Consider the following 72,089-nt stretch of genomic DNA (forward strand, 5'->3'; position numbering starts at 1 on the left):
TGAAATTTTGTCTAGTAAAAATTTGGCTACTCGATATTTTGTACTATTTTAACTAACCATTTAACTAGTATTTTGGAGTTGCTCTTGTGACTAATTCATCACATGCAAGTATGCCTACACTTTTTCTCATCATTCTTCATAGAACTGTCTTCTGAGTTCTGAGAGTGACTGTTCGAGGAAACGTTACAATGTCGAGTAATGTATGAAGTGTCCGATTTTTATACTGCTGTTAAAACTTAAAACTATAGTTGAAGAGGTTTTCACGGTCAAGTAGCAGGTATAAATTGAAGACACGAGACCAGGAATAGGGGAAATTCAGAGATTGCAATTGTGGATAGTGTCATTACTAAAATTGTTCACCTGTTGGACTCCATTTTGTTGATTGAGCGGCTAGCAAGAAATGTAGAGCACTACTATCAGTTAGGAACTATTACGATATAACCTCATAACTATCAACTCAATTGGAGTGCCAATCAAGAAGGAAGTTCAGATTTGTGCTTAAAACACTTGATGCCTTTTACAATACATTCAGATTTATCATTTTCATAATTTTGCAGGGCATATTTTGCTGTCAATCTACTGAACCTAGTAATTGAACTGTTGGATAACTCTAAACGGAATGCGGTTCAGATGATTGGATGTCAAACCTTGACAAAATTCGTATATAGTCAGGTAAAAGTATTGCCTATGCTTTGTGTCTTTGTTACCCGGACTCTACTGGAAGTGTCCAAGTTTCAAACTTGGCAACATTTTGCAAATTCTACATGTTCTTAGGCATGTAATACACAACTGATCTATGTATATATAACCTGGCAAATGGTTCTGCTACTTTTAACATTTATGATTTATGATCTCTAAACTTTTATTTTCAGTATTTGGTTTACAGTACTTTATGCTGGAGTCCATGAAACATTTTTGGTTTGCTACATGTTAATTGTAAAAATGAAACATTAAACATGATTTTGAATTTCTTGTTTAGACGTCCAGTTAAGTATTGGATGCTATGAAAAAACAAGTATAGATGCTTGGAGTTGGAAGTACCAAACAAAAAATATATATGCACAAAGCTCTCACCGCACGTGCTCATACTTGGAGCAAGTACGCACTTCTTTTGTTATACAAGACGGCTTTCAAGATTATGTGTGGAGAAATGATATAAATCATGCTTTGTAGTTCATTCAGTGTAATAAGAGAAAATAAATTTAAAAACTTGTTACTTGAACTTACTCTTAAATGACTGAGACATGGAGTAATTATGTAAAAAATCTGATAGCTCATCTTTATTTGAACCTAAATCTGACTGTCATCTGTGAACAGGTGGATGGCACATACACACATAATATTGAGAATTTGGTTCCTAAAGTATGTTTACTAGCTCATCAGACTAGTGAAGAACATCAAAGTCGCTGTTTGCAGGCATCAAGCTTGCAGTGCATTTCATCAATGGTACCTATAAGTTAGAAAGATTTCATGGTTCACTGGTGATGTGCTGATGTTTACTGTCTAGTGCTACTATATGGACTGATGTGTTATAATAGCGCAGTTCATAAATTTAATGACTATTTCATTTTTGCTGCCATCTTCATGTCGACATGCTTATCTGGTATCTTTACACTGCAGGTGTGGTATATGGCAGATTTTTCACACATCTTTGCTGATTTTGATGAGGTTTGTCTATTTTTAATTTGTTACCTATTAATGTTCAATCCATTTAAAAATTTGGGGTTTACCTTTAAAGGATCACTCTGACTGTTTTATGTTAATGTCATCACGAGAGTGGTTTATTATTTCCTTACAAATTTTTGGAGTGCCAATTTATTGCTTTGTTTCAATTATTCTGCAAAACCTGTGGCATACCTTTTTTGTTTTATTAAGGTCTGTGTAAATCATTTGGTGATGCTTCTTGGCATCTTCTTCTACTAAACAATCTAATGGTTGTAGAATTTGTTAACTGACCACAGCATAATGCTAGCAGGATACTAAAATATAACATTAACCTGCTGCATAAAGTGTCCATTCTGCAATGCCACACTGTTTGGGTTGCATTATGGCTTTAAAATAAAGCTAGTCACAGTAACTATTTACTTGGATTGCATTATGACTTGAGTATATTGTTTGGGGGTTCATTAAGCCGGAAAAAGAAATAGACAATTTTATATTTAAGTTGCAGAGTTTGTATATACTGTATAATCTGTTTTTCATTTCCATGTGCTTTCATTTAGAAATTAAACTTATGCCTCCTTAAATTACAAGTTGTTTCTGAATCTTGTAGCATCATTACTGATATCTACTATTCTGATTGCAGATTGTAAAAGCTATTTTGGATAACTATGAGCCTAATAAAAATAGTGAAGAAGATATTACTAGGAGGGAGGCACATCATAATTGGGTAGATGAAGTAGTTCGATGTGAAGGACAAGGCAGTGCCTGTGTTGGTAGTGAAACAAATGCTAGCTGTGTGATCATCAGGCCTCGACCAGAAAAGAGGGACCCTTGTCTTTTAACTAGGTCTGAGTCATGCTGACCTTATTAATATCTTCTCCATCCCAAAATATATGCATATATGTGATTCTTGAACCTCATTACGGTTCTTAACATGCTTTTATCTTATCTTCTGCAGAGAAGAGGTTGAGACTCCAAAAGTATGGGTTCAAATTTGTCTACAACGGATGGTTGAACTCGCAAAAGAGAGTACGACAATGCGTCTGATATTGGATCCAATGTTTATCTATTTTGACATGGGTCAGCATTGGGTTGCCAGACATGGATTGGCCATGATGGTTCTGTCTGATATGTCATATTATATGGAGTATCTAGGTAAGTTGAATATTTATGTTTTGCTTACATTTAATTGATCTGCAAAGACCAGAGTGTAGGCTTTTTTTCCTGTTTTAAAAATAAATAATTATGACTGTCAAAACAACAAGCTTTTCTTTTGAATATTTGACTGCCTCATTCTCATCTTCATCAGTTCTACATAGAACCTGCTTGTTTATAGTGTTTAAACAACTTCTTTTTGTGTTTAAGATCGAACTAATGTTCTTTGGGCTTTTTAAGCATCTTGATCTGGAAATAATGTTTTGATGCCTTTTTTTATTGCAGGGCATCAACAATATATTTTAACTGCTGTCGTTCGTCATTTGGACCATAAAAATGTTTCACATGATCCCAAAATTAAGTCCGATATCGTCCAAACCGCTACTGCTTTGGCTCGGCAAATTAGGTCCAGTGTCGTACTTTCAGACATTGGTTTTGTGAATGACCTCTGCAGGCATATGAGGAAAAGCCTTCAAGCATCAGTTGATCTAGTAGGGGAACAAGAATTAAACTTGAATATCATCCTCCAAAATTCTATTGAAGAATGCTTACTTGAAACAGCCAGAGGGGTATACACCATGACTTTTTTACAAGAATTTCTCTTACTTAGGTTAGGTATTCTAATTACTATTTTTTGAATATCTGTATCAGATTGCTGATGTGCGACCACTATTTGACATGATGGCAATAAGTCTGGAGAATCTTCCAGTTACCAGGGTTTATGCGAGGGCAACAATTCGATCGCTAATGGTGGTTGCGGATATGATATCAGTAGCAACTTTAAAATCACAGCAGGTAAGGTAATTTTGTCGCTGCACATGAAATTGATTTGACAAAAAAAAAGCATCTGAAAGTAAGACTTGCCGGTCATGCCTCTTGCAAATGTCACATACTGCAAGATGCATTACATGTCTTGTACATATGAAGCAATTGCAACAAGATGCATTTCATCTCTTGCACAATAAAATGCAATTACATATTTTCTTAATGACAATGAACACCGTATGTGGGTTTTTAATGGTTTTTATCCCAAGCCTCTTATTAATGGTTTAGTCTAAACCCAAAATCTCCTTGTTGGCTTGCCACGATTCGCAACGTAGTACCTGATGCATTCTCATGCAACTTGAGCGTGCGGTCATGGGTAAACATGATACGAATTTTGTGATGTTCTTTGCTAAATATGAAGACACGGTATCAAAGAATTTCTAGTGAAAATCGTTTAGGCTTTCTTGTCTCGCTTCCGTTAGTAACAGTTTAAAATATCTGTACTAGTCTAAAAGAGTCCTTTTGACTATGTTTACCTTACATACGAGCCTAAGCCCTAGCAACAATTTTCTTCTTCAATAAGTTACCATCTTCTGTTTCTGTTATCAAGTTTTAATATCCTTATTAACAACTCACACTCTAATAGTATATATAACATTTAATATTACCAATACAAACATGAGGTCCTGTAACTTGCCAGAATAACATTCGTTCACCCTTTGGCTCCATTTGTTTGCCAGAAAATTATATTTCCCAGGAATTCTAATTTTCCAGCATATGTTAACTCTAAGTCCAGAAGTCAAACAAGTGCAGGAAAATTAAAAAGTTCTGAAAAACATTTTCCTGCGCCGTCTCAAAGGAGGAAATGTCCTTCTGGAAAATGACTTCCCCCTTTTCGAAAGAGGAATTTTTTCAAAACAGAACATTTTTCAACAAAATTTTATTGTTTTTTTTATAATAGTCAAATAACAAAATATAGTTTCTGAATAACCATTTTCCCGAGAATTTATTTTCCGGAAATATATTTTCCAAAGTCAAATTAATTCCTGCAAACAAACAGAGCCTAATATTGTTCTCTCTCAACTCATATGTGTGTCCTTCAAGAAATGCATTTATTCAGAAGTTCAGTGAGATTATATGTTGCTATTGATAATCTAATTAGATGACTATCATTATTCATGGTGCAGCGCATTAATCCACGATATTGCTTCTCCGGTACAACTTAATATCCTTTTTTCACTTTATGTTTCATCATAGGTGTTTCCGGAAGCTCTTCTTGTTCAACTTTTGAAAGCAATGTTGCATGCAGATGTTGAAGTTCGTGTGGGAGCACACCAGATATTTTCTGTTTTGCTCATGCCAAACTATCATGGTTGTGATACTTCAACGCCCACAAGGAAATGGCGTTCTGGTACCGAACCTGCTTCTGCTTCTGCTTCAATTTCAAATCTACTTGAAAAGCTAAGAAGAGAAAAGGATGGAAATAAAGTAGAAAAACAAGGAATTGATGCTCAAGATTGTTTAAAGGAAAGAGACAATGCTGAAGAAGAGTGGAAACAGGGATGGGCTCGCAAGAATTCCCCTAATTTGCATACTCTGAGTACTATCATCGACAGGACAGCTGGGTCAAATAGCTTGGCAGAGGCAGTAAGCTCCTTTTGTCTTTTAGGATTATTCTAGTGTGTGACTTGATGCCATAACACTAAATTCTTTTTCAAATTTTCAATACAGGAACCACCTGTTGTCACGTTGACTGAGGATCAAATAACTCAGTTGTTATCTGCTTTTTTCCTACAAGCCAATCTCCCAGATAACTTACCTTCAAATGTTGAAGCTATAGCCCATTCATTCTGCTTGACCCTTTTATCATCTCGCCTCAGGGTAAGTTTTTAGTACTACATTTGTCAAAAAACATTTTTATTTTGCACGAGTGTATATTACCAAGTAATGTTTAAAACATGATTATTGCACTTGAAAAATAGCATCAGATCTATCAAATTATTGAGTAATAGTTACTCCCTCTGTCCCATTGAATTCTATACATTACTTTTTGACACGCTTTTCAATACTCGTTTAAAGCATAGCTCCATAATATTTTTTTCAATTTTTTTTTTCTGAATAAAAGTTTTATGTTTAAACTTTTATTCCAAAAAAAAATAATTTTAAAAAACATTATGAAACCATACTTTATAGATGCCTCGAAATACGTGTAAATAGTGAACGTATAGCTATACCTACCGGGACGGAGGTAGTATTATTTACTCGGGGATTGCTCCTAACAAAGTAACACCTTAAGGACTTGGGTGAGTTGGTCACTAACCAAAACTGACTTGTTATTTTATGGCTCAGTGGAGGTTGCCACTCTTCTAATGATAATCATTCTAATATTTTCTACTACTCTTTTTTCTCTGGTGACATAATTTGTCTTCTTAATTGTCTTGCCTTGATAATTTGCAGAGCTCCAATGGCAACCTTGTAGTTCGCTTCTTTCAGCTTCCTCTGTCACTTAGGAAGTTATCACTAGACTCTGACCATGGTATATGTAATTTCATCTCTGTATAACAATTTCTTGAATCTTTTATAACTAAATATGTACCTTTGACACTTCTTAAATTTCTCTCAGGAATCTTTTCATCGGTTTACCAGAGATCACTCCTGATTTTGTCAACTGCAATGTTGCAACTTGCTGCAAAGCTATATCAGATTCCTCATATGAATGATCTACTGAAGTCATCTATGAGATATGATGTATGTTTTTATTTGCAGTTCAAAAGAAACTTGTCTTTAGTATACTTTTGAAGAATTGGTTGGGACATGAGATGATGTTTTTCTATGCTTACAGTTACAGTTCGAGGTTTCATCTTTTATCATCTCATTTAGGATGTTTTCAATTTGATTTACGAGTGATATGCTCACAAGTTTACTGTAGGATTTGAACTACCACAGATTCTAATTTCCACAGAACATACTGACTGCCTAGTAATTGTAAAATCTAAAGGTCTAATTCTCTAATTGCGAACAAAGTTTTATCTGTACCACAAGCTAAATTTAGTGTTTAATTTTAGCAGATAATACGTGGGTTTAGTCGCATTCGTTCACGATGTATGTGTGCTAATGTCATAATTTTTTGGGGATGTAAATTTGTGTCTTAATTTTACAAGAATGTAGTCATAAAAATTTATGTAGATCCCAGTGTGCAATTCTTGCTTGTATGCGGTGTATAAACTTTCTGATTTTATAAGAATACTGGTTAATGTAATGCATGTTTATTGCAAGTTGCAAACTCAGTATCTACCTTGCTTGTATACAGGTTGACCCGTACGTCGGAATCAGTAATGACTTTCAAGTCTTTGTAAAGCCTCTGGCTAATGTGGGTGAATATGGTTCTCCTATTGATAATCAAGGAGCTTCCTCTTTGCTGTTTGAGTTACGGAAGAATATCTTTGAATCAGAAAATATTATGATGGACATTTTGTCCCAAAGTCTATCAAAAGTTACCAAGGTCTGGATTGTGATGATTATGATGAGCTGCCCTTCAAGCGTTTATTTTCCTATCCTATCCTTGTCAGTGTTAAATGTGATATTTATTATACTCACGTTAATCTTTATTTTTCTTAGATGGAGGCAAATGATCTAGTTCAGCAGCTTTCAGAAGTTTTTGTACCTGATGACACATTCATGTTTGGTCCACAATCCATGATTGACATGGATCATGTTCAGGCATTTGCACATTCAAAGGGATCGCTTTCTTTTGATGGGGTATTTATATGGTTCCCTCTGTTCTTCAATAAAACTGTCAAATGATAGGTTGAAATGCTGTGACATACCTTATACCCCGGTCATATTTCGCACACACTGTATATAAATGTCGCTATTTATGATGACATGAATTATGTATTGGTCCCTTATTTTGCAGGATTTTCCTAGTGATTCATCAGGTGATGACGATGTAACAAGTGAATCCTCTGTTGCTGACTTCACCAATTTCATACCCAAATTGCCTGCTTCCCCTTCCATGTCTCACATTATCAGCATTGGGCAGCTTTTGGAATCTGTAATATTTTTTTTTCTGTCTCCCTCTTTTTGTATTGATGCATGTTTGATTTAATTTATTCATTAGAAATAACTTACATGAGGTAAATATAAAGCTCTTGCTGATAGTTCCAAGGACAATGATATATCTGCTTTAAAAGTTATTCAGAATTTTGTACCTAGCCACTACCACTAGCTTTGGCTGCGAGTAATGGATTATTGTATTCAACATAAACTACACTTGGAAGGCGGGATCTGAAGTGTATTATCTTTCAATACAGCATAATGACCAGGCGCCATTACATTATAGTACACTTGAGTAGTTTCTATTCTCTGGTTACAAGAAACTCGTAACTTGACAATGTTTTGTTTACAAGTGCTCATTTTACTAAATTTATCTGTATGCAGTCAGCAGTCAAATGCTCGTGTTTTCTCTAGAAAATAATTTAGAGTCCTGACTGGTACTTCCATGATACTACATTACACTGTGGTCTGTTGACATACTGTCCTCTGAAAAATGATAACTTAAAGTTTTATTCTGTAGTCTTCTCAGCCAAATTTAGGGATGTTCTGTTAGCTCAATCTCGGAGTTATGTTTGCAAGCAATTTTTGTTAATATTAAACTTTAACGTGGATTTAGGCACTTGAAGTAGCTGGTCAAGTGGCTGGAACAACGGTTTCAACTTCACCCCTTCCGTTCAGTGCCATGGCTAGCCAATGTCAAACGCTGGGTACGGACACCAGAAAAAAGCTAACGAATTGGCTATCTAGTGAGAATCACCAGCACATGAAAGCAATTTCTCCGCTTACAACGATTCCTGCTGATGAGCAGCCTTCATTTAACAAGGTAATATTGTATGAAGTAATTTTCTTGTTGCAAATTTGCATCGGCAGTAAGTTTTCTTTCGTGGTCAGTATATTAAAGTTCGAAATGCATTTATTCATACAAAGTAGAGTTAAGCTCCTAAGAGCATCTCCAATGGGGGTGCTAAACTAAGGTTGCCAATATTGCTAACTCATCAATAATATTAATATATTATTGTCTCTTTCTTCAATTGTACTTTTGGCAGCATTCTTGCCAAAATTTACTTGAACAATTAGCACTCAAAGTTGCCAAACTATTGATATAAAAGTATAAATTAAAATAGATATGAAGGTACATGTCTTTATTAGGATATCTGACATTATTTCCATTTTGGGAGGGTGCCAAAAGTTGGCTACTTCGGTTGGCACTCCTAAGCCTCCAATGGGTAGCCAACAAGAGTGTCATGCCACATGACACTTTGACACTCTTTTTGGCACCCCCATTGGATATGCTCTAATATGTACCTCATTTTTCGGTAGACTTGGTTATAGGCCTTAAATGTTACCATTTTCCAAGGCTGAAGGATTTACATGCTTGCATTCATACCTCATAGTAGCTTTAAGTTAGGGCTTATTTTAAACTAGAACCTGTATTTCCTCACTTGGCTGCACGTGTAAAGCATGAATACGGGTCCAAGCATAGTGGCTCTAACATATAAGCATCAGAACCTGATTTAGTTTCTGCAGTAGATTACACTAGTTGGTAGTGGGAGACAACATATGTTGCAACTGGCAAAACTTTATTATCGTTCACTCTTCATATAGTTTTCATGTGTTGTTGACGATCAAACCGCGCAAAAAATTACGCGATACCTTCTGATAAGTATTCAATCTTTCTGAACCTCATTCATTCCTTTGACACATTACACGAACACAAACACATGTAGATAGCCGGAAGGGGAGTATTTGGTAGTCTGGCCATTGTCATCCAGTATTTTTTTGAAATGTTTTTGGTAGTCTGGCCATTGTCAAACTAATAAAATAACAAACTCAATATTTACGAACGAATCGTTTCTTGCCAACAATAGTAAAATAAATTAATGTATGAAAATGCTACATTTAATAAGAGAGGTCAGGGGTCCATTTTTTGAGAGCTGTATATTTTTATAAATATATAGAAAGGTAATAAAATTAAAATACATAAATATTAATACAAATAGTAAACTAAAGAAATATTAAAAAAGCCATGCATTGCACGGATAATAATTTGTATATATTAAGACATAAACTTCTGAATCTCAGGATGCAAAACTACACACTTCCTGAAATATTTATCAGTATATACTCCGTTTCTGTAAGAAAGCTGTCATTAAATTGTCAATATGTGCAGATAATGGGTGAAGATGGACCTGTTGGTGGAGCTTTAGTGTCAATGGAGTCACGGTTGGCTCTGAGGTTGCCTCCTGCTAGCCCTTTCGACAACTTCCTCAGAGCAGCTAGACAACATTAGAAGTAGATGCTCAATCCAACTCTTTAATATTTTTTCTCCAATCAACTAGTTGTATAGTACCTGCAGTAATTAGGACGATCTACTGGCTGTCTAGCTCCTGTCCTGTATTCCTTTATTCTAACTTCAAACATGTTTCTTGTATTGTACTATGGATGTGTTTCCTCCTGAATCAATGTAGTACTTCAGCTTAGCACAAATCTAGCAATTTGTATCAAATCAATGTATTAGAGTTTATTCATCCAAGATCTTACAAGTAGACCACTACTAACTTTTTTGCTAAAATTATTTACGAAAATATGTTGTGGATGGTGAATCTGTTGGTTTGGGAGAGAGGCTGAAAGTGGAATTGATGTTGATGCTGATCTAGGTTTGAGATGCTTGAAAAGATATTGTACACATACTTTTAAAGAGAATATCCGGAACATTTCTATTATGGTTAAGTTTTATGTGAAGTTTCAGAGTGAAAAAGTGTCACATTGGGACTCTTTCTGGTGAAAAAATGGCTTAATGATGAGAGGGGAAAGTATAGATTTATGAATGGTTATTTGATCTACTGTACTGTTGAAGTGAATGCGGGCTTACAACACTTATTTTGCTCCACACTTGTATTTCAGGGTTCGGGCTTTTATATCTTTGATCATTAGCTCCTCCTTGACACCATTCTCTGATCAAGTCCATCCTGCTACGAAACTAAGCACTAGGGTGGATATTTATCCTTCCTGTTAATATACAATAAATTATGTTATTCAGATTTCATTACCCGTAATACCATAAATGATGTTATTCAGATTTCTTTACTGCATTTTTCACACTGTTATCATTATCAATTTTAAAGTGAAATTAGTGTTATTGAGCTCAAACTCTTTTCCTAGTACTTCGCAACCGTAAACAAAACAGACACTTTGAGTTTCATACCATGTTCATTTATATCTTTCAACGGAAAACGAACTTTTCATTTTGACAAAAACTGTTAAATGAACTTATTCAGATTATATTGGAGATAGCTAGCTACTCCTTTGTTAATCTTTATTAATTATCACCATATTTTTAATTGTATATTTGTGAATTTTTGTAAAAAAAAAATTAAAAGAAAAACTTGATCGAATACAATCCTTAATTTTAAAATGTAATGATTTTTTTTTTATCGTAAGTAACCCGTAACCGCTATCCTTTGGTGCGCACTAGGTAAAGACATTTTTCATATTTCTGAAACAATGGGAAAATACTAGTATTGAAATTTCTCCTCTCTCAATCTTCCTTTGAATATCGTTTCTTGCGCCTCTAATTTTGGATGATCATAAAACATATTAGAGGAAAAAAAGAGCAGGTTTTGCCTATTAGCCAATAGGTAATTCATGTTGCAGTTCCTCAAGTTAAAAGCCCAGGATATAACTGAAACTTATTTCATCATTCTGAGGAAACATAATAATCCTGAATGGAAGAGAAACTAGTTTAAATTATTGCTATTCTGCTTATGTGTTTGAGCCATTTTGCAACAAACCCTCTATTAAGCAGGATGCTGGGTCAAGTTACAACAACACGATTATGATCAAGTATGAACTAGGCCTCCAAGTTTTCATGAATTTCCCCTTGAGCAACTGCTCAATTACCCTTATCCATCTTCCTCATACCACTATCCAAAATTTTCTATACAAATGCAAATCAAGAGTTCATACATCTACTTCACCTTCACTCACTAACATAAATTCAACAATAAAGATGGACTCACCTCCATATCTTTTACCTAAAGCTCTTCGTGCATTTCAGGGTTTTCATAAGTTGCAGAATCATAATAATTGGCGTCCTCGGGATTTTCAGAGCTCGTATAGGTAGGGGTTTCATAACCGTATGAATCCTCAGAAGGTTTGGAACTTTCAGTGTCAGGTGTTTGATATATATTTGAATCAGATGGAGTCCCTGGAAATATCTGAGATACAATTTTAAAGATAATATCGATCAAGATATTCCCCCCTTCAGGTGGCTGTACAGTTTCAAGCACAGAAGTCACGTAATCTTTGGCTTCTGAATCTGAAATACCATCAGAAGATATAGTCTCCACAGCCTCAGTAAACTGGAGGAGGATGCTGATGCCATTTACCACATCATACGCCATTAGCCCAATTCTTCCTCCAACCCAGCTTCCAAGATGGCTACCTAGCAAATAACCAACTCTTCCAAACTTTTGCTCACCAAGGAATCCAACAGCATAAGTTCCAAAAAGAGTCCCTGTTCCCCTAAGTAAACCTTCGCTCATTGTACCTCCATAGTATACTGCTTCAAAAAAATCCCAACCCGATGAAATGACAGGGCCTATAATGTGCTTGGCTTGTCTGGTTGCAAGTTTTGCAGCTTTCTTTCCTTCTTGTTGGGCCTGTAGAGCTGCATCTTTAGCGTTCAAGCCCTGTGACAGTGCGTCGACTAGTGTAGCTTCAATTGCTTTATGCCTAGCTCGTTCAACATGTGACGATCTGATGGTGTAGACATAAAGCTTCACACCCTCCTTAACTGCACACGCCATTGTACCAGTGCTCCCATCGAAACAATTTAAAAAAGTAAATTTACCACTCTGCGATGAGGCCTCTTCACCAATTAACTGCCTACATTTTTCAGCTTTACCGTAAAAATTGTGAGAACAGTTACTATCAGAAAACTAGAAAGAGGTAGATAAAAATGCACTTAAAACTCTAAAATTAAGAATTTGAGCCAGTGATGCACAGTCCACATACACACACTGACACACAAACACATCAAAAGTACTGGGAGTCTGTTGGTTCATATTTGAGATATAAATGAATTACTCTTTCACAACTACACCAAGTTGAATAAGATTACCTTTGACAAGAAATTGTTTAAACAACAAATCGCATTATAGAAGAGTTCACAGAATTCAAATTAAGTAGTTAAACTTGTGCAAATTGTTGATCTTTTCCATCCGTTTTCTATTTCTTCCTGGGATAAGTAATGCATCAAAGTTTGACCAGTAAACCTTGAATATAAAGTAATGCTACTTTCGGAAAAAGAGGTTTACAAGCACGTTTGTTTAAATTTCAAAATTTAAATTAGTATTTTGGACTAAATTAGCATACTTTTTCATCAATTATGTGACAGACCAACTAAACCAATGTGTGGTCACCCCTAACTTACGCCTACCACTTTTCACAACAAGTCTACCACTAAAAGCACTTCATCTCACCATTTTCAGCAATGCTCTGCAATACAAGAACGGGTATTGTATTCATTAACATGATTTCCTATCTAACAACATATCGAATAACCTTTGAATACCCGCAAGGTGCAGGATCATAATTATCTATTACTTGCAAAAGAAATCGGTGAAATAGAGCCAGTCCTAGCTAAAGGGTGCAGCAGTAGCAAGTCCTCACTACTACTGCAGTCTGCATTTCATTCTGCCATGAGTATAATGGAAGTTCACAAGTTAAAGAAAAATTAATTTTAAAACAATACATCGGCAGTTGCCTAGTGTGCAATGCAGTAGTATTCAGTACTCATAAGTGGTTGATACTGGTGTATTGAAACTTTTTTGAACATCTCAAACTCAAAGTAATCTCACACTGGACCGGTACAGGTGAATTCAACCAAAACAGACCCAAACGATGTAAACAAGAACTATATTTCCAGCTAGACAGAGATCCATGTTTCAACATACATACTTATAAATATTATAAGATATCCATATCAACCATTATTAATTGACTGCCAAAACTTTGAAAACCAAGTAAAATTGAGCAATTTCACTTCTTTTTATATTGCAAGAATATTAAGTTCATCTAACGAGGATTCGTTGATAGTGTAGTGTACATCCCCCTCCCCCAAAAACCAAAGTCATGGATTTGAATATTCATTCCTATACTTAAAAATCTAGTTAACTGAAAACACACCAAAGAAAGAAGTTCATTTATCACAAATCTTCTTTATCACCAACACAACATGCTGTACTAATGAAACTTTTTTCCAGAGACAAAAATGGTCAATGCATCTAACAAACAACCACTTAGACATAAGTTAAACTAGTTGTTTTGAACTAAATATGTAAAGCTATGTGCACCGGGGATTCTACATAGTTGGCAGAAAAAGAAAAAAAAGGAGAGACGTATAAAAAAGCATATGCTATACCTGAGAAACTGAGAATGATGAGGCCTGAAACAAAGAGCACAAGTTGTAGTTTGTTGTTCTCAAAATCCATAACTGCAGTAGACTGTGATCTATTTTTATGGGTTCTAATCAAGATTTGTCTAAACAGAGTACAACAGTTGGAATCTAACCACGTGTTTGGCTTTAATAATCAAAGTTCTCATTTTTAACCTGTTTCTATTTCTATTTCTTGTAAACATGGGCAGGTTTAAATTGACTAATTTGGTAGACCTGATTCAAGATAAGTCACAGCAGTCAGCCGGTCCCCCGCTCTTTTCTTTTCTACAAGTCTAAAACATAATAACCTGAATTTATCAAAAATACACTAAATTATTCGTAAAAAAGATTTGTAAAAATATTATTTTATTCTAAAAATATTATAAACATACCAGTTGAATGTTACATTTTGCTTTGAATTTTGCAACTATTTTAGGCTATATTTTAGTTTGAATTGTATAACTGTTTTAGATTTTATTTCGATTTTCATTTTATGTTGCATTTTAATTTGCAAAAATGGTTATAAAATTTGTTCAACTTATTTCCGCAAATATTTTTAAAATTCAAGTTGCATTGCAAAATTGTTTCAAAGTTGCAAAACGTATTATTGTAAATATTTTTTAAAGGTGATACTCTCTCGGCCTCATTCAATTATATATAATTTTTTTCAATACTTGACATGCATTTTAAGATGAATATAAAACATACTTTCATAATTTATTTTTAAGTTTTTTTGTATTAAACTTTAAACATTAAATTTTCATTTAGAAAAAGTTAAAAATAATTTGTGAAACACACTTAGGGGACTTCGAATGTATATAATCTGTGGGCCACAGGATGTAGTAATTTTGCAAAAAAAAAGAGAAATTAAAACTGAGGTATTCCGTATTCATGAAAAAAACCCTTAAATTAATTTTTATATAAATTTTATTTATGGAGATTATACTTCGTACTGATTCTTGAAAGAGTATTCGAGAAAATGCTACATTTTGTAAAATTTGTTTGTGATTTTACCCAATTCTGGAAATATTTACAACAATATTTTCCTTTTGGAAAATATTTGCAAAGATTCAATATTGGATAATATATTTCATTTTAACTTGCATTTAATTTAAATTGTGCAGGCATTTTAGATTATAATCTTGTTGCAAATGAGTTATATTGGCGAATATTTTTAAAGATAATATGTGTGTAAAATTAAATTAACTTGAATATTTATGAAAAATCACCAAAAATTAACGATGAAGTAGTTAATGACTCGTCTAATTATAATACCCCAACATTTCAATTTTCAATATAATTTTTTATAGAGTTTGTTCAGGGTATATCCCTGCCACACATTATCACTTAACCTTATTTGTTTATTCAATTTCATAGTTACACGGCAAGTTAAACTTTATGTTAGAAATTTAGTTACTGTTATATATTATGCGGTAATTGAAAAAGTTTGTGTTTGATTTATTAGAATGTAACTAGTTATAATTACATAACTAACTTTGATAAGTATTTAATAAATTTGAAGTGTCTAATTATATAACTTGCAGTGATCATAAATTACTTGATAACTAACTTCCTATATTTTTACGTAACTACAATATTTATGGAACTTCAAATTTTATTGTCCAATTTAAAAATATTAAAACGAACATTTTAACTTATTTTTAATTTAAGGAACTCCAAAAGTCGAAAAAAAAACCCTACTATTTTAACTTATTTTTAATTTAAGGAACTCCAAAAGTCGAAAAAAAACCCTACTCTCTTTTTACTCTGGCCTCCTCCTCTTTTCTCAAATATAGGCGCCGTCTCGGGGTTTTCACTGTTTTCTCCAATGAAAAGTCTCATTATCTTTATTTTCTTTCATTGTTTTTACCTTTATTATTAAATCTTGGTTTCTACTGTTTTTTTCAAAAATAAATTTTAGATAAAAAATTATATCGGAAAATCCGTATTTTTTATTTTCTTCAATTAAACGTGTGGTTCTTCGTTTTTAATGGGTCCGGTTTCTCTTATTTTTGTGGTTTGTTTTGTGGATTTAAGACTTGATTTAATTTCGTAATTTCAATTTGGTTGTAATCCGTCTCCTTATGAGAGTTTTAGTATTTCTCTTTTTTATTTGTGAGAGTATGATTTTTGATTTAATGATAAAAATTTCTATGGATTGCAATTATGGTCGATAGTTTAAACATGATTGGTTTTAACCAGATGTGATGAAGCGGGTACATGTAAATATATAATTTTCAACAAATTGCGTGATCATTTCTCCAAATAAATGGATTGATCAGTTATTATTCTGTTTTATGTTTATTCGACGTAATTATATTTGTAAATATTGTATGACTTTTATTTGTTGAATTAATTTTTTACTTAAAAAAAGTTAAGGAATTCCAAGTTCAATAATAGAGTTGAATCAAGATAAACGAGACCTTATTCTCATAATATTTTACTGAGTTGCGTTGTTGTCATTGATAGAGTTTTTATGACAAAGTCCATTAATATTAATAAATAGGAAGCAATTAAAATTTGATAACTCAACTTTTATCATGTGTCTTTGAACTAGTGATGCACAAAACTTAGTTAAAACTCGGCCCGGTTCTGCCCGGTCAAAACTCGGTTCAATCTCGGCCCGGTCTTAGGATCTCGACGGACCCTATATTTTTAGGCAAAGTCTGGCCCGTCCCGGTTAAAACCCCGTATTTGGCCCGACCCGACCTAATTAAAAATCCGAAAAAGTCCGGTTAAAATCTGATTATTCTAATATATTTTCTTATATATTTATGAATTTACATTTATTATAAATATAAATAATACTTTAAACACACATATATATTTACATATTTGTGATTAATAATATTATTTATATACTTCTTTGCATAAAATAATGAAAGAAGATATAATAAATACATTATATATATTTGGATAACAATGATAAAACATATTATTTTATAAACATGTTTATTTTTTGCCGAACTTAAAAATATTTTCAACGAAATAATGTTTTCATAAAATATTTCATGTAAACTAATACATTTTTACGATAATCTAGTTGCTAACATATATAGTGTTCGGAATCTCTAATAAAACTCGATCCGATTTAAATTGGAAAAAAGCTCAGCCCGATCCGATCTGCCCTGAAAAAAAGACCGGTTAGGCCTACCTCAAAAGCCCAAACGGGTTTTGACATTTTCAGAAAGTCCGGCCCGGTCAAAATCAAAGTCTGAAAAGACCAGCCCGGTCAAAAACCGGATTTTTTAAGATCCAATCAAAATCTGGCCTGCTTAACTTTTTGTGCCTCTCTGTTTTGAACAAACGTATAGAATCCGTTTTACGATTGGCTGCTAAGGTCCACTCGGACGTCTAGCATTTGCATGTTAAGTATTTTCCTTAATGTAAAGCAATGATTTAAATTTAATTTTCTTAAATTAGCTTAATTTTGCTTTTGTTGCGCATACATAACGAGAGATTCTAGAGTATTTAAAATTATTATAAAAAATGTTGAGATGTTAAAGTTCCTAAAAATATTTCGGAAAACGTTATTAAATGTCGAGTTATCATAATATTATTAGTTGTTTTCTCATTAATGAAATAAATTCTTGTACATTAATATAAGTTTCAAGAATGAAATAACGACATGTGTCATTTAAAAATATTTTTAAAATTCTTTTCGATATATAACATTGCTCAGAGACATAATTTGTTAAATTTGAGTAGCCACAAGTTATCTTTTTTTTTTTTGCCAAAACACAAGTTATCTTTTACCAAATTAAAGAAAGAATCTATTGAAAATCTCAAAATCATAATTAACTAACATCACCATGCATGCAAAAACAAATTAAAGTATCCCGAAGAAAGTAAATAGGAAAATAAAGAGTAGTGATTGGTAGTTGACTAATAGGAATAGTAAACGGTGGACTTGTTTAGGTCAGTTGGCAAGAATTTAGGTTGAAAAAGAGTTCTTATCGCAACGGACTAGTATATAACAAACTAAACTTAATGCATTGCTTTGTTTTCCTAGTTTAACCTACAAGTTTTCTTTTGCAGTTGCAACTTCGCATCCTGCGATTACCTAGGGGTGTGCAGTGTGCATATAAAAGTAGTTACATTTATCAGGAGTTAGGTTAGGAGAAAAACAGCTGCTTTTTGCATCCCCAATTAGCGGACGGAGCAGATAAATTTAACCTATACACGTAGGTAATTATTATATAATTAAGAAAAGAGGTAGGAAGGAGAATGAAGTTGTTACTATATAAAGTGCTGATGGTTATTATAATTGTGGGAAATCCTGATTCTTCTAATGAGATTTATATTTCCATTGAGAAAGATAATTATGGGAGTGACCAGGTTCTTGCTATCAATGGACATCAACACATTAATAAGCGCCATGCTCATTCTGCAGCCGCTTCGTCCAAGAGAATCAGACTCTCTAAAGACCTAGATCTTAAGGTTCTTTTGGATTTTAGTAGACTGTATATGTTATGATGAAAAAGTATCAATTAGGGTTAGGGGTTTTGTTTATATTATTTATTGAAACAGTTGTTGTTTTTTGTAGGAGAAGGATATTATGTTCTACAAGGATATAAGTCCACTTGGTTTGAAATTGCAAAAGACTCCGTCGCTTATAAACTCGATTGAGATGAAGTTATCGGAAGCAAGGAAAAAAGAACCAAAACTCGATCACGAGAAGTTGAAGGCATCAAACTTTCCTGCTAAGCTACTTCAAATTGGCACTTGGATAGTATGAACTTAAATTCCCATCACTTCCTTAGTCATTTCTATTAATTTTTCTTCACACAAGTGCATATTTAGATATAAAGTTGTCACAGCGGCCGTGTAGGAATGAAGGTGATCTAATAGCCAAATGCTACTATGCAAAAAAGAAGATAGTTTGGGAAATACTCGAGGGAGCTCTAAAGAGAAAGATTGAAATCCAGTGGTCGGATATTATTGGTATTAATGCTACCGTGGGTGAAGATAGACCTGGAGTCTTGGAACTTGAGGTTGAATTAAAACCGTTTTTTGCTAAATCTTAATGTTTTAATTGTTGAATGGATCTATTGTACTGGGGACTGATACTTGCATTGTAATTTGGCAGTTAAAGCATCCACCTACATACTTTCTTGAAACTAATCCGCAGCCGCGAAAGCATACTCTTTGGCAAACAGCTTCAGATTTCACCGGAGGTCAAGCTCCAAGCTTCAGGTTAACATAATTGCTTTCCTCCACGTACATTTCACTGTTCTGCCACTTTCATGAGGTTTCTCACTGGTGCTTATTTGTCAATATGCTACTTTTACTATATATCTGTAGATAGTCTCCTGCTGAAGTTATTTATGCCAAGTACTAAATAAGTTAAATCTATTCGGTGATCACAGAGGGAAATACTCGAATTCTTCTCGAAAATCAAATTATTCATAAATCCAACTCCAAACTCAGGTTTTAATGTCTTGTCAAAAAAAAACTTAGGTTTTAATGAGGCTCGCGAGTTTTTAAGCCATTATTATTTATTAATAATATCTTACAATTTTAACAAAACTATTATGTAGTTTAGACATTTAACCAAGTCTGGCTTAATTATGCTCGACCTTTAATTAAAAAATATTAGAATTAGTTTGAATTTTTTAGCGAAACTCAAATTTTGAACTTCTATCGACCCAAATTATCAATTCAAGATTTATGACTTTGCTAAAATCGGGTTTAATACTACCCAGTTCAAAATTGGTTTGAGTTCTGATCATAAATAACCCGGGACGGTCGAGAGGGAGGCCAACCATCGGGGGTCTCAAATTTTAGAGGGTCTAGTTTTTAAAAATATTGTTATATATTCATAATTTAATATACCTGAAATAAGTTTTTTTTTTCATTTTTTCTGTGAATAATTGTTAGTGCTGCAAATCTGTTTTTTTTTTGCATTGTCTGGGGCTTCCACTACTATTCCTCAACGCCGGAGGAAATTTTCTTATTTTTTCTGTACATAATTTGTAATCAGATGATCATGACAAGAGAAGGCTCAGTAAAAATACTCTGCAGGGTCGCTTTGTGTAATCCATGCCAATTATTTCTTTTGTATACAAAAATCACTTTCATATAGTCATAAATATTTGCAACAATGATTTTACTTATTATTGATGATGATTATTGTTTTTGCAGGAGGCACTTCATCACATTTCCTCCTGGAATACTAGATAAGCACTATGAGAAGCTTCTTCAATGTGATGAAAGATTGTTGGAACTAAGCCAACAAACTTTTCCAACTCTACCTCACCCGTATTTCGACTCAAATAACTTGTATGGACTATCAGAACACCCTCGCAATCTCAACAAAAATCATGTCAGTGAAATTGTTCCTCCTGAAATGCAGCATTATCAAGTTCAAAAGTTCCCTACACCTCTCGGCCAGCGTCAACAGGTCCAAAACATGAAAGCAGCAACAGTTGCTCCTTTTCCTTGCAGTTCCGTGAATTCGACCACACCAGGTGTTGCTCCTCAACTCCAATATCATCACCAAAATTTTCGCTCACCTGTTGGACATCATCTTCAGAACTTGAGTATAAGACTTGATCCACATCCCAGTAATGTGGATTTAACCTCCCTGTCAGGTAAGAATTTACATACATTCTTAGCTGTGCCTAGCTATAGTAAAATGCTTTCTATCCTTTTTATACAAATACGTCCTCTGTAACGAGCCTAATTTCCTCTTTGTAGATGAAACAACAACGAATTATGTAATTGAAAATCAAGGCACCGCCTTCTTTAGTCAAGGTACTGACGTGATTCACGAGCCATCTTCAGTGATTAATTTATCACAAGTAAATTCGGGCTTTCTTTACCAACATCTTAATGGGGAGGAAGTGGGCATGGGTAACCCTCTGACCGATAGTAGTGGAATGTCTTTTGCTGAAACTGAAAATAACCAACTTGGTGACACAAATTTAATTACTGAACAAGGAGTGAACCTCAACGACATTTTTGCAAACAATATGATGAGTCATGAACAACAATGCTTTATTAATCATGTTGATTCAGAACATGCTGTTGATCAGTATTGTGAAGCAAATGGTTTGAAGCTCATGCCAAAGCCATTCACTTGGTTCCCTCCACAAGAATTTAATGCTAATACAACAAACCTTTCATTGTACCCTTATCATGTCTTTCATGAATCAAGGCAGCTAGATGTTGAACCTCAAAGTCCAACTCATGTTCATCCCTGGGGATGATTTATGCTTAATGGTGGTTCCGACTGTCATTATATTGAGTTAGAATTTCGTTCTGAAACAATTTACTTGCAGGCATGTTATTTGAAATACCTATGTAACAACTTCTGTTCCAAGAGGTACTTAGGGTAGGTTAGGATGCAGATGCAAATAGCATAGAGACATTTTGCTAGTTATAATAGTTTACCAGTTTTGATTAGCTTTTCTGCAAAATCTCGAGCTTTCTCATTCTTCGCATTAAACATCTGCACTTATCTTATGCATTGTTCATTTGTTCTTTTTAAATCTAACTAGGTAATGAGTTGATATTTATAATACATTACGTTGGAATGTGTTCGAGGCAAGGGATATGTTACTTCTTATTTTAGACCGAAATTGACTTGATTATTAAATTTTATCATATATAATTTTATTAATTTCTAAATTTTAATCCTCACTTGAATTCATTAATTATGATCATACTTTGCTTTTGAAATTCATGTCAATCTCTATAGTGTCTAAATCAAGAATTTTAAAGTGTGCCTCTAAAACAACAAAAGGTCTTGATTTTATGCCCGGGTTAAAGAACCATCATATGTAATTTGGATATCTTGGTCCAAACTAAATGGCCCCTAGCTATATAACGTTAACTTTCCTTCGATAGCATATATATAGTTCTGTATACTTGTCAGAAAAATTATTGAATTACAAGAAGAGAAAAGCATAGAATAGATCAGAAGAGGAACTGCTGCCCGTCTTAAAAAAGAACTTATTACTATTGTGCGAAAAAATAATAAAGGACTGATTACTTCCCCAAGCAAAGAGCCGGCGATTAAGCCAACAGCCAAGACATGCTCAAAGGTGGATTCTTTTATGCTGTTAATGTTGAAAAGAAAAAAGTTGTGCCTAGGATTATCAAGAAAAAGCTTTAAATGTTTTTTTTCGGGTAAGGTCAATGACGATAATTTTAAATACTCGTGCACACATTTGCTTCAACCGAGTCTCCAGCCCTCGACCTTTGTTAATTAAGGACGAGGGATATCTATGGAAACGCTGTGGCTAACTTACTATTAAACTTGACCTTTTAGTGAATATTTAATTTTCCCCACATGGGAGCATTGGTTATTCTCATTTGAGTTCTTAATTAACCAAGTTTCCTTTGTTTACCCTTATCAGTGTTAATTGCTTGTATACAAATGATAATCACACATACAACACTACTGACCAATGCAAACAATAAATGATTGCTATTAAATTATCCGGAAAGACAAATTTACCAGGACTACATTCATGTACACCATGCACGTACCGTTATGTATTTACATGTGAAGTCGAGATCTGATGCTACATGTGCAGTTCTTGACTTCTTGTTCTTTGTAGTCCAGACTCCAAATAGGTTGATTAAAACTTATAGCAAGAATCTACAAGAATACAACCAACTTAGCTTTATATTTCAAGGCTAATATCAAATTGACAAAGTTTGGAACATATCTAAGGATACCTCATGTATAATTTCCCAAAGATGCAACCTACATGTAAGGATTCCTTGATGTGTAAATAAGTAAATATACATCAAGAGATTAATTTCCAACATCTACAGGCCATCTACCTCTTCTTTTTTTAAATGTGATGTAATTTTATATCCTCTGGAAAGGGGGAAGGGGGTGGGGGTGTTCATTGAGAGTTGCAACTTGCAACTGTTGCATTTAATTACACACACAGAGAGAGATATACAGTATATAATATCAACTAGCATATGACAAGCAAATCCGAGAAGATCTTTAACTTCATATATAGAATAGCATCAGTTTCCATAAAAACTGTCTCTAGAAAACTGACTCGAGACATTGAAATTAAAACATTGATCCTCATAAATGTGACAATATTACCGATCAAATACTAGATCTGCTTGCACCTTCATCTCCTCCCTCTTCTGTATTAGTCTCGATATATTTCCTTTTCTTCACTGCAGTATCTGAATGTTCCTTTTCTTTTCCTTTCGTTACAGGTATCTCTTTGTCAGCCTCTCTCTTTGTTTCTGTCTCTTTCTCTTTAGTTATTTCTTTCTCTGAGTCGTTAGTCTTCTCTTTCTCTTGCTGAGGTCCGGATTCAACTATTGAAGGAAATAATGGAGGTTCCCGACCACTTAACCGACAGAACACTTTCTCAACTGTTTCATTTATATCCTTTCCTATTCCTTTCTGATCTAAAATAAGCTCCCAAACCGATTTGGAGGCTTTCTCAAGCACTGAGCTTCTGCAGAACATTCATAAGAAGTTGAAGTCAAACACTAAACTAAAATTAATGTTGAAGGTGATACCTTAAATTCTAATACAAGAAAAAAAAATTGCAAGAAATATTTGCTGAGAGACCACTAAAACTACAATTGTCCAGCACAAAATCAAAGTGCAAGAATCAACATTGCTTCAGAGAGAACTTGCTACAAATATACTTCAGATGAAATTCGAATCTTTATGTTAGAGGAGATTCAAGTAAATTGTCAGTCATTTATTCTTATAAATTCCGGAGAATGGTCTCTTTTTAATTTTTATCACTAATGAAGTTGTAACTTAGGAATGTTCTTCATTTCCAGTATATTTGACCAAATGTGGGACATAAACTATTAACCTCGAGTCCTCGACAAGAAGCGTTTAAGACAACAAGGTTTTATAGAAGAAAAACCTTGGAAGATTTCCTTCAGTTCAAACTCCAGTTTAATAAAAAGTGGTATAAAAACTTTAGCCCAAATTAAGAGCAAGTTATAATTTCCTTCAATTTAGCTAAATAAATACATAAATAATTTCCTTCAACCCCCAATTGCCAGAGAAAGACAGTATACATTCTACATGAAAATGCAACTACATCACACGTGCCCAAATAACTAATTCGAAAAAAGTGAAATCTATTATAGAATGGTTTTTTCTTCTCTTCATTTAAAACTTCTGCACTTTTAAGTAGGAAAAGAGCTGTCTCTTACACACTTCAGTTGGGAATAATTATTTTGAACGTATCCCTTATTGCAACAGTACCATGTGCAATTTTTGCACAAAAAATACTTACGGGCATGGTTCAAGAGGCCAAGGAAGAAATTAAACAGGCAGTTATACTTCGTCAGTTAATACCCAATCTTGCTACACCACCCTGTTGTGTTCAAATCGCAGCAAGCAGCCAAAACTTGCTAGTGTGATTTGAGTATATTAAATCCTATTTGTTTCCTTAATAATTAAACTATAATTTTAGTATTTGACTGTTTGTGTGAATAAAAGTGACACTTACGTAACTTATAAGTTGAATTCTTTATTATACTTATTTCAGTTACTTCTTTCAATTTTGCGATTTGACTTTATAAAGATGAATAGTATACCTTATACAGCTAAATTGTTCGTTATTTTAATATTTTTTATATATTATAAGTTCTATGTAAGTAATAAAATTATCCAGGTTACTAGTAACTTATAAGTTAAAAGTTATTTTTTACTTATAGGTTATAAGTAATAAATTGACTTTTTCCTGCCATAATAAATTGACTTTTAAGTGAAGTCATTTTTTTTTATAATAAGCCAATGGGCCAGATAATAGTCCCTAAATGCAGGCAACATTAGAATATACAGCACTATTGTTGCAACTTCATATTTTCATTTTAAAAAAACTTACTTTCAAAATTATTATGCGATAAAGATTGTACAATTTACCTGCAATGTTTATACTACACTTGTAAGAGTTTTCCACCTCACCTTGAGCATTGGTTATGTACAAGAGATTATTCTGTTTAGGATGATAAAACCTTAGTTATGTAATTAAAGTGTGTCGATCTATCACTTATTGGTATATAAATGAGTCGAGCTAATTTCAAGACCTTACTTCTAAAAACATTATCTCCCAAGCTTGTAGTAAGTAATACATTATCTAGGAAGCAAGTAGAAGTTAGAATTAAATATGAACATGCATCTATAGTGTGAAATCAAGACTGATGCTTACTCTAGTTCCTGCCGAAGAGCGTCAAATAGCTCTCTTTTAGTTTGCTTTTCTGCTCCAGGAGTGTTGAGAACTTTGCTCTGCTCCACCATTTTTATGGTGTTGTTCTTAAGCTCTTCCTATAACAAATAACACACAATATTCAGAAATTTTTTATTATTTAACAAAACTGTAACCTTCAAAAATTTGTAATAGCAGGGCACTATTGCATAAGACAATTGCAACACGTCCCAGAACTCTTTCAACTTTTTGCATGATGTAAGACAAGTTTGTTTAAAAGCGACTTTAAAAATGCATCCACTGTGTCAGCATAATAAGTGGTAAGAAAGAGAATCAAGACTGTGTATTCTTCAATCTCTACAACTAAATAAAATGGCCCTGTTTGAGCCTGTGAAGAAACTCCATGGTAAAGGGGACAAAACCTATGTTACTCTGACTCGGCTAGAAGTGTCCGACATGGATACATGTTCAATATCAGACTCGGCAACTTTTTAAAAAATATACATGTTTTTGGACTAAAATAGGTGTCCAAGTCTGACTGTCAATGTCCGAGTGTCGAGTGTACGACACTGGTACTCAAAGGTAAAATGAAGAGTCCAAGTAACATAGGACAAAACATCCAAATACGGCTCCATTTAGCTTATCAGATTACCAAGTTAATATTGAACATCACCCTAACAGATCCGTATACAGTATTCACAATAATTACACATGAGTGTGAGTCCCACTACTCTTAAACACAAGTACGAAAGAAAAAAAACAGTAACAAGACTACCATAGTGACTGTGACCATGATAACAGCATTCGGTTCTGCACTAACAAAGACTAAATTCAAACCCCTTTTCCTAAGAGTTTTTCCTTTCCATGTATTAGAAGCACATGAAATGTGCGAAATACAGCAACTGATCAAGCAGCTCAATGAACAGAAGGTGTAAACAATAGTTTAAAGTTAAGTGTATATCCTGGCATTGCTAAACATACAATACAATACAGCCTACTCAGCAACTCAAAATACTTGACCCATACCAAAAAACTTAATTTCAAGCTAAAAACTTCAGATAAGCTGAATTAATCAAACTGCACTATTCACGTAATCAAAAATCAGAACACACAAAAAAATACTTATCAGTTTTCAATCATCCTCTATACAAAGAATCGATAACAGTAAGTGAAGAAACACGTAAAAAGTTTGATATCCTTATAACTACCAATGCACTACTAACAATATTAACATAATCACAAATGACACGAGCTCCTATCGTCTGTTTAACATGATTACGTAATAAGAATGTAGTCGTATTATTTATATTTACATCATTACGAAACACGCTGAAAACAGTAGTGCCAAATTTGACGGAATAAGGAAATAGGGGGAGGGGGGGTAAATGGAATGGGGGAATACATTGGCTTTGAGCTGAGTGATAATCTTTAATCGAATAGCATCGATAGTACCGTCATTCATCAAAGTCTGCAATACGTCATCCGGTGATATCACTGACGAGCCTTCCATATCCCCCTGCTCCTACAATTTTCCTGATAATTAAATTAAATTTTGTAGTATTAGATTAGATCAAATTGGAAGAATATTAGTATTGTACAATAATAATAAGTATAGAGTTAGATGCAATTAGGGTTTGAAATCAGAAGGGATGAGAGTTTGTGAGGCTTACCGGAGATTCAAGTCGCCTGAGGGAAATTGCAGGGGAGCTGGTAATTGCGCTCCCTCCACTTCGATTTATGTGCCAACTACAGAAATTAACAAACGGTTGTCAACGTGTTATTACCGGTGTTATCATTATTATTAAAAACCGGCACAAATCGACAAAAATAGCACCTTAAATCGGGTTTGGATAGAATCGACCTAAATTAATCTCCATATCCATTTATTTTTTCGGATTCAGATCAGTTCTGGATTTTTTATAAACCGATTCATATCCGGATCCGTTCGGATCACGGAATTCGGATCGGATATCCGCTCCATTTATGTATATTTATTTTTTTAACTTAACTTATTACAAAGTTTATTTAAAATTTACAATTTCGAAAAATATTCAAATACCAGTAGAATATAACAAAATTTAAAGATAAATTAAAAATTAAAATTTGCATTTTGAAATAAACATACCGAGTTGTAAAGTATTTTAATGTTAACTATGAAAAAATTAATGTTGCGAAATTGATGTGTTATATGAATCGAGATTTTGGGTTATGCGGCTCTAAAAGGTAAAAAACTAGAATTATAAAAATAAGGTTATAGAAGTGGATTGTACGCTTGAGACCGAACCAAACGAAATATAAATAATGGAACTTGACTCGAGGATAATATGTTTAAAATTAAAAAAAAAAAAATTATTATAGTTATATATATAAGGCTACTCTAATAGAAACCAATTTTAAAATACAAACTAAAAACTAAATATATATTTTTTAAATTACTTCGAAATATAACACATAGGATATGCAAATCGATCGTTAAGAGACGTTGAAATATACAGTGAAATCGGATTTTAAAAAAACTTACGGTTTGACGGGAAAAATTAAATTAAAAACGGAGGGGAAAAGTTGAAATTGGGCATTAACAGATGTAGAGTAGTTGGGTGGTTTGCTTTTAGGGGGCATCATGTTCGGTTGATCTAATTGTTCAGATTAGTTTTGAGTTTTTATTTTAAATTTGGTTTGTATTTGATAATTTCCATATATATATATATATATATACGGAAATTATGGAGCGGATATTTCTTATCGGATCGGATTTTTAATAGGTCGATCCATATCCGCTAAAATGGCCTTGGATCGGATTGGGTTGGATTGAATTTTCGCTCCCTTGACAGGCCTAGTCAAAATATCGAGTTTAACCGAATAATTGAGAATTAATTGGGAAAAATGGTTTATTTTAATTGTATTTAATTAAAATCCTTATTTTTAATAATTTATACATTAATATATATTTATGGAAGTACACAATTGATAGTTATTTAAATTTAATTAAAATTATATTTTATATCGAATACTTTATTTTCAATATAGTGAACAAGAAGAATATATAAAAATTAATCGAATTTCAGAAATCAAATTAATAACATACTTGATAGTGAATTGATCATGAATTAATCAATAAAATAGGAAATATTTAGAATCTTAATAATAATATATAATATATAATAATATATATAAAGGAAAATCCTCGGGAGCTCTATAATCGCTTCAATCATATTTATCTTTTTTTCTAGAGCTCCTAAATTTTAATTTAAAAAATTAAAACTTCCTTATTTAGGTCCTATAATTTAGAAAATAAAATCCAAGTTCATATAGAAGTAGAAATAAAATAACATCTAAGTTTATATAGAATTAGAAAACTTACTTATTTAGCTCCTATACTTTAGAAAATAAAATCAAAATTCATATAAAAGTAGAAAAGTTATGATAACATATTCGAAATTGTAAAGAAAAAAATATTGTACTATATTCGAAATAGAAAAGAAAATAAATTAGTACAACTATATATATATATATATATATATATAGGCAAGTGCTCAAATACAAACCAATATTAGAATACAAACTACAACCCAATGAGACCCACATGTTTAATCACTTTTTCCTTCGTTTTTAATTTTACTTTTCCCGTTAGTTGGTTAATTTAAAAAAATAATAATAATTTCACCGTATTTTTATTCATCTCCCACTCATCGATTTGCATAGCATATTTGCTATAAATTGACGACAAATCAGTATTTAAACTTACCCGAATCAATAAACTGAAATCAGTACTAATTGCAGAATTAGTACTTTTAATGATTATCGTAAACATAATTAGTGATTTATCGTCGAAACATATCAAATATGATATTAATACTGATTGTTGGATGATGTATAAAAATATAGTAAAGTTAGATTTTAAAAAAAGTTCACTAATTGACGGGAAAAATTCAATTAAAAATGGAGGAAATTATGTGTAGTTGTGTGTGAAAGGTGTAGTTTGTAATTTATATTTTAATTTAGTTTGTATTGGAGTAAGACTCTATATATATATATATTAATTTGTGTTGAACGTATAAGCTAAATTTAAAATCTAAAATCATCAATATTTAATACATTGGGCAATCGTTTTCTTCCTTATTTGTGTAAATTAGTCTTTTTATATTGAGTTTCTTTGCCAGATCATCCGCGTATACAGTTTATTCACATACTTCGTGTACCGATCTTAATGCTCTACTTTTAATGTTTGCAGGAGTTAGAGTAGACACAGGGAAGGTGATGCACCCGAGACCAATGACGCCTCTCAGCCTGATTCTCGATCCACGGTACCCCGCCTTACATCACTTTTGATAGTTATTCAATTTTTTTTCCTGTTTGATGGATAATCGATTGCCTATATTTTCTTTCTAATTTTAGAATTTTTAGAATTTCACTTTACAAAATCATGTGCATGCTAGCTATGTAATGTGCCCAAATCGTACCAATTTATAATATTAAATAAAAGTGTTATATATAAGTCCTTAAAATAATTAACTTATATTTTAAAACGAATATAACTATATAATAAATTAGTAGTTCAATACTTATAAATTTTGTCAGCTTTAAAAGTGTGATACGAAATTGGCATTAAAATTATAAACGATAAATTTTTTATTATTTTCAATGTCTTTATAATTAATGAAAAATTCTCGGGAACTCCAGAATTATCTGAAAATTATTTATCTATTTTCTAAGCTCATATATTTTAATTCAATAAAATTATTTTTTCTTAAATACATTTGAATTAATAGGGAAGATAGATAATAAATATTTAAAAGTCAATCCTATTTAGAATTTGTTTAATCGAATGAATAGGGAAGATAATAAATATTCAGAAGTCAGTCTTATTTAGAATATATTTAAACAAATTTTACATTTTTCACAACTAACTTAAATCGTAATTTTCTATTTAAATTTAAAATTCAAACATATTATATAAAGGATATATACATTTGAATTAATAATGCAGATAATAATTATTTATAATTCAATCTTATTTAGAATTTCTTTAAATCTATTTTACCTTTTTCTCAACTAACTTAAATCGTAAATTACTATTTAAATTTGAATTTCAAACCTATTATACACATGGGTATTCTGGATATATATAAAATAAACCTTCAAGAGCTCTAATATAAATTATATTTATATATTTTTCTTGAATTTCTCTATTTTTAAATTTTAAAAATTAAAATTTTCCTAATCTTTAGGTACAAGTACTCTAAAACTTATAAAAAAAATTCAAATTATTTAACTAATTGATCATAAAACAATAATCAAATCAAATTTCGTAACTATTTTACTATATTTATAATCTTATATAAAACTATTATTATCACGTCAAGTAATATACATTAGCATATTTTATTTTCGTGATTATTTTTTTGCAACTTCTTATGAATATTATATAACAATTTTGTGGTATTGTTAGAGTTTTATATGTATATAACTTGAATATTATAGTGTAATATATAATTCATACGCCTGAAATTAAGATCAAAAAATTTGCTTTATGTTGTTAATATTGGAATTTCATGAACTTGGAGCCAACGAGTCAGTCGAACAATTTATATAGTAAATAAATAGAAGTGGAAGAGCCTTTCATTGATATTATTCTATTGTTGCGGTATCTGGTTGTTCATGCTGTAATATTCATTAAAAAAACTTAGATTAGCCCAATGAATAAGGCCTATTTATGAGCTCTTGGATTGCTTTCGCCACTTCTTGGTCGCCAATGTTGTCATTGACAAAGCAGTATGGTCAATTTCCCGTGAATATTATAGTGTAATATTCACAAGAGCTAATTTTGCTAGACTTTAAATTCAAGACCACTTTTAAATTAAAGTTTTTTCTCACAAGTTTTCCATGGGCTATTTAATCGTCATAATCGGACTTCTAGAGATATGACTCAAACAGTGTAGATTGCGCTAGTGACCCATAAACTCCGAATTTAAATCAAATTAAACTCCATATATTATTTTTTAAACAAATAAATTACAACAACTATATTATAATTGAAAATTCTTCGAAAATATATGATATTTCAACAATTCCGTGTATGCAAATAAACAAGGAAGGACCCATGATGAGAGTTAAAAGGGGTCGCTAGACCCATGTACAAAACTTTAATATTGTTTACTGTGATATTTTTTTAAAAATTTTGCTGGTCGTGCTCTCGAGTGTATAAAAAATATCCAGTACCAATATTTTTTATTTGTAGGAGTTTGTATCTGTTTATTGTTTCATTATATCAATATTTTTTGTCTAAATTATAATATTTTTTATTTGTATTATATTTGAGGGGAGAACAGCTCAAACTAAATTTTTTATAAATTTTAATTTTGTATTAGTAATGTATTCAAAGCGAGGCAGATCAAACTAATTTTTATCTAAATTATAACATTTTTTATAAGTATTGTGTTTGTCGGGTAGGCGGCTTAAACTAAATCTTATCTAAATTTTATTAAATTTTTTATTAGTATTGTGTTTGACGGGAGAGCGGCTCAAGCTATTTTTTTATCTAAATCATAATAAATTCTTATTAATATTGTGTTTGACGGGAGAGCGGTTCAAAGTAATTTTTTATCTAAATTATAATATTAGTTTATAGTAGAATTTATCTAATTAGTCTTTTTTTATTACAACGGGGCTCAAGATTACAAAACATCATAATTACTATGATTATTATCAACTTAAGAAGACGTGATACATATTGGCATAATGAAAAAATATGTACGCATTTTTGTATGATTATATATATATTATAACGGGTGTCGGTCTCACAAAGCGTGATACAAAATGGGCAATAATTACAAATAATTAATTTTTTTATTATAGTTCATATTTTTCTTAAATAATCTTCATATAAAAGGTTTTAAAAATATTTTTTAGGGCCGCTGCGTAGCGCTGCTTTGTCGACTAGTAATAATTATTAAAAGAGGGGTGAGAGAGAAAAACTTCAGGAAAGTAATCAAAGTCATGCTTAGGTTAAAAAACCAAAATCATGTTTTAAAATCGACAAAAAAAGGTCGCGTTTTAAAGCGAAGATGAGGGAGGAAATAAGAATCGTTTATGGTTTTTAGATGTCGTTTGATTGAGAGGGTCTCGGGTGGCAAAATTAGACAAGGTCTGAAACCTGATACGAACCCAACTCACAAAAGTATGGATTAGAGTCGGGTTTTTTACTTTCGGGTTAGGTTCGAGTTAAGTAAAAATTTATCCAAAAAATTCGGATCATTTTTGGGTTCCTCAAATATCTGAACCCGGACTGTTTATTTAAATAATCATATATATATATATTATAAATATATACATGTTAGGTTATAATTTTTAAAATATTTGTAACATTGTTTTTTTACATTTCTTTTTTTTATGTTGATTTAGAATTACATTTTATTTTTGTAATGTTACAAATTTAAATTCATTAATTTTATTTTTATTGATTTATTTTAAATTTCTGGTCATTTTGGGTAATTTCGGGTTAAATAGGTCAGTTTACGGTAACTCGAGTACCTATCAGGTCAGGTTCGTGTCATAATTTTTAAACCCATTTCAGGTCGGGTTGGGTTCAGGCCACACTAAAAAAGTTGAGGTAAATCAAACTCGACACGAATCTGAACCAAAACACGAAATTGACACCTATTAGGAGAGTCACTAAAATTTGTTACGTGTTTCATTCTTTTAAACTATACTTGATTTTTGTTGTGCATGAAATGTCTGTACATAACAAGACAAAGTCATCTTGACAACCATAACGATAAGTTGTATGATAATCTAAATTTGTATTCTGTAATTGTATTCATTGAGTTTGTAAAAATGTTAAGTAGATTATACTGGAGAATTTTGCTGTGAACAACCTTCAAACTACGGAATAAACTCTGAAAGAAGATCAAATTCCGATCATGCCTCAAAGAGAAGTGTAGCAACTTGGATTTGAATAATACTATTATTGGAAAAATGTTCGACGTTATATATCGACAAGTCACGAATCAAGAAATTCCAGAAGTCTGGCGAGAAGTCCACAATGACTTATGGAGAAGTCCCAAAAGATATTGATAACTCAATTTGCATGTAGAGATCTGAGATATCGACATGTCAAAAAGAACATGTAGAGAACTGGAGATATCGACAAGTTATTTCTTCATGTAGAGATCTAGAGATTTCGACAAGCCAAATCTTCACGTAGAAAACTAGAGATATCGACAAGTCAAAAGCCTATGTAGAGAACTAGCGCTATCGACAAGTCAAAAGCCTATGTAGAGAACTGGCGCTATCGACAAGTCATTCTACATATAGAGAATGGAGACCTCAACAAGTCAAAGACACATGTAGAGAACTCCATATATCGATAAGTCATTATACTTATCGATATGTGGCATCTCTACTGTACAAAAGAGATATCGACAAACTATCTCATAATTCAGAATACAGGCAAATTGAATATTCAAGATTATTAGTCAACAAATAATTCTATCACTGAATTGGAAAGACTACAAATGCAGTTTAAAGAATTCAAGATCAAGGGCCAAGATTCACTGGACAAAGGAAGGTCATAGACCTAAAGATTCTGCGCAATATTTGCTAAATTGGAAATGAAAAATGTACAAAGTAGATTTAGAAATTATGTTAGTCTATTTTAGTACAAGTTTTGTATACCCGTGCATGATGTTCCATAAAGCATTCACGGGTCCTTTGTTTAAATAAAACAGATCTAGAAATTTTTTTGAATTCTCTCTCAAGAATTGTAGATGAGTTCTTATCTTTAAGAACACAGATTTGTAGCAAAAAAAATGATTAATACAATCAAGTGAGTTTTTGATAATTTGTTTGTGTGCTTGCAGTTAAACATTTTATCACTACATATTCATATTTGCTTTGTTCAAATATAAGCCAAACACTTTTACAAGTAATTAAAATCCAAGAAAACACATTTACCCCTCCCATGTGTTGTGTTTCACTACACTCAATATCTAACAAGTGGTATCATAATAAAATCTGAAAGAAAATAGATAAAGATCTTGGAAGGATGAGTGCACAAAAAATAAGCAGTATCAAGATACCTGTCTTTGATAAGATAAACTACACCTTATGGAAAAAGAAAATGATGTTGTTCATAAAGATGGCCAATCCAATGTACATTGAGATTCTCAGACATGGACCCTTTATTCCTATGAAAAGGGTTCCTGAAATAACAGATGGAGACATGGTCATACCTGCAAAATTTACACCTAAAGAGCCCTCTACTTACACAGAACTAGAGAATGAGAAGGTTGCACTGGACACTGGCTTAAAACTCATACTAATTGAGTTTCTTGATAATTTAATATATAATAACATTATTAATTATGAGTCAGCTAAACAAATCTGGGAAAAAATAGAGATCTTGTGTGAAGGAACGGAAGAGGTTAGATCTAATCAAAGAACGATCTTGGTTTCACAGTATGAGGGCTTTATGGATAAACTAAAGGAAGGCATAACTAAGGTTTTTGAGAGATTCAACAAACTGATAAATAATTTGCAGCTTCATGACAACTACTATGAAGCTAAAGAAATGAACCTGAAATTCTTGCTAACTCTCCCTGATCACTTGGAACAGGAAATTTCTGCAACTAGAGTAGGAAGAATTCTAGGGAGAATAACCTTGGAGGTTTTGTATGGCATGCTAAATCTCTATGAACCATAGATGTTGCAGAGAAAGTCATTGAAAGCTAGTAAATGACATGTTGTGGATGTGTCAAGTATCTTGGTAGCTAATAACAGCAAACTAAGTCAAGATGAAACTGAAGCCCAGACTCAGGTTACTCAAGCTGTTGAGCAGAAAAATAAGGAACCACAAAAGCAAGTCATTTTAGAGCTGGAAGAGGATGAGTTTTACACTCTTGATGAACTGAATGAGATGGATCAGTCAATGGCTTATCTTGCAAGGAAATTTTCAAACATAAGAGTCAAAAAGCCTAATGTTAAGTGGCATTTATATCCACTTAGAACACTTAGTAAAGGCTCAAATTGGTGTTTTATACTCAAGTTGTTTGTGTTTTTGATGTATTTTTGTAGTGTTTTGCATTTCAGGGCATATTCGAAAGAAGAAGTGAATCTTGCATGATTTATGCTTAGAAGAGTGTTAGGATGGAGCCTCGGCTGATTGCGCAAAAGAAACCAACATTTGCAGTTAAGAAATAAGAAAAAAAACTAGTTTTTCCAGAAGCTCAGGGTGGCCGCGCTACACTTGGGAGCGGCCGCGCCATACTCAGAGCGGCCGCGCGGGATCTCAGGGTGGCCGCGCTAGGTCGATTTTAAAGAATCCTGTTTCTAATAGAAGATTGATCTGTTGGACTTCTAATTGGATGAGCTGGTATTTAAAGACTCCAAAAAGACGTTTTTCATAACGGAGAGCAAGGAGAGAGCATGAAGAATACCTAATAGCATAAATTCAATAAAGGAGAAGAAGACCTAGTTTTTACTTGTGATTCTTTGCTTAAGTTGTAATCTTGGATACTTGTTTTATTTGTTGCGTGAACCTAATACTCTTGTTAACGTACTTTGATATATTTATTCAGTTATTTCAGACCTAATTTGTCTTAGTTTATTTACCATACTTTCATCGGAACCCATGGTGACGATGAGTTCGGTTATGAACTAATCGTTATCATGGGGTTCTAACGGATTTACTTATGGATTTCTATAGTTAATTGTTTCGATACCTAAGTGTGTGATGATTATATGATATCCTAGTATTGGTTGTGCTTATTCGTCTTATGTGCGTCGTGAACATATAAGATAGCGTGTTAATCTCTATTGAAGCGACAGTGAATATAGAGGTTTAGAACTTGCCATGCCAGTATAGGTTCATGTATTTGTTATGCATGATTCGTAGGTAATTTTAACCATCTTACTTGCCCTATGTAATCACGATAGATAACTTGTTCATTAAACCTTTATGCTGTCAAATTCTATAGACATATAAGGTCTCAACATAATTGGTATTTATTCAGCTTCTATCTCTTTTGTGGATGTTTGGTAGTAGGGTATTCGTGCAACGAAAGTTGGCGTTTACTAGTTTCGTGTTATCTGATTAGTTGTCATCACCATTGCATGCTAAGGTTAAGAACAATTACTTGAATGAAGTATTTAATGAAGTTAGAATCCCATGTTTGTCTCATATAATTACATCAACCTTTAATCTCTTAGTTATTTGCATGTTAGTTAATATTTTAGGTAATCAACAACCCAAAGTGTTATTTGTCTTAGTATTGAACGATAGCCATATCATTGTTGCATAAGTGCATAAAGTTAAGTTAACCTAAACCGGTCTCTGTGGGAACGAACTAGAAAGTATTCTATAATACTTGTGAATGCGTATACTTGCGTATAATTTATCGCGTGTTTTTATCCTAATAAGTTTTTGGCACCGCTGCCGGGGACTCGGTGTTAATTTAGTTTATGTGCTTGATATCAGTGGTCGTTAAAGTTCATTGACTCAGATATTTTACTTACTTTTTTACTTGTTTGTGTTTCAGTTACTCTAGAGAGCGTTTATGCTAACGCGTTCTCGGTCTCGCAAGAGAACACTGAATAAAGAGGAGAAAGAAGTCGAAGTAGTTGAAGAGGTTTTTGAAGAAGTTTAGAAAGTTGAAGAAGAAGCTATTATTGCAATGGGAGAACCAGTAGTGAATCCGAAAGCTTTGATGGATTATTCTTAGCCAAAGATTAATGATATTCAGTCTAGCATTATCAGACCAGCCATCGCGGCTAATACTTTTGAGATCAAATCTAGGACGATTCAGATGATGCAGAACTCAGCTCAGTTCGGGGGTTCTCCAACAGAAGATTACAACATGAAAATCAGAGATTTCATTGAGATCTGCGACACTTTCAAGTTCAACAATGTTTCTGAAGATGCTATAAAGCTGAGGCTTTTCCCATTCTCTCTAAGGGATAAAGCTAAGTGTTGGTTGCATTCTCTACTACCAGGCTCTATTACTACTTGGGAAGATCTTGCTCAGAAGTTTCTAACTAAATTATTCCCTATGGCAAAGACAGCTGCAATCAGGAACGCTCTTACTCAATTTGCACAGCAATCGGGAGAATCTTTATGTGAAGCTTCAGAGCACTATAAGGAGATGCTTCAGAAGTGTCATATCATGGGATGCCTGACTGGATGATTATCAACTGCTTTTATAATGGTTTGGGAGCACGGTCTAGACCCATGCTCGACGTAACATCAGGTGGAGCCTTATGGGCTAAGAGCTACGATGAAGCTTATGAGTTGATTGAACTTATGGTTGCTAATGAATACCAGAACCCAACTCAGAGACTACCTCAAGGCAAGGTAGCCGGAATTCTGGAGGTGGATACAACTACTGCTATAGCTGCTCAGCTTAAGGCTTTAACGATGAAGGTGGATTCTTTGGCTAATTATGGAGTTAATCAGATCACGAGTGTTTGTGAGCTTTGTGCCGGTGCGCATGAGATGGAGCAGTGTGCTATATCTAGTGAATCAGATCATTTTATGAGCAACTCTCAGAGATCACAGCAACCAGTTCCAGCCACTTATCATCCCAACAACCGCAATCATCATAACTTCAGCTGGAGCAACAATCAAAATGCGGTGCATCATCCTTATCAGCAGTATGCAGCAAAGCAATATAACCCTCCTGGTTTTCAACAACCGTAATATACACCAAGACAACAACTCCAACTTCAGCAACTACCGCATGGAAGTACAAGTCAATCTAATGAAAAATCTGAACTGGGGGAGTAGAGGCTCATGTGCAAGAGCCAAGCGGTTTATATTAAAACCTTGGAGAATCAAATTGGGCAGATTGCCAATGCCTTGCTGAATCGACAACCTGGTACACTCCCTAGTGACACAGAAGTTCCAGGCAAGAAGGAAGCTAAGGAGCAGGTCAAGGAAATTAAATTGAGGTCTGTGAAAATTGTGAAATCCGAAAAATCTCAAGTTCCAGAAGATGAAGTTGTGGCTGAAGAAGATGTGCAGAAGGAAACAGAAGTTGAACCAAGGAAAAAACTGTGGAACACACTCCTCCTGAGGGTAATACAGGGGAGAAACAAGTCTATCCTCCACCTCCTTTTCCTAAGAGGCCGCAGAAGCAAAAGTTGGATAAGCAATTTACTAAGTTTCTGAAGGTGTTCAAGAAACTTTATATTAACGTACCTTTCGCAGAAGCTCTTGAACAAATGTCAAGTTATGCGAAGTTCATGAAACTTATTCTCTCAAGAAAAGTGAAGCTCGATGACTTAGAGACCGTTGCTCTTACGGAGGAATGTAGTGTTGTGCTGCAACAGAAGTTGCCTTCGAAGCTCTAAGATCCTGGAAGCTTCACTATTCCTTGCACCATCGGAAACTTGTCATTTGACAAGTATTTATGTGATTTAGGAGCTAGCATCAATCTGATGCCTTTGTCTATCTTCAAGAAGTTGGGTTTACCTGATCCAATGCCTACATATATGTCTTTGTAGTTGGCCGATCGTTCTACTACATATCCATGAGGCATTGTAGAGGATGTCTTGGTCAAGGTAGACAAACTCATCTTTCCGGCTGACTTTGTAATTCTTGATTTCGAGGAGGATAAAAAGATTCCCATAATCTTGGGAAGACCATTCTTGGCTATCGGTCGAACCTTGATTGATGTGCAGAAGGGTGAGCTCATTATGCGAGTACTGGATCGGGATGTGACCTTTAATATTTTCAATGCCATGAAATTCCCTACTGATAAAGAGGAGTGTCTAAAAGTGGAATTGGTCGATTCTGTGGTTACTTCAGAATTTGATCAAATGCTAAGGTCTGATGCCTTAGAGAAAGCCTTGATGGAGAATTCAGATAGTGAAAATGATGAAGGTGATGAGCAGTTGCAGTACTTGAATGCTTCTCCGTGGAAGCGAAGGCTGGATATGCCTTTTGAATCTTTTGGATTGTCAGAACTCAAAAATGCGGAGGGGCGTCTCAAGCCATCTATTGAGGAAGCTCCTACACTCGAGCTTAAACCTTTGCCTGAACACTTGAGGTATGCGTTTTTAGGTGATGCATCTACTTTGCCTGTTATTATTGCATCTGACCTTTCAGGTGATGATGAGAAAAAGCTCTTGAGAATTCTAAGAGAGTTCAAATCAGCAATTGGATGGACTATAACAGATATCAAGGGAATCAACCCTTCTTATTGAATGCATAAAATTCTGCTAGAGGAAGGAAGCAAGCCGATTGTTGAGCAACAGAGAAGGCTAAATCCGATCATGAAGGAGGTTATGAAGAAGGAAATTGTTAAGTGGCTAGACGCAGACATCATTTATCCTATTTCTGGCAGTTCTTGGGTGAGCCCAGTTCAGTGTGTGCCGAAGAAAGGGGCATCACCATGGTTGCTAATGAAAAGAATGAGCTCATTCCTACTCGAACAGTCATGAGGTGGAGAGTTTGCATGGATTACAGGAAGCTGAACAAAACCACGAGGAAATATCACTTCTCTCTTCCTTTTATTGATCAGATGCTTGACAGGTTGGTTGGGCATGAGTACTACTGTCTTCTGGATGGCTATTCGGGCTATAATCAGATTTGCATCGCTCCAGAAGATCAGGAAAAGACTACCTTCACTTGTCTGTTTGGTACTTTTTCCTTCAAAAGAGTTTCTTTTGGGTTATGTGGTGCACCAGCCATATTTCAGAGATACATGATGACCATCTTCTCTGACATGATTGATCAGAATATGGAAGTGTTCATGGATGATTTTTCTATGTTTGGAGATTCTTTCGACGAGTGCTTGCAAAATCTTGGCGCAGTTCTGAAAAGGTGTGTTGAGACCAATCTGGTTCTCAACTGGGAGAAATGTCACTTTATGGTGCAACAGGGCATCATTCTTGGGCACAAGGTATCTAGTAAAGGTCTTGAGGTGGACAAAGCCAAGGTGGGGGTCATTGAAAACCTTCCTCCATCAATTTCTGTTAAGGGAATCCGCAGTTTTCTTGGTCATGCGGGTTTCTATCGGCGGTTCATCAAGGATTTCTCTAAAATCTCTAAATCATTGTGCAATCTATTAGAGAAAGTTGTCCCTTTAAAGTTTGATGATGAGTGTATAGCTACTTTTGAGAGCTTAAAGAAGAGCTTGATCATGGCATCTGTCATAACTGTACCTGATTGGAATGAGCCTTTTGAAATGATGTGCGATGCAAGTGACTATGCAGTTGGAGCGGTTCTTGGGCAAAGGAGGAACAATATATTTTATGTGGTCTACTATGCTAGTAAAACCCTCAATGGTGCTCAACTGAACTACGCTACAACTGAGAAAGAGCTATTGGCCATTGTCTATGGCTTTGAGAAGTTTCGATCTTATTTGCTTGGGATGAAGGTGACAGTTTTCACTAATCACGTTGCTATTCGCTATCTCATCTCGAAGAATGACTCGAAGCCTAGATTGATTAGATGGGTTCTTTTACTTCAGGAGTTTAAACTAGAGATCAAGGATAGGAAAGGTACTGAGAATCAAGTTGCAGATCATCTTTCTCGATTAGAAGATCCAAGTATAGATTCACAGGATAAAATATTGATAAATGAGTCTTTTCCTGATGAGCAGTTGTTTGGGGTGCAAGAAGAAGAATTGTGGTTCGCAGTCATTTTGAACTATCTTGTGAGCAACATTATGCCTCCGAAATTATCTTCTGCTCAAAGAAAGAAGTTTCTTCACGAGGTGAAGTGGTACATGTAGGATGAGCCATTTTTGTTTCGGCAAGGAGCTGACCAAATCATCAGGATATGTATTCCGTATAGCGAGACGGAGGGTATCTTGCGAGACTGCCATTCAACTGTTTATGAAAGCCACTATGGTGGAAAAAAGACAACAGCTCGTATCCTTCAAGCAGGATTCTTCTGGCCTACATTGTTTAAGGATGTGCATCAGTTCATTTTGAAGTGCGATCGCTGCCAGCGTGTTGGTAATATGTCTAAGAGGGATGAGATACCTCTTAATGTGCTTCTCGAGGTTGAGGTCTTCGATGTTTGGGGAATTGACTTCATGGGGCCATTTGTCTCATCGTGCAACAATTAGTATATCTTGTCGGCAGTAGATTATGTCTCAAAATGGGTGGAAGTTAATGCTTTGCCGAAAAATGATGCGAAGGTAGTGCTTAATTTTCTTCACAAGCAGATATCCACAAGATTTGGGACTCCAAGAGTCATAATTAGTGACGAGGGATCGTATTTCTGCAATCGCAAGTTTACTGCTATGTTGCTGAGATATAATGTGAATCATCGCATTGCTATAGCCTACCATCCTCAGACTAATGGTCAAGCTGAGGTATCTAATAGAGAGATCAAGCGAATTCTAGAGAAAGTTGTATGTCCATCGAGAAAGGATTGGTCTTTGAAGATGGATGAAGCTGTTTGGGATTATCGAACAACATTTAAGACTAGGTATTTTACCGTTTCAATTGGTTTATGGTAAATGATGTCATTTGCCTGTGGAGCTAGAACATAGGCATATTGGGCTTTGAAGAAATTGAACCTTGATATGGATGCAACTGGGAAGAAAATGATGCTTCAATTGAATGAACTCGACAAGTTTCAACTTCAAGCGTATGAGAACAACAAAATATATAAGGAGAAAGTCAAGAGGTGGCACGATAGGGGTCTAGTGATCAAATCATTTGTGCCGGGGCAGCAAGTTCTTTTGTTCAACTCTCGTCTCCGTCTTTTTCCTGAAAAATTGAAGTCAAGATGGTCAGGGCCATTTGTTGTCAAAACTGTGTTTCCACATAGAGCGGTAGAAATTTTTGAGAATGATCCAGGCCAAGCATTCAAGGTGAATGGACAGTGTTTGAAGCATTACTATGGAGATACGGCAAACCGTGAGGTGGTTATTGTCATTTTATTATCAATTTGATCTCGGAATTTTACGTCAAGCTAGTGACGTAAACCAAACGCTTCTTGGGAGCCAACCCAAGCTTGTTATATATTAGTAGTTGAGAAAATCAGAAAGAAGGAAGAAAATAAGAGAAAATACAAAAAAAACAGGGGGGTTTTCTGGAAGCACGGCGCGCCCGCGCTGGGAAGCGGGGCTGCCTTGCTGAAAGAACAGAAACTGTGTGTGCCCGCGCTGGGATGCAGGGCGGCCGCGCTGGAACTCCAGAAACACGGCGCGCCCGCGCTCCCAAGTGGGGCGGCCGCGCTGACTCCCACTTATATTTTAATCCTAATTCTAATTTTATATATATACATACACCTCCATACAATCATCTCCATTACTTTACATAATCTCAAACCCTAAATCTCTCTACACACCTCTCTTATCTCACTTTATCAATTCTAATGGCACCAAAGAGAGGTCGCACTCAAGTTAGCAGCAGCACTAACCCCACCACTACCGATTCTTTGAGTGTTGGGGGTACGAGGCCTCGGTTTGTTAATCCGGAGGCTGAAGCGGAGTATACAAGGTTGTTGAATAAGTAGATAGCAAAAGAGAAGGGTTTTCTACCTTCGGGTAAAGATGGTAAGCTTCTAGACATGATCTTGAAGATGGGATGAGTTTTGTTTTGTGAGGCACCCGCGGCTGTGCCTATGAGTATTGTTCGCGAATTCTATACAAACGCGAAAGCTGATAAGAATGGGTTTTTGGTGGTACATGGGTTGACAGTGGACTACAGCTAGGAGGCTATTCACAGGGTTATCAACCAACCGGAGAGACAACCTACTCAGGAGGAGTGGGTTAATAAGACTGGGGAGGACATTGACTTGGATTTGATTGTGGCTACGTTGTGTGTCCCGAATACACATTGGAAGTTCAAGAGGGGATCGAACGAGTACCTCAATTTCCCTGCTTCATGCATGAACATGTTTGCTCGTGCATGGAATGCTTTTATTTGTGCGAATATCATGTCTTCTTCTCATGTGCATGATGTGACTGTGGATCGTGTAAAGTTGTTATGGGGAATTTTGCAGGGAGATTATGTGGATCTCGGTTCCATTATTTATCAGGGTATTTTGAGGTTTTTGCGTGGAAGCACTACATGATCTATCCCTTATGCCTCGATTATGACCAAGCTTTGTGTTGCGGTGGGAGTTCATTGGCCCACATACGAGCAGCTTTAGTTACCGAGCGCCCCCATCGACAGTTCTATGATCGCAATGATGAAGGAGTGGTTTGGTGGGAAGGCTGACGAGAAGGGACTTGGGTACCTATGATCACTTGCCGAAGGGCCGGCCAACCGATCATACATATGCTGGTGGTTCGACTCAGGCACGCAGAGCAACGTGGAGAAATCAGATGGGTGAGTCCGGTTCTTCCTAGAAGCAACAGTAGGAGGCAAATGATAGTGCTGGTTTAGGCTCGGCGCTGTATAGGCATTTGACAAGGCGGATGGATGCGATGTATGACATCTAGAGCAGGTTTGCGCATGATCTTACTCAAGCATTGGGTACAGCTTTTAGAGCCACGAGGGTTGGCATACAGTGGCCAGTTTTTTGGAGAGGATTATGTGTACCCGCCTCCTGACACTCCACCTGCGGAGGGTGATGATCATTCGGATTCCGAGTAGGTATGCCTTGATTCCTTGCTATCACCTTCACTGTGGACAGTGAAATTTTTAAGTTCGGGGGTGATAGTTAAGGAATATTTGTGTGTGAGTCCATATAGTTGCATATTCATGATAATTTAGTTCATATAGTTTTCATATTTGTCATGTAGCTATTTTTTTTGTTTTTGTTTTGCATATTTGTTATCATGTTAGTATGTTGCATATGTTGTATTGGCATTACATCATGAACCCTTAGGTTGCTTGTCCGATTAATTTGTGATGTTGATTCGAGTGTAGTGATGTCGTATAGAGGAATGTTAAGTCCTAACGAACTGATTTGCATGTTAGAAATAAGAAAAATTTCACTAAGTCTTATAGGTTGCTTGAGTGCTAGATCATGATCATGGATTGTTTGTTTGTCGAGGCTTAATCACTTGTTTATGTCTAGAATTTATGCTATTCTCTTAGTGACGAAATAACATGGATTTTTAAAATTAGAGAAAAATATTGCATTTAAATGCTAGTTATGGCTAGGCGTCAAGTGGCTAGTATCCGGCTCATATTTATATGAGTAGTCTAGGGTTGAGCGAGATGGAGCGAAAATCACTCGTTCAGAAATTATTGAAAAAAAAGAAAAAAAAGAAAAAGAAAAGAGAAAAAGAATAAAAAAAAATGTGTTACGCATAGTTGATCACGAGTGGGCTCTTTAATACTCTAGTTATTAAGTTCTTAGGGGATTTTGTGCCTAGTGACCTAAAGCTTTTATAGTCTGGGATCTGCTAACCTAACGCTCACTACATGGGTATTATTGCATAAGTCTTTTGTGGACCTCACTCATTGCACAATCAAATAATCATGTTTGTGTTTTGTTATGTGTTATAAATAAAAGCATAAATCCTTGTATAACTCTGATAAAAATTGAAGTGTTAATAGTCATGTTGAGTTTATCGTTTATTCTGTTTATAACCTTGTGATTGTCTTGATGAGTGGTGAGTTATGATTATTGATCTAGTTTCGAGAGTTTATTTGTTAAGCAAATGCACACACGCACATTTCTGGCTTGTGAGTTGATTTGTGGGTTTTGATTGAACTTTGTGCGAATAATTGTATTCGTTGAGATGTTGCTCATTGGTTGGTTTAGTTAATCTAAGGGGATCGTTGCATTCATGTTAGTTGCATTCATGCATTTTTATTTCTTTTTTTTGAGTCTGTTATGCTTGAGGTCAAACATCGATTCAAGTTTGGGGGTGTGTTAAGTGGCATTTATATCCACTTAGAACGCTTCGTAAAGGCTCGAATTGGTGTTTTGTACTCAAGCTGTTTGTGTTTTTTATGTATTTTTGTAGTGTTTTGCATTTCAGGGCATATTTGAAAGAAGGAGTGAATCTTGCATGATTTATGCTTAGAAGAGTGTTAGGATGGAGCCTCGGCTGATTGCGCAAAAGAAACCAACATTTACAGTCAAGAAATAAGAAAAAAACCAGTTTTTCCAGAAGCTCAGGGCGGCCGCGCTACACTTGGGAGCGGTCGCACCATACTCAGAGCGGCCGCGCGGGATCTCAGGGCGGCCGCGCTAGGTCGATTTTAAAGAATCCTGTTTCTAATCGAAGATTGATCTGCTGGACTTCGAATTGGATGGGCTGGTATTTAAAGACTCCAAAAATGTTGCCAAGTAAAGATACAATTATTTAAGGGGGTTGGATACAATTGTATAAATGTTTCGAACAAGTAATAAAATATAACAGCTTTTTATATTTCTGATAAAAATTGTTACAAAATCCTCTCAAGAAATCTGATGTTCTTGAGAGCTGCTAGGTCGAATGATCCTTGAGTGTGATTCAACTAAGTGATGACCTAAACTCTGCTTATTTACTACACAGCTACAACAGATTAATCTAAGATATGCATTTTCAAAATTTAACTGAAACTGATACATATCTTAAACTAAACAGATAAAGTCCTATAACTCAGACCTAACAGATATCTGCTCCACATTATAAGAAACAGAACAAATCCTCTAATGTTGACTGTCTTTAAATACTGATGTCATACAAATGCTGATGACATGGAACAGCCAGATCCTGAGCTTCTTCTGATCATTAAAAATTCAATATGTAACAATATCCCCTAATTTATGCTTAATGTAATGAAGCATAAATTCCATTCTCAATGATTCCAAAACCAATCTACAAAATGTACAAAGAGTAAAGCTTACTTCAGTATCTTCAGATAACTGACAGTTGTTCCAGGAAAGTTCTTCAATCTTTCTTCCTCTTATCTTGTAGGACTTTAACAAGCTTTTTCTTCAACTCTCTCTTCTCTTCAGTGTCTTCTCCAAGCTGATAGATAGCTGATCTTAATTTAGAAATTGAGCTTTTGCTTATCTCAAGATCACCAATCAACATGAAGCTTAAACTGACATCTTCATGATCGGGACTGAAGGATAACTAAGGACTGTTGAGAAAAACTTTTAGCACTGCAGCTCCCTTTTTCATCTGCATTTCTTGACTAGTATAAGTTATGTACTCAGGAACATAATCACCATTGTATTTATCATCTTTTGTCATAACTCTTCTTCTTATGACTTCAAGTATCATAGAAGACCAGTTTCTGGTGACACTGTTCTCAACTCTAAGAAGATAGTGAATGTATTTCAATTCTGTCACAGTCTTCATTAAGAGTTGTTGCAATGTAAAGCTCTTTACTTTACCATTCCTGAAAAAGTACAGAATCTCTTCTCTGACATCATTATCGTTTATCTTTCTATGAACAATCTTCACAGCTTTAACTTTCTCAAGATGTGAAGGAGAAACTTTTTCACCAAGATTCTCTGTCAGAGTATTTGTATCCAGCAGATCAGATTCTAAGATCTCCATACTGGAATGACCAATGCCTCATCTGGTTCGAGATTTGATAAGTTTCAGTTTTTCATTGTATACCACCCAAGAAGGCTTCTTGATGGACTTATTAACATCTTCCTGTGCTGAGATAAAATCTCTTAACCCAGCTGACACAAATTCAACATGCTTGAACCCTTTAGAATAATTGAATACATGGATGTCTTTCCATCTTCTATTCTTCTTGCCGAGAGGAGCATAGTTTGAAGACAAATCATCAGTCTTCTCTTCTGCTTTATGCCATAGCTCCCTCTTTGATTTTAAAACTCTCTGCAAATATTCTTTGCATGCTTGATCAGCTTTCCTTCTATCAATATTTTATTTTTCATCAGCCTCTGAAATATGAGGAGTGATTACTAGAGAAGGAGCTTCCTGATTTAATGCTTTGATCACTTTTTCATAATATTTAAAATCAGTTATCAGGTCCACAACATCAGGATCTGCTTTTACCTCAGGATTTGTGTCTGCATCAGGAGTTACATTCTGATTTGCTGTATCAGCTTGATCAATGTTAGTGGCTGATCTTTTCTTCCTTGGTATAATCAACTCTTCAGACTTCTGAACTTCTTTATCTTCTTCATTTCCTTGTACAGGAACATAACCTTCTCTGGATAGAAAATTCAGAAAAGTAGAGTTGAATGCAGTCACTTGACTTGATCCAGAAGTTCTTCCACCTCTTCCTCTTCCTCTTCCTCTTGCTCTTGCAGATCTACCACCTCTTTTTTCTCTTCCTTTAGAAGTGTTAACTTCAGCTTCAATTTGAGCCAAGAGCTCCTTTTGTTGCATAAATGCTTTTTCAGATGTTAGATCAGGAAATTCTTCAGTTATATACCCAAGAGCACTCCTAGCATTCTTTTGCTCAAACTTCTTATCTTTGTAATACAGGACAATCTCTTCACCTGTTTCCTTATGCCTATAAGGAAAGAACAACCCTTTAGCATATGCTAAATTAGAGATTGTAATGTCATCATCCTCAGGAGCACCAACAATAGTCTTGTGCTTGGATTTATAAGCACCGATAGACTTCCTTTGTCCTGAAGAATCACTCTTCTTGGAATGTTGAGTTTGTTGAGCAGTAGAAGCAATTTGAACATCTGTAACTGGATTATTCTTATCACCATCATCATCAATATCTTTATCTTTTGTCTGGATAGAATCTGGTGTACATTTTGTGGCAACTATCTTCTCCCCCTTTTTGGCATCAGTATTTGAAAGAAGAGAAAACAGAGTATCCAGTTTGTCACCTATAGAAGAAACCTTATCTTCTAAGGAGGAAAGTCTAGAGGCCATGCTGTCTTAAGATTTAACAACGTCTATGATGGTATTTTTCACAGTTTTGATTTCAGCTGAGTTAGGTGTGTGAAGTAAAAATCCATCAATTTTCTCTTTGACACCAACATGAGACTTCTTCATTTCATCAAGATCAAAGTGAATTCCTTTAACAGAAATAGTTGTGGCCTTAAGATGCAACTTCAGATCAGGAGTTTGAATTTCATCATAAGCATGATGAATATGTTGTAATCTAACAGCAGATGAGATAGAAGAATTTGCAAGTCTCTATTTGTAATCCCATTCTGTCTGTCTGAAATGCTCAGCATTAGCATTGTAATAAGAAGGATGGTCAGTGAAGTGCGAAGAAGAACCAACATTGGACTTCTTAGATGCATCAATTACAGACTTAAGCTGAGCGGTATCAGAATCATCATCATCACTATCATTGTCAGAGTCAGACAAGCCATTAGAAGAATGTGCAGAATCAGGCAGAATTACCTTGCCTTTATCCAGATTCTTTGCAAGAGATGCTTGTGGCTGATGGGATCCTGAAACAGAAACATGGTAACACCTAAATCTCTCTGTTCTTTTCAAGTGATCTCATCACTTCTCACATAATATATTACTTTTTAGAGTAATATTATTCTCACAGAAGAAACTTTAAAAACTTATAAGATTCTTGTCTCAAAACTACCTCTCCTTTTGCCAGTACAGGAGACTGCCACTCATTTTTTTTTTTAAATCTGATATTTTCACACAGTCTCTCAGAAAGGCTCAATCACACATATAGTAAAGAAATAAGAGATGGCTGAGAAGAGTTTTATGCTTGTCATATAAATAGAGGTAACCTAAGGAAGAAGACTATTTATAATCATACAAACATGAGAATATATGAGAAGTTAGCAATACCTGAAGGTGATTCCTTAAGTGGAAGTGATGAAAATGGAGGAATAAACAACACATCAGGATGCTTTTTCAAACTAGCAACTAGTAATGGATCATCAATTGTAGCTAGTGCAGTTGAAGGATGATTCTCAGTAGGAGCTGATGTATCATCAGGATTTGATCTGTCAGGAGAATTTGAAAGACCAACATCAGTACTTTGAACTGATGGTTCTTGTGGAGTCTGAGACATGTGAGCTGCTTCAGTAATGCTTGGTGAAGGTTCTTGTGTGCTCTTCTCAAAAATAGGATCATCAATGATTACATCCACCCGTGACAATATCTCCTGATGAGTTTGCTTTTCCCGGAGTAGTTGAACAGAGTCAGCAAAAAGATCACTCTGAGCAATACTAACAATGATCTGTGCAACCTCAGTGTCTGCATCTTCCCTTTGAGAAGATGGTTCTTGTGTGACTGGATGTGTTGCAGTTGCTAAATACCTTTGAGACCTAGGTTCTTGTGTACTAACATCCATGTCAAGAGACTGAGTCTTCTTCTTTCTCTGATATATCCAACTACTTCTTCACTTCTTCTTTTCAACTGGCTCTTTGCAGTTTTCTTGTGTTCAACAGTTGCTTCAAATTCTGGATGCTTGTCAAGCAGAGCACTAGCATTAGTAGTTGGCTCCTTGATTCCAGTAGTGTCAATCAAGTCATCAGGATTTTGATCAATGGACTTCTTAATTTTTGACAGGGACCCTATTGGAATACGATCATCTGATTCAAATCTTCTTGAATGATCAGCCTTCTTTTCCTGATTGGAAAGCAGTCTTCTTTCTTCTCACTCTCACTCAGTGAGACTTGTTTAGCTTTCTGTCCAGAAGTGATAGATTTCTTAAACAGCCTTGTCTTTGTTACAACTGATGCCTTTTGAGAGATAGCAGATGAGGCTAATTTAGAGGCTTGTTGTGTTTGTTGTTGGAAAGAAGAAATGCTTGGGTTAGAAACAAGATGGGTGATTTCTTGAGTCTTAGCATCAGGAACTGTGACAGAGGTGCCAACATCAGAATTTGCAGGCACTTGTGTAGGAGTAGGTCTATTTCTTAACAGAAATTGCCTGACCTTTCTAGGAAGAAAGGGTGATCCTGAAAATTTATTCTTTTCAACCCTTTTAATATGATCAGTGATTGCTTTTTCAGAAATTTGAAAAACAGGGAGTAATTCATCATCATCAAACATAGCATTAGGGCATAGAAAATTGAAAATTAGTTGCAAAAACCTAGTATACCCTATTACTCCTGAAGCATCTGCTCTCCTAGCAATTATGAACTGTAATATAGTATTACCATAATCAAAATTACCAGAGTTAAGATGAGAGTACCCAATTCTCAGGGAAGTGGATGGAAGAGCATCAAAGTTTGTTGTCTTATTCAAGAAACATCTACTAATGCAGTCAAAGAAAAAGTTCCACTCTCTTTTCAGTTTGGTCCTGGCCAGTTTTCCAATGGTTGTGATTTCTCCTTGATAGCCTAAAGTCCTGAGCATGTCAAACAGCTGCTCATTGGTATGAGTATCAAGAGCACCATCAAGAGCAGGCAATCTCAAGGCTTGAAGCAGAATGTCAGCATCAACTTCATATATTTGGTCCTTATACTCAAAGGAAAAGCCAGTATGTGTTGGATTTACCACAGTTGTGTTCCAGACCTGCATGACAGCCCTGTATGACACCTTAACAGGATTTGTGAGAGCATACCCAATTGGATGTAGAAGAAGAAAATCCTGAATATCATGAAAAGATGATGGTAGCTGCTGATGTGTAAGAAGAGCTAAGTAATTGTTAGTACCAAATGTGTTTCCATGAATGATTGTGGTTTGACTGAAGAGTGGTGAAACTTCATAAGTTGTCATGATGTGAATAACTTGTGAGAGAGAGTAAGTGTGAGATGTGCATAGTGAAACTAAGTGTATGATGAATTGTGTTACAGAATTTCTTCTGATTTTATAGCTTCACTATTCAGAGATAGGTTTAACACACTCGTATGAATGAGGTAACTTAGCGAATTTGACTTCAAACATGAAACAATTACTGAGTAATTGAGTTTGACGGTGGAGGAAATTGTGGAAGTAAATACAAAATACATACAGTTATATCAAGACACAACCGTAAAAATTTGTTTATCTGATAATCCACCATTAATCATTAATTAAGTGAGACACTTAATTGCAACAATAAAGCTTACTCAGAGATTGATTAACACTAATAATCTGAATTAGAACGTGCTGACCTGTCGTCAGGATTTGAGACCTTTCTTCTGTCAGGATTTGACTAACTCAGGATATGTCGATTCAAATTCAACATTTGTTTGTCAAAGCATCACAAATTATTAGCAACTACAATTTTAATCAATACAATCATCCCGAAATACAATTCAAGTAGATGAAGTAAAGATTAACAGGCTTCAATGAAAACATTCACATGCATATAATACGAGATAAACAAAGACTAAATTTTGCAATCAAAAGAAATTGCCTTAATATATCAAAAGAGTATATTTCATGAAATTTTTAGATTACATGCAAAAGATTACAAGATAATCCTAGTCTAAGATGGTGAACATCAACAGCCTTGGTCTAAGAGGCCTGACAAAGCTGATGGTGAAGAGAAATGGATGGAGGATGCTTAATTTTTCTTCTTCTTACTTTCAATAAAGAGAACAGCAAGACGAATGATTTTCTCCTGCTGTTTAAGATTGTGGAGATGAAATTCTCTTTGGAAAAATAGAAGATCATTTTTGATGTTGTCCGGAAGTTGAATCCAGATGTCGTATGGAATGTCGTTGATGGGATATGAAGTCTGGATTTCATTTTGAAAAATGATCACAGTACTTTTGCCATAGCTGTAAAACCAGCTGGAGTTTGCCATTGTTTGAGAGAAATGAAAAGATGTGTTTGGTTAGGAAAAGATATGATTTTACTGAAGGATGAACAGTCATTTAAATAACCAAGAGAATATCAAGAGACTAAGAGACTGAAGAGTTAACTTAATGAATTAACCAAAAGCTTTTTTTAAGGCGCGTCTCCCTAGACCGATGTGTAATGATGACAGTGATATATTTATTTGGACATGCACAATTAGCAAATAAATTTACTTAATTTTTCATGCATATAAAATAGAATACATCAAATATTTCTGGCTTAATATCTAAGAACACAGCATTTAGGACATATCAGTATTTGATCAATATACATCAGGATTTGATCAAATATAAACTGAAATAAAAATTTACTTGTCCCAATTAACCATCCCAAGTTTATTCACAAGCTTTGTAAATGTTGCTTCAGGTAATGGCTTTGTGAAGATAACAGCCAACTGCTGATCAGTAGGAACAAAATGAAGCTCTATGGTTCTTTCCATGACATGCTCTCTTATGAAGTGATATCTGATACTGATGTGCTTTGTAAGAGAGTGTTGCACCGGATTTCCTGTCATAGCAATAGCACTTTGATTATCACAATATATAGGAATTTTTGAGAATGATAATCCATAGTCCATGAGCTGATTTTTCATAGCACTTTGATTATCACAATATATAGGAATTTTTTAGAATGATAATCCATAGTCCATGAGCTGATTTCTCATCCATAACAACTGAGCACAGCAACTCCCAGCTGCAATATATTCAGCCTCAGCAGTTGAAGTAGAAATAGATTTCTGCTTCTTGCTGAACCATGAGACTAATCTGCCTCCCAAGAACCGACAGCTTCCTGATGTACTTTTCCTGTCTATTTTGCATCCAGCAAAATCAACATCTGAATAACCATATAATGCAAAATCAGCTTCTTTTGCATACCAAAGTCCAAGAGAAACGGTACCCTTGAGGTATCAGAAAATTCTCTTTACTTCAATAAGATGTAGCTCCCTTGGATTTGCCTGAAATCTTGCACACAAACAAGTGGCAAACATAATGTATGGCCTGCTAGCAGTTAGGTATAACAGAGATCCAATCATACATCTATAGGTTGTCACATCTACTGTTGTACCTTTATTTGGATCAAGTTTTGTAGCAGTTTCCATTGGAGTATTTGCAGTTGCACTTTCTTGCATATTAAACCTCTTCAGTAGATTTATTGTGTACTTGGACTGATTGATATAGATGCTATTAGCAGTCTGTTTAATCTGCAAGCCTAGGAAGTAACCCATCTCTCCCTTCATACTCATTTGATATCTTAATTGCATCAACTTTGAAAACTTATCACACAGTGTTTGATTAGTTGATCCAAAAATGATATCATCCACATAAATTTGAACTAAAAGCGAATCTTTACCTTTATTCAGATAAAACAGGGTTTTATCTATTGTACCTCTTTTTAATCCACTTTCAAGTAGAAACTGAGTAAGGGTTTCATACCATGCTCTAGGTGCTTGCTTCGGTCCATAGAGTGCTTTATCAAGCCTGTAAACATCGTCAGGATGTTTAGGATCCACAAATCCTGGTGGTTGTTCAACATAGACTTCTTCTTCAAGTTCTCCATTGAGAAATGCACTCTTGACATCCATCCGGAAGACTTTGAACTTCTTGTGAGCAGCATATGCCAAGAAGATTCTGATTGCTTCCAACCTAGCAACATGAGCAAATGTCTCATCATAGTCAATACCTTCCTGTTGGGAATATCCTTTTGCCACCAATCTTGCCTTGTTTCTGATGATTGTTCCATCAGAATCAGTCTTATTTCTAAAGACCCACTTTGTGCCCACAATTGACCTGTTCTTAGGTCTAGGCACCAGCTTCCACACTTCATTTCTTTTGAACTCAGTCAATTCTTCTTACATAGCCATAACCCAATCTGCATCCTTGAGTGCATCTTCTACTTTCTTTGGCTCTTCTTTTGAAAGTAGATTATGATGTAAACATTCATTCTGAGTTGCACTTATTGTCTTTACACTATCATCAGGATTTCCAATGATCAGATCAGGAGTATGATCCTTAGTCCATTTTTTGACACTGGGAAGTGTCCTTCTGGAACTAGATGCTCCCCCTGAATTGTATGCCTCATCAAATGTATTTGAGGCTCCCCCTGAATCTATTAGGTCATTTCCTGATGAAATATTGGGACTTGACTCATGTTCTTCTGATGTTGAATCAACATTGGATTGAGAAGAACTTTAAGATGATTCTTCAGTGTTAGCATCATCAGCTGACCTTTGATGTTGTTCCCCCTCAACTTGTGCAGGCTCATTAGCACAATGATTATCTTCAAAATTTGAAGGAGTGTCAGGATTTGGATCATCAGGATTTGACAGTTCATTAGAGTTTGATCCAGATTCCAACAATGCCTTTTCATTTGCAAATATTAAACTTTCATGAGTGTCTTCTTCAAAACCAGGATTCTTCTTATCATCAAAAGATACATTTATGGAGACTACTACAGTGTGTGTTCTTAGATTGAACACTCTATAAGCTTTTGATGGTGAGTATCCAATAAAGATTCCTTTATCAGGCTTTGATTCAAACTTTCCAAGCTGATCAATATGAGTTCTCAAAACAAAGCACTTACATCCAAATACATGAAGATGTTTGAGATTGGGCTTCTTTTCTTTTAGCATTTGATAAGGAGTAACACCATGTCTATTTATCAGAGTGACATTCTGAGCATAACATGTTGTGTTTACTGCTTCATCCCAGAAGTAAGTGGGTAGTTTTGCTTCTTCTAGCAGAGTTCTGCCAGCTTCAATTAAGGTTCTGTTCTTCCTCTCAATAACACCATTTTGCTGAGGTGTACCAGGAGCTGAGAATTGTTGTTCTATGCCTTTGTACTCGCAAAATTCCTCCATTTTTTAGTTCTTGAATTCAGTGCCATTATCACTCCTTAGAATTTTCACTTTATGAGCGGATCCATTTTCAATTTGCCTTATGTGGTCCAGAAGAATTTCTGGAGTTTCATCCTTCCTGTGTAGAAAATAAACCCATCCATATCTAGTGAAATCATCAACAATTACAAGTGTGTACCTTTCCTTGTTGATGGACATTATGTTCACTGGTCCAAAAAGGTCCAGGTGTAGCATGTGATATGGCTCAGAGATAGATAATTCTGTTTTGCTTTTGAATGACACTCTTCTTTGTTTAGAGTTTTGGCAAGCATCACAAAGACCATCACTTGAGTATAACATGTTTGGAAATCCTCTTACAAGCTCCTTCTTGGCAAGTTCATTGATTGAAGTGAAGTTGAGATGTGAGAGCTTCTTATGCCAGTTCCAGCTCTCATCTACTGATGCCTTAGAGATAAGGCAAGTAGCTTTCTTTTCAAGACTTTCATGTAGCCTTGCTTCATAAATGTTACCATGTCTGTATCCTATCAAGACAATTTTTTTTGACTTGTCATGAACAACTTCGCAGTGTGAGTCATAGAATACATGATAACCTCTGTCAGTGATTTGACTGATGCTCAGAAGATTATGCTTCAGTCCTTCCACTAGAGCTACATTCTCTATTTCTACCTTACCAATTATCAAGTTGCCATATACCAGAGTAGTCCTACATTTCCATCTCCATAAGATACATCTGGGCCAGCCTTCTTCGCAAATTCTGACAGCAGGGATTTATTTCCAGTCATGTGTCCTGAACACCCACTATCTAAGACAAGTATATTTTTCTTGTTACCCTACAATCAGAAGAATAATTAATCAGAAGGATTTTTAAGGACCCACACTTGTTGGGCCCTCTTTTTGGACAACTTAAGCCTTTGTGTAACACCCCCAAATCCGGGGTCGGGGATCTGGGTTGTCACGAGTTCCATTTCCCTTAATAACGCCCAATCTTAATAAACAATCAACTACTCTGTACTGTGACCCCACAATAAACACACACATCACAAGTTATAGTCTCAGAGATGAATATCCAAAAATAATCACAAGTCGTTTTATTCCACAATTATATGCCAATACACCTTAAAAAGGTTTCTGAATAAATTTACATTTCTTTGCCATTATTACAATTCATAAATATACATAATCTGGTACATCAAAAGTTGAAAGCCTAGCCTATTAGTAGTTCCTACCTCAGCTACAGCGCATCAACGCCTATAGGAAACTGCGGAACGTTTCCTATCCGCTCGCGCATTGGGAGCTTGGTCCTGTTCATCTTGTCTATCTGATTTTGTGTGATGAAAGACGAAAGCAAGGGTGAGCAACAAGCCCACCAAAATAATATGTATAGTGATTTACAATATATGAGCATTCTCATAGTACTCATGAAAGTCTTGGTCAAGAAGAAATGAACCAAGTTGATATCTTAACGCGACCAAGTCGCAAAATATTCAGTATATATGTATATATACTTTTCAAAATCTTGGAAGTCCTCTTCCATGCATAATATACACAGAGTTCCAGTTTATAACTGTATAAAAATATCGTTGCAAGGTGATCTCATATATCTAACCTTGTCTCAACGTTTTTCTGAAAATCTTTGTCATGCATAAGATAATCATTTACTAGATATAAGTTTAAAAGATGAAGTTACAAGATACTCCAATATACTTATATCCGAATACTATTTGAACTACCACCATTCAAGTTATAATCAGTTTCAAAGTTCATCACCCAGATGAGACTACAAGATAAGACTTGAATAGATTCAATCTTTGAAATATCATTATAAATAATGAAGTTACGAGATACTTCATTAAGTCCTGATATATATATATCCATATATATATATATATATATCTCATACATTTCCTGAAAATCTCTGTCATGTAAAGTATAAACAGAGTTGTAATATCCAATAAATTTGGAAAGAAAAGAATTTTGGCATAAACCCGATATCTTGCTGATCAGGCAAAGATACCCATTAAGTAACCTTTTCTACTAGTAGATGGATGAATCCCCCACCGGTCATCACCCTGGCCACATAAGGACCTTGTGCTGGACCGCCACCCGGCCTCTTACGCGTTGATGGACTGCCACCCAGCCACTTACACTTTGATAGACCGTACCCCGGCTTGTCGCTTATGCCGACTCAATTAGATGGACTTACTTCCCGAACGTTGGGCAAGTAATCAAATTGTTTTCTCAAAACAGCAACCACGTTGCGAATGTAAAATACACCACAGAGCTGGATCCCCTAGGTTTTGAGCGAGTATTTAAATCCCCTTTGAAAGGAAGATCTTAAATATAAAAATGAGTTTTGGGGTCCACTCTAACTTTAAAAATCATTTTGAAGACTCGAAAACATTTTTAAGAATGTTTGGAGTACTGCTGATTTATTAAAATAAATCAGTCCCAATATATTTAGAAAATATCTGAATATTATTATTTAAATAATATTCCCATAAAGAATAATCTTTATAAAAATAATTGAAGTAGAATTTTTAAAACTCATACTTTAAATGGATATTAAATAACCAAAGATATACTTATACGAAAGTATAATCTTTATTTGAATAATCGAAAATAAGTTTGATTATCGAAACATTATTCTTTAATAAAATAAAGAATATTATTAAATAATAAGCGGAGTCATAATACCTCGAATGAATATTATAAATAATATTCATTAAATAAAATAAACGGAGTCATACATCTTCAAATGAATATCCAATTAATAATCATTAAATAGAATAAACAGAGTCATAAGTCCTCGAATGAATATTCAAATAATATTCATTAAATAAAATAAAGTTATCGAATAAACCTTATTCGATTAATAGTTTTGAAAACTATATCCATATATATATAAATATATATATATATATATAATATACTCGGGAACATCGACTCCCGGTTTAGAAATATGTTCACCTTGGGGTCACCTTTTCTAAGGGTATATGCAAATTACCGCTTATCTCTAGCATAGGTATTATGCAACTAATAAGCATTTGAACCAACAGATATATATCAAGATTACGAAACAGACATGCATATATACCATATCACATGCTCCAATATATCGCAAGAATTTGCTAATAACAATCATGCATTTATCACAAGATAATGCATATACACATATACATCACAACAACAGTATAACGGATAGAAAACTTGCCTGAGTGCTCCCGGATAGACTTAAGCTTAAAGTGGGTCCGATAACCTATGAACAACAACATAAGTTGGAATTAAACCCCGGTCGCTTAAGAAACTAGACTTTAACCAATTGAACCCTAACGTTCGCTTATGGTCACTCCTACGCTTAACGAATCACCTAAGTCGTTCGAGTACCCTCGGCTCCACCATTTTTAAATAAATTAACCATTAAGAGTTTTAAGGCAATTCTTTCGCGAGTATCTTACCAACTGCCTAATCCACTTAACATAATTGTTTTATATCCCAATTAGTCATTTAAAGTCCTTAACCAAGGTTTCAAAGTAAGGCGAGGGGTGATGGTTCGTTCGCGAAACGCCGTTACTTAAAACGGTCGTTTCTCCTAAATCGTACATCGGAATCAAACGAACTACATATCAAAACGAAGCTCGTAACATGAACTCTCTAATCATGGCAATGGTCAAAACCTAACAGGGAGTTCTCGGGTCCTGATGTTAAGAGCAAAAACAGTCTAAAGTATATCGGACATTACGACGGCTATGTTTACGCGATTTCCCAAATTTTTACCTTTCCAAATCATATCAATCCAATTACCAATCAACAACAACTCAAGATAAACATCAATGCTACTTATTTCAGTCATAATAAGCTCAAGTATCTCAATCCAATCATATATTATAACATCTCCAAATTCAACTAAACTACTTAACAATTAAGCTCGAATCATGCTTATCATTCAAATTACTACTCATCCATCCAAACCATCTCCAAACTTCAACATTCAAACTTATTACTAAAGGGTGTGAAGATTTATACCTTTCTTGGAGGGTGGAAAGTTACTAGAAAGCCTTATGGAGCCTCCTACAAGCTTGATCTTTCCAAAGAAATCAAGAACACAAAGTTAGGCTTTAAAGTTTCTAAAAGTTCGATTGAAAGAACTGTAAAATTGAGGGTCTTACCATGCTTATTTGGACGAGACTTGTGAACAAGAGTTGTAGGCCATCTCAATACCTTTCCAACGAGCTATAGAACACAACATTTGAGTTAGTATTGAAGGAGATATGGCAGTTTGAAGTTGCTGGGTTTGTTTTAGCCGAGAGCTTTCTTCTTGAAATGGGAAAGTCAACTTTCAATTTGTATTTGTGTTATGATATTTGTTGGTTGGTTGCTTCCTTTTGTCTTGGAAATAAATTAAATTTTTACCATGGTGAAAAATGTGTGGCTCACAATCAACCAACCAATCCTTCCCACTTGTCATGCTTATGTCACCTTGTGATGTCATCCTCCCTCACTTGCCCTCTTCTTATTGGTTAGATGACCTCATCATCCCTAACCTCCTTGATTAACTTTTAATTGTTTGCCTAATGACCGCTGATCTGTTATACGGTTCGCTTAACTTTCGTTCTCGTTTCTCGTTTGAGGGATCATACCCGGGATCTTATTACTTGGGTTTCCTTAACCTTTCTCAATACATTATATTCCTTCTATGATCCTCTCTTATAATCCTTTAATTTAAATCCTTTTTATCCTGTTACCTTATACTCAATTCTTTCTGTATCTAGTGGATTTCCGGGAAAAAATCAAAGTGTTCGGAATTGGATTCTGACGATCTTTACATACACTTATATACCATATAGAGTACTAATAAAATCTCAGAATATCAATAACAGAACCCCTACATAGTGTGACATGAAAAGTTTTCTTATTCAGCATAATCTGCAAAATCACTATTCATAAGGGTTTCAAAAATTTCCAAAAATTGGGGTTATTACAGTCTCCTCTTCTTAAAAGGATTCCGTCCCGGAATCAGATAGAAAATGAATAGGGATACTCTCTTAGCATTGCACTTTCTAACTCTTACGCAATTTTCTCACATTGTGGTTCTACCATCAAACTCTGACTAGTTTGATAACTCTTCTCCTAAGCATTTGTTCCTTTTCACTCTATAACCCTTCATGGTTGCTCCATATAGGTTACGTCGGGTTGCATGTCTATGCGCTCATATGCCCCTATTTATCTGGCATCCGAATTACACTTCCTTAACATTGATACGTGGAACACGTTATGAACTTGCTACAGGTTCGGGGGTAGGGCTAGCTCGTATGCTAACTTCCCAATATGTTTTAGTATATCCAAGGGTTCGACAAATTGTGGACTTAGCTTTCCTTTCTTTCCGAACCCCATCAATCCTTTCCAAGGGTTTCCAAGGGGATACCTTTAAACACACTAGGTTCCCTACTTCCTATTCTTTGTCCTTTCATGTCAAATCAACATACTTCTTATGTCCATCTTGGGCTACTACCAGCCGTCCTCTGATTAGATCTATTATATCCTTGGTCCTTTGGACTACTGCGGGTCCGAGCATCTTGCGCTCTACAACTTCATCCTAACATAAGGGAGATCGACATTGTCTTCCCTCAAGGATCTCATAAGGCGATATCTCAATACTGACATATGATCTATTGTCGTAAGAAAACTCAATGCGTGTTAAGTGATCATTCCAATTTCTTTCAAGTCTATTGCACAGACTCTCATTATAGCTTCTAGCGTTATAGCTTTTGCTTCTCAATACTCATTCTTTTCTAATTCGTAAGCGTTACTATCTTCCGTACATAATACTATGTTGGTTACACTTTTGCTCGTTAGCGTTCTATAACCTTTTAATAACCTCGTCAACCTTAGTATCACGAATGTGTTTCCATTCCGAATACCACCACAAGTTTACTACTCCTTTTTCAGCTGCTTCTATCTTCGAAAGCTTAGTCCTTCATATAGAAGTAAAAGAATTTATTGAGAGATCACTATGATCATGAACACTTGTTATATCGCATAGTTAGTACAGAAGGTGGCCAGCCTTTAGTACTTGACAAGCAATTAAACAATATGTGGTATCCTACTAGGCTTCTATCACACATATAGATAGTCATTCAGCAATACCTCCCCTTCTGGAAGGGTTGTTCTTCTCAACTTACATGAAATGAAAATGAGAGAAAAAAAAGAATTGAAGAGAATTGTATATATAAAAAATATACTGCCACCAAATATCTGGCTTGGAACCTACCTCTGAACTATAGAGGTTTGCCATAGGAGAACAAAACATATATGTATTTATATCAACATCAAGTATTATAGCATCGTATTTCACATGCCTAAATATTTTTGCTATTCTTTCCATCATTCTATGGACCCTTGCTCTTCCTCGAGCTTATACACAATCACCTTTGAAACTCCCTCGATATCGAAAATCGAATCTGGGATCTCATTCTAGACATCATCGTTACTAGAATTCTATGCTTGCACCGCAACCTTCCTCATATAGTAATACGACTCTCTTTTCATAAGAGGGAATAAATATTCAATAGGTAGATACTCTACTTAATTAGTCTATCAATGATAACTTATACACTACCACGACCCGATTAGTGGTACTTAATCTCAACATCCATTCCAATACAACTCTCACGGTTGTAATCAGCTCATTACTCGCAGAATCATTGCTGCATTACTATGGTCCACCACTGACCTACTGTCGTCATTCACTTCCCATGAAATCTTAATATCTAACCATACGGAGTCCATACATGTCATATAAAATACTTCTAAGGAGTTAACATAACCACCAATCATAATTCTTGAAGAACACTCCAAACTCTGACGTACTTTCATGACATGAAGTAGATAAAATTGCAGAAGGGTTTCAGTCAAAGCAACGATAGCAGGTTAATACCATTCTTAATCGTATGCCTTAAATAGAAGACTTAACTCAAGGGTTCATCTAGTCCTTTTTGAAACATGGTCCTGGCTTATCTCAAGATAGTATCTTCTGAGATAGATAGCCCGCTCATGGCGATTACACGAATTAAACCTTTACCAACTACTATTACGGTTGGGTATTGCAGAGTCATCAGAAGGAATGTCAATCTTCCAAACCATAATACAACCTTCATAGCTTTAACCATCATCACTGTATTCCTTTGGCACAAGCGCCTATAATTATCCTCTTACCTTTAAAGTGTCGGCCACCTCTTTGGCCTTTCGTGATAGTAAAATTTCCTTACAGTCAATGTCATTTTAACCACCTCCAAATAAATTTTCTACCTCATTTCAATCACAGCTTATGTGAAGATGTTTTCCTTAAAATCTGATGAGTAAAAAAAAATATCACCATTTTTCCATAAGTTATTGCCTCAGTCTTTAGAGGTTAATCACTGTCACGACTGACTCTCAATCATACTTAGAACATCTTTTATCTTAAGTCCTAATTGCCCTGAACAATTTTGACCTTTACTGGTTCGATCCATACTTTCTCGTGGTTTAACACGTGCCCCACTTGGCATCATTATAATTACGTCATATTTCCCTTATCCACATTTTTATTCTTGAGAATTTTGAATATTATCTTTCTCCTTGTAAAACCTCTAAGGTTATTCTTGAATCGTTCCTCATGTATTCCCTAGATACAGGGCATATCAAGATACCATTTATTAATACCAGAATCATTGTCTATATACTTCTGAAAAAAATTTCTCCACTGATTCTTAAAGGTTGTTATTACCTTAATCCTTTCCAATTCATACTGTCAAAACTCATACTATCCCTATTAAGGGTGAAATGCCAACCTTTATGCATTCCCCTAGGATTCGTTTTAAGTTACCGATGTTCTATCCTTAATTCCACCTTTAAAAAGGTACATGCATCCTTCCATGGATAAATCAAGTCATATATCCCTGATAAGGGTGTCTTATTCAATCATTCTCACCTCGATAGTATATGCCTAATTTCACAATAACATTTGTATTCAAAATGAGGTCAATCAATATGGCCTCCAAAAGATAACAACGTTTATCCGCTTTTCTTGCCTAATTTGGTAACGATAACAAGGATGTTCTGGAAGATATTGGTCGTGTTCAACGTGAACCTCTTCTTAATAATTCCTTATTTACTTTTGTTGTTTAATTCAACAGTCATCTCAATGTTGGGATATCTCTCATTCCTGGTGTCTCCCTTCCCGGGTATCATGCCACCGGTCTTACATATACTTCACATTCTTGAAGGTCACTTCCTTCATCCCATTTTCCTAATTTCTTACTTCCTTGTCTCCTCAGTCTATCTGCGTCTCATTATTTATCCTTCGAACTATCTCAGGGTTTCCTCGAATCCTCCCAACTTACAGGGGATAAAATATATGTATCTCTTATGCCTTCAACCATCAATTTTAACTCATGGTGAATCACCCTCATCCAGACGATTACGTACTTTTCTATTTCTATTGGTACGAGTCTTTAGGGTTTCCTCATACCCAACTCCCTTATCATTCCTCAAACTCTATTGCCTTTATATTCCTTTCCACTTCAGTTTCTTTTTATTTTCCTTTCTCTTATCATTATTTCATGAACCAACACAACATAAGCATTGATTTCAAACATCCCGAATCTTGACAACTTTTACAAATTAGATTCATAATTCATCATACTTGTGTGCCTTTGTTCTGGCTCTAAAGCTTTTACACTATCTCCATAACCTTGGGAAGTACTTTCCTGAAAACAATTGACTGAACTTAAATCTGTTTATTATAATCTCTTGCTCCGTGCCTTCCTTGGCCTTTCACCAGCGGGTGGCCTCTCTCTTAGGAGGGTAAGTGACAAAAACAGTCTTTTGTGATTCGTCAATCATTTAGAATCTCAAATGATTCCTATATTTCCTTTAGCCAGGCTCTTGCCTCGACTGGGTCAACCTGTTCCTTGGAACTCTGAGAGCTTAGCGACTTAAAGGTCATGAAAGAATTTCCTACCGCATTGTTTCCTCAAGTTGGTGGTTGGGGATAATAGTCTACGTTCTGTCTAGAAAGGTCCATAAATTTTCGTATAGGAGTACCGTCTCGGGTCTCCTTTCCTTACTCGACTTCTGTTTCCTTAGTCTGAACATTCCCTCCTCCTCCCCATAATCGGGGTCATCCTACATATTTTAAATCCTCATTTTCCACTTCATCATGTTATGGGTTCCTTCTATCTTGATGGCTACCTCCCTGACTATCACGTTCAGGGTTTGCTCTAAATCTCACTACACCATAAATGACCTACGGGAACATCTCGTAAATCGGTGTTGCTAAATAATGTTACATTAGGTATGCTAGTTTTGATCTACTAAAACACTTTGTTTTTGATGTTACCTTAGGTACAAAGTGGTGTTACATTTGAAAAACATACGTTTCATATAGCAACATGCAAGGATATGTTGCCTTAGGTCATTTATAAAAAAATTTATTACTAATTTCAATAAAATTTTTAAAATAATTATTTAAGTTATATTTATTTTCAAATGAACTGATTTTTTTTATAAAATATAAAAGTTTAATTTATAAATGCCTTATTCATTTTAATATGCTAAAATATATCCTTATAAAATTTAAATTTAATATTTTATTATGAAAATAATATATATTTAAATCACCTAAACATAAATATAATCTTTTATTTAACAAAAATTAATAAAATTTACACGGAACCCGTTGAAAAAGCTGGGCGGCAAAACTAGCCGCTTCTCTCACTTTAACCATTTCCCTCTCAGTCTAACTCACTCTCTCTCACTCTAACTCACTCTCTCTCACTCTCTCTCACTCTAACCCACTCTCTCTCTCTCTCTCTCTCTCTCTCTCTCTCTCGCTCTCACTCTAACTCTCTCGTAAAGCTCTCAACTCTCTCTTATTCTTGCAAATCAACGATTTAACGATTAACGATTGAGGCTTTGGGTTCTTCAAATTAGGGCTTTTTAAAATCAGGGGTTTTTGAAATTAGGGTTTTTTGTTTAATTTACTCTTTTTATATTTTAATTAATTGGTCTCTCGTTTTGATTTAAATTAGGGTTTGGAGCTTGTTCAGTCGGGTTGGAGCTTATTTAGTCGGGTTGGTGCTTGTTCAGTCGGGTCGAGCTTCGATTTGCAGGTATTAAACCTTTGTTACTTCGGGTTATGCATATTTGTTATACATGAATGTTAGGGATATCGATTTGGGGCTATTGAATGTTATGCGTATTTGCATGTTATATGTTATATGTTATGCATATTTGTTATATGTTACTATTGGGTGTTTACTATTGGGTGTTTACTATTGGGTTTTTTTTGTTATATGTTATCGATACGGGGGTATTGGGTTATATGCGTATTTGCATAATGTTATGAATGTTCTGCGTTTTTTGTTCAGTCGTTTTGTTATACATGAATGTTATGAAGTATTTACTATTGGGTGTTTTTTTGTTATATGTTATGTGTTTTTTTGTCAACCATGAAAGGCTGTTACTCTCTATAATAGGCATATCGGTTTTAAAATCAGAATAGTTGCATTTATCTGTTTTAAATAAGTGGAGGCAACATCTGTTTGTTCTATATATATAGTTGTATTTATCTGTTTGTGAATACTGTTTTTGCACTTTTATTGGCTCTTGTAATTCCTTCTATTAGCGCTCAGGCCCCTAAGTATTACTAGTGTACTACTAAAGTTTACAAGTTACAAGTAAATGAAGGATTAGGCAGAAATTGAAAAAGTATGGTGGGAGCATTCACGAATTGCATGCAATAATCATTGAACATTATTATATATTGTTGTTGAACACGAGAGAAGAGAGGGGGTTAGACTCGGGGGCGTGACCATAAGTACATATATTGTTTATGTTGTTGTGTATGAAGTATGAACACCATATGTTCATACTATTCTGTGATACAATGCCTATTAATTGATAAGTATCGATATGTGCTGTGATACAGGCCTGCTTTTTTAGTCTTGTATCAATGTAATTAGTAATCTAGTTAAGTTATATATTAAGGAATACATATTAAATGTAGTTCTTTTAGCTCACTAGTCTTTGTACGTGAACTAGGCTACTTTGGTGCCTTTCTTACCCTTTTAGTATAACATTATCATGCTTCTTAATTGTAGTAATGGACGAGGATGAAAATATTTGGATATACCTTCCAAAGCATAGTCAAGGATATAGGAAAGGGGTTAATGCATTTTTGGATAATGCCTTCCCCAAATTGGCAGTAGGTGATGAAATGACATGCCCTTGCCGAAATTGTAAAAATAGTAAGTGGCAGCATCGAGAATTTATTTATGATCATCTCATATGTAGTGGTCCTTACCCATTATATGTGAACTGGATTGTAGAAGTTTCACAGATTTTAAGTCCAAATAACGGTAGTAACGATGAAGATATGGACTGGGAGAATAATCTACATTTTGGAGATAATTTAGATGAGATGCTGGACCGTACAAATGGACCAACTGTTGATTCTAAAAGATTTATGAGGAGGGAAAACAACCTTTATATCCAGGCTGTAAAAAATTCTCACGATTAAGTTTTATTGTCCGACTTTATTCCTTAAAATGTGTTCACGGAATTACGGAGTCAGGATTCGGGGATATACTAGAGCTGATCCGAGATGCGTTTCCAGAGGCAAACATACCATTGTCTTTCTATGCTGCAAAGAACGTGATTAAAGAGTTAGGGCTCGATTATAAAAAAATACACGCATGCCCTAACCATTGTATGTTGTATTGGGGTGAAGATGAAAAAGAGGACTCTTGCAAAACTTGCGGCCTTTCAAGATGGATTGTAGGCGAGAAGAAAGGCACTTCAGACAGTAATCCGGAGAAGGTGATTCACAAAGTCCCGGCGAATGTGATACGGTATTTTCCACTAAAGCCAAGGCTGCAACGACTCTTTATGTGTAAAGATTTTTCAGAACTTATGGCATGGCATGCAGTTGGACGTCAAAGGGATGGGAAACTTAGACATCCCGCTGATGCCGAAGCTTGGAAAACAATGGATGCGAGATATCCCCAGTTCTCGTCAGAAAATAGAAACATCAGGCTAGGTTTAGCAGCTGACGGTTTTAACCCTTTTCGTACCATGAATACAAATCACAGTACTTGGCCAATTGTTTTGGTCAATTACAACCTTCCACCCTGGTTGTGTATGAAGCCAGAAAACCTCATTCTGTCAACTCTTATTTCTGGTCCAGATTCTCCTAAAAATAGCATCGATGTCTATATGCAACCTCTAGTGGCTGAGTTGACAGAATTATGGATTCTCCTAAAAATAGCATCGATGTCTATATGCAACCTCTAGTGGCTGAGTTGACAGAATTATGGAATGAAGGCATACGAACCTATGATGCCTTTACTGATCAGACCTTTATCTTACGTGCAAGTATTCTTTGGACAATTAGCGATTTCCCAGGAAATGCGATGTTATCGGGATGGAGCATGAAGGGTTACTTAGGGTGTCCCGTTTGTAATTATGAGACATCTTCCATGTACCTAAAATATAGTAAAAAGATGTGCTATATGAATCATAGGAAGTTTCTCGATTCCGATCATAAGTGGAGGTTTGACAAAAGAAGGTTCAACGGACAAATAGAAATGGGACAACCCCCAGCAATTCTGTCAGGAACAGACATAGAAGATTTGCTGTCTAATTTCCAAAATCAGTTTGGAAAAAAGAAGAAGGAACCAGGACGAAAAAAGGTGAAGAAGGTTGATTCCCCCTTTAAGAAAAAGTCAGTTTTTTTCAATTTACCATATTGGAGTCATAATTTGCATCGACACAACCTCGACGTAATGCATATTGAGAAGAATGTTTGTGACAACATTCTTGGCACTCTGCTAAATATGGCTGGCAAGACAAAGGACCATGTGAATGCACGTTTAGATTTACAAGAACTTGGCATTAGGAAGGCCCTCCATCCTGTTCGATCACTTGATGGGAAACACCTTGAAATTAGGGCTGCCGTATTTGATATGACAAATAAAGAGAAAGATTTATTTTGCGCAGTACTAAAAAATGTGAAATTGCCATATGGTAGTGCATCAAGTATCAGTCGATATGTGCACACGAAAGAGAGGAAAATCTCTGGCTATAAGAGCCATGATGCTCACTTTCTCTTGCACTATTTGCTACAGTTTGCGGTGAAAAAATCACTAAAACCTGAAGTTGCGACAGTTTTTATCAGACTAGGGGCATTTTTGAGAGGTATTTGGAGCAAACTTATCGACTTGAATGAACTTCGAAGGCTGCAACAAGAAATTGTGGAAATCCTTTGTCAATTTGAGAATATATTTGTGAATGCCTTCTTCGACATAATGGTACATTTGCTGGTTCACTTATGCAGTGAAGTGCAATATGGTGGACCGGCACACGTTCGCTCCATGTTTCCTATTGAGCGCTATTTGTGCAAATTAAAGTCTTATGTGCGAAACAGAAGCAAACCAGAGGGATCTATCGCTGAGGGTTACCTGGCGGAAGAAGGCTTGACATTTTGCTCAAGATTCTTGGGTGGCGATTCGGGATCAAAAATTACGAAGCCTGCTAAATTTGGAAGTTGTCCAGAAAAATTAGAGTACCATATTGGTACGAGAAGAAATAAAGATGGAAAATCAATTCATTTGAAAGAGTCTCAATGGATGGCAATTCATCGCTACATTCTATTTAACAACGGAAATAAAGAGATAGAGTCTTTAATTGAGTAAGTATTTACTTGTTCTTTATTTTACTTATTGTAGAACTAGCGTTCTGTTCCAAGTTTTTTAAACTAAATAATTAATGTAGGGAGCATCGTGCTTTAGTTGTTGGTCAAGCAAAATTGAAAAGGTATAAAAGGGAGAGAGAACATAATGACGATTTCTGGAAGTGGATGAAGGAACAGGTTACAAATAAACTGAACATTTCGAGAGAACTAGAAGTGCTTGCGATGGGGCCTAATAGAGCAGCTAAGGAGTATAGTGGATATGTAATCAATGGATATAGATTCCATTCAAAGAACAGAGATGCCAAATGTAAAACACAGAACAGTGGTGTTTTTTTGACGGCTTTGACTACAAGTTTTGCTAGTTCAAAAGACGAGAACCCAACAGTTGGCAATGTCAATTACTATGGGGCAATTGAAGAGATAGTAGAAGTCGACTACTGGGGTGAATTTTCAGTTGTCGTATTTAAGTGTTGTTGGTATCAAGAAGAAAAGGATGTGTATGGGCTGACTAGGGTTAATTTTAATAAATTATGCCAACAGTCAGATCCTTACGTATTGGCTTCACAAGTACAACAGATTTTCTACATAGAAGACCCGGTTGATAAGATGTTGTATAATGTTATCAAGCGCCTACCACGGGACTGGTGTGATGTTGAAAATGATAATGTAAATGAAGGCCAAGATGATACTGTTTTACATGATATACACCTTGAAAGTCAGATTGATGAAGCTAGTTGGTGCAGGGATGATGTCCCAAAAAGACAAGTCCCCATCCAGCCAGATGAAGTGAATGAACCTGCCTAATTAGTCATTCAATGAACTTAGCATTGTACTCTTATTGTAATACCCTAAATTCACTTAGTGAACTGAGTACATTCATCTTTTTATGCTGCTCTTTAATTTATATAAACTCAACTTGTTTCTTCTAGTAATTGTGTTCGTATTGTAATTTTACTGCGATTGTTGCCGCATATTATCTGTCATTGTGTTTGTATTGTATTTTACTGTGTTTGCTGCCGTATATTATATGTCATTATGTTCATATATCTTATTACATTTTTGCTTCTTATTTTATTGTTCATTTAATTACATTTTATTGTAATGCATTTAATTATATTTTTGCTTTTTATTTTATTGTTCATTACTTGCAAGAATTGCCAGAAACTCAACTTGTTTTTTTTGTATAGGATGGGAGGATTTCATATCACAATCCACCACCAGGGAGAATTTCAAAGAACAAGATATGCTGGTGGGAAAGAGTTTCTTGTAAGGGGTGTCGATCCTGATAAGTTTTCCTATACAGTCCTATTGGAGCATGTCAAAGACGATCTTCATTACTCAGAAATTGGAGGAATTTATATCCAAGATAAGTTGGGAGACTGGAAATTGGTAACAAATGATTCTGACATGTTTATACTAATTGGAGAAGTTAGCAGTGGTGACTATATTCACTTTTACATGGACAACATTGTTGATAACAAGATTGAGCCAGTTAAGCAAATGCAGCCCCATGTTATCATGAGGCCAAGGCATAATATACTCGAAGGTACTCCTTCGAATGTTTTTGTAAATTGGACTTATATTTTTATGTATCGCTTCTTAGTAACTGCCATTATATTTTTTTTAGGAAAAAAACAAGTCAAGCGCACATTTGTTACGACTCATCAACTACAACAAAAGCAAAAGAACAAAAAAATAGTGGATATGGCTCAGGTAGTTACTCGCAAGTCTCCGCGATTGAACAACCTGAAACAAGATAATGATGCAACTGTGAGAAACAAGTCTGGAACTGCTAAGAGGAAATTGAATTTGCATAGTCAACCACATCAAGATGAAAACATGGGAGAAAATGACCTAGAGGTTAGATGTCCTGTCATACAGGGTACTATCCTACCCCCTCCACCCCCTCCACCAGCTCAGGCACATTCCACTGTAAGTTGTTATTAGTTGAATTTTAAATTTTGTATATTTTTTGTAGATAATTTTAAATTATGCCATGTATATTCATCAGGCAGTCTACCATCCTACCTCCTCCACCGCCTCTAACAAAGTATGAAATTCAAAGAGCTATAAGAGTTGAGAGGAATAATGAAGTTTATATGGCTCTAAATTTACCTACATTGTCTGCTGGACTTAGATCTTCTGTCCAGAAGAAAAACAGTGAGAAGTTGCAGGACTTAAGTGATCATGATTATGATCCAGGAAAGGATGATGGTAGTGATGGTGATGTATCAGTTACTCCGTTGAAGGTTTGTCAAACCTAAAGTATAATTTGCAGAGAACCAATAAAATTATATTCTAGTACTAAAGCAAGATATTTTGCAGAGAACCAAGAAAGCGGGTGAAAAAAAGCTTCTTATGGGACGTGGGGCAACAACACGTTCACGAGCCAATGCTGCATCGAAAACCCAGCAATTGAGGAAGCAAACCAGAAAGAGACATGTCCACCTGTACAAGATACAAACTCTGCGGTACCTAACATTGAGTTACCACAAGCAGATGATGGAAATGGTTCAATGGCTGCATTTATTGCTATGAGGAAACGCCAACGGGAAAAAGCTGAACGGGAAAAAGCTGAATGGGAAAAAGCTATTATAGCTGCTGCAAATGCAAGTTATAATAGAGTTGTCGAGGAAAATGCCTTGCAAGATATTGAAGAAGGTGGTGAAGCAGGTCAGCACATCTTGCATATATAAGTTTAATACAACTGCGTTTACTCTGATTTTTCCCTTAAACATATAAACTGGACTTTATTACTGCGCATAATATTTTTCCCTTAACCATATAACTGGACTTTATCTTGCATATATAAGCACATCTTGCACATAAATCACATCACATAAAAAAATGAGTATTATATTTATCTACTGAACCTCTAACAGTTGGGTTCAGTCTCGTAAAACTTGATTTTGTGGATAATCACAAAATGCTTGACGCTTATCTGCAGTTCAATTGGGATTTTATGAGTACTATGTAAATTAAAATCAAGCTTGATTTTATGAGTACGTGTAATGTGCTTTTTCTTATGACATTTTATGTACTTCTTAATCAGTTGTAGCTCCTAAAAGGCTCAGAGTAAAAACAAGAATGGATAAAGTTCATACGAGAAGTTATGACAAGAGAATTGTCATTCAAGTGAACGAGTTTTTCCAGCCTATTGCAGATAGTGATGGTGTATTATCAGAACTAAGTAACTTTTTAGGAACACTTGCAAAGCTTTGTGTGTCTCTTATGTATGTTACTTGGCGTCATGTTCCTGAAAACTTGAAAAAAACTTTATGGAATTATGTAAAGGTATTTTATGCCCTTTATGACCAATAATCTACTTGGATATCTTCTAAAACAATTTATGGTGACATACTAGACTTAAACTGAATTCCGTATTAATATTGAACTCGTTAATTTATAAGGCTCGGTATATTATTCCTGATGAATGTGAAAAGTGGGTGGAGGATTCTATTCATGCTGCTTGGAAGGGGTATAAGTGTCGAATCAAGGCGGCACATTATACAGCTTACACAAATGATGAAGACAGACTACAGAATAGGCCAGATGATATTCCGTTGGAGAGGTTCAAAATGCTCTTAGAGTACTGGAATGATGATTCTGTTCAGGTATACAACTTATAATTTTGAGCATTGATAATTATCCCTATATATTTATTTTCATGTCTTTTGTAGGCGAGAGCTAAGAAAAATGCGGTGAGT

General features: G+C 35.0%; 5 protein-coding genes across 10 annotated transcripts in view; 3 read left to right on the forward strand and 2 right to left on the reverse strand.

Annotated features, from left to right (window-relative positions):
• Window positions 1-10,210, forward strand: part of LOC141724004 (protein SEMI-ROLLED LEAF 2) — a 13,353-nt gene extending 3,143 nt beyond the window's left edge. Inside the window, exons 5-20 of the mRNA XM_074525987.1 lie at window positions 558-672; window positions 1,318-1,446; window positions 1,621-1,668; window positions 2,306-2,508; window positions 2,621-2,817; window positions 3,103-3,386; window positions 3,469-3,612; window positions 4,840-5,229; window positions 5,314-5,463; window positions 6,040-6,118; window positions 6,206-6,330; window positions 6,893-7,084; window positions 7,201-7,341; window positions 7,499-7,636; window positions 8,255-8,461; window positions 9,809-10,210. Of these exons, the coding sequence (XP_074382088.1) occupies window positions 558-672; window positions 1,318-1,446; window positions 1,621-1,668; window positions 2,306-2,508; window positions 2,621-2,817; window positions 3,103-3,386; window positions 3,469-3,612; window positions 4,840-5,229; window positions 5,314-5,463; window positions 6,040-6,118; window positions 6,206-6,330; window positions 6,893-7,084; window positions 7,201-7,341; window positions 7,499-7,636; window positions 8,255-8,461; window positions 9,809-9,928 (2,662 nt within the window). The 3' untranslated portion in view covers window positions 9,929-10,210. The remainder of the gene's footprint in view (window positions 1-557; window positions 673-1,317; window positions 1,447-1,620; window positions 1,669-2,305; window positions 2,509-2,620; window positions 2,818-3,102; window positions 3,387-3,468; window positions 3,613-4,839; window positions 5,230-5,313; window positions 5,464-6,039; window positions 6,119-6,205; window positions 6,331-6,892; window positions 7,085-7,200; window positions 7,342-7,498; window positions 7,637-8,254; window positions 8,462-9,808) is intronic.
• A 1,086-nt stretch (window positions 10,211-11,296) lies between these two features.
• LOC141724005 (uncharacterized) lies at window positions 11,297-14,272 on the reverse strand. Its single transcript, XM_074525988.1, has 2 exons — window positions 14,063-14,272; window positions 11,297-12,538 (listed from the first exon to the last, which is right to left on the reverse strand). The coding sequence occupies exons 1-2, from the start codon at window positions 14,130-14,132 to the stop codon at window positions 11,673-11,675; spliced, it is 936 nt and encodes a 311-aa protein (XP_074382089.1). The 5' UTR covers window positions 14,133-14,272; the 3' UTR covers window positions 11,297-11,672.
• A 3,930-nt stretch (window positions 14,273-18,202) lies between these two features.
• LOC141660059 (uncharacterized) lies at window positions 18,203-20,532 on the forward strand. Its single transcript, XM_074467019.1, has 6 exons — window positions 18,203-18,517; window positions 18,624-18,809; window positions 18,898-19,071; window positions 19,167-19,273; window positions 20,222-20,472; window positions 20,525-20,532. The coding sequence occupies exons 1-6, from the start codon at window positions 18,305-18,307 to the stop codon at window positions 20,530-20,532; spliced, it is 939 nt and encodes a 312-aa protein (XP_074323120.1). The 5' UTR covers window positions 18,203-18,304.
• Window positions 20,452-27,044, reverse strand: LOC141724006 (uncharacterized). 6 transcript variants are annotated; one of them, XR_012576434.1, is made up of 7 exons: window positions 26,910-27,044; window positions 26,642-26,772; window positions 25,243-25,358; window positions 23,154-23,520; window positions 22,766-22,793; window positions 22,574-22,685; window positions 20,452-20,974 (listed from the first exon to the last, which is right to left on the reverse strand). XR_012576434.1 is itself a non-coding variant. In XM_074525992.1 (6 exons), exons 2-4 carry the CDS (start codon window positions 26,747-26,749, stop codon window positions 23,157-23,159), a joined length of 588 nt encoding a protein of 195 aa, XP_074382093.1. In that variant the 5' UTR covers window positions 26,750-26,772; window positions 26,910-27,044; the 3' UTR covers window positions 22,493-22,685; window positions 22,766-22,793; window positions 23,154-23,156. The 6 variants fall into 6 exon arrangements, 4 of the variants coding, with proteins under 4 accessions (XP_074382093.1, XP_074382090.1, XP_074382094.1 ...); XR_012576433.1 differs by lacking the exon at window positions 22,766-22,793; XM_074525992.1 differs by lacking the exon at window positions 20,452-20,974 and having other exon boundaries at window positions 22,493-22,685.
• Window positions 27,045-34,375: 7,331 nt separating this feature from the next.
• Window positions 34,376-34,939, forward strand: LOC141660060 (uncharacterized). The gene has a single exon (XM_074467020.1). It carries the CDS (start codon window positions 34,376-34,378, stop codon window positions 34,937-34,939), a length of 564 nt encoding a protein of 187 aa, XP_074323121.1.
• The last annotated feature ends 37,150 nt before the right edge of the window (window positions 34,940-72,089 follow it).

This window comes from Apium graveolens, chromosome 5 (assembly GCF_009905375.1).
Source record: "Apium graveolens cultivar Ventura chromosome 5, ASM990537v1, whole genome shotgun sequence".
Lineage (NCBI taxonomy): Eukaryota > Viridiplantae > Streptophyta > Magnoliopsida > Apiales > Apiaceae > Apium > Apium graveolens.

Coding starts and splice junctions, on each gene's coding strand:
- LOC141724005 (XM_074525988.1), bottom strand. CDS start 14,132: ATGGATTTTGAGAACAACAAACTACAACTTGTGCTCTTTGTTTCAGGC. Junction 12,539..14,062: donor CATCATTCTCAGTTTCTCAG/GTATAGCATATG, acceptor TTTACGGTAAAG/CTGAAAAATGTAGGCAGTTA.
- LOC141660059 (XM_074467019.1), top strand. CDS start 18,305: ATGAAGTTGTTACTATATAAAGTGCTGATGGTTATTATAATTGTGGGA. Junction 18,810..18,897: donor TTCAAATTGGCACTTGGATA/GTATGAACTTAA, acceptor AAGTTGTCACAG/CGGCCGTGTAGGAATGAAGG. Junction 19,274..20,221: donor GGTCAAGCTCCAAGCTTCAG/GTTAACATAATT, acceptor TTGTTTTTGCAG/GAGGCACTTCATCACATTTC.
- LOC141724006 (XM_074525989.1), bottom strand. CDS start 26,749: ATGGAAGGCTCGTCAGTGATATCACCGGATGACGTATTGCAGACTTTG. Junction 25,359..26,641: donor TCACTCAGCTCAAAGCCAAT/GTATTCCCCCAT, acceptor TATTTGTTATAG/GAAGAGCTTAAGAACAACAC. Junction 23,521..25,242: donor GCTCTTCGGCAGGAACTAGA/GTAAGCATCAGT, acceptor AATGTTCTGCAG/AAGCTCAGTGCTTGAGAAAG.
- LOC141660060 (XM_074467020.1), top strand. CDS start 34,376: ATGGCCAATCCAATGTACATTGAGATTCTCAGACATGGACCCTTTATT.